The 72,089-nt window shown below is 37.1% G+C and overlaps 4 protein-coding genes across 4 annotated transcripts; 1 reads left to right on the top strand and 3 right to left on the bottom strand.

Moving 5' to 3' along the window:
- Positions 1–865: 865 nt before the first annotated feature.
- Positions 866–2,045, bottom strand: LOC122005660 (chlorophyll a-b binding protein 4, chloroplastic-like). Its single transcript, XM_042560777.1, has 3 exons — positions 1,761–2,045; positions 1,270–1,685; positions 866–1,143 (listed from the first exon to the last, which is right to left on the bottom strand). The coding sequence occupies exons 1-3, from the start codon at positions 1,964–1,966 to the stop codon at positions 1,010–1,012; spliced, it is 756 nt and encodes a 251-aa protein (XP_042416711.1). The 5' UTR covers positions 1,967–2,045; the 3' UTR covers positions 866–1,009.
- Positions 2,046–3,199: 1,154 nt separating this feature from the next.
- On the top strand, positions 3,200–4,826 carry LOC122005659 (glucan endo-1,3-beta-glucosidase 5-like). Its single transcript, XM_042560776.1, has 2 exons — positions 3,200–3,586; positions 3,692–4,826. The coding sequence occupies exons 1-2, from the start codon at positions 3,249–3,251 to the stop codon at positions 4,824–4,826; spliced, it is 1,473 nt and encodes a 490-aa protein (XP_042416710.1). The 5' UTR covers positions 3,200–3,248.
- Positions 4,827–4,900: 74 nt separating this feature from the next.
- Positions 4,901–46,473, bottom strand: LOC122005658 (protein STRUBBELIG-RECEPTOR FAMILY 7-like). Its single transcript, XM_042560775.1, has 16 exons — positions 46,250–46,473; positions 45,582–45,714; positions 45,375–45,446; positions 45,228–45,299; positions 45,082–45,153; positions 44,922–44,993; positions 44,290–44,361; positions 44,142–44,207; positions 44,004–44,069; positions 42,836–43,104; positions 39,382–39,662; positions 10,050–10,312; positions 9,595–9,730; positions 5,590–5,720; positions 5,265–5,421; positions 4,901–5,122 (listed from the first exon to the last, which is right to left on the bottom strand). Exons 1-16 carry the CDS (start codon positions 46,353–46,355, stop codon positions 5,036–5,038), a joined length of 2,055 nt encoding a protein of 684 aa, XP_042416709.1. The 5' UTR covers positions 46,356–46,473; the 3' UTR covers positions 4,901–5,035.
- A 10,194-nt stretch (positions 46,474–56,667) lies between these two features.
- Positions 56,668–57,831, bottom strand: LOC122003678 (nucleobase-ascorbate transporter 12-like). Its single transcript, XM_042558756.1, has 3 exons — positions 57,668–57,831; positions 57,272–57,558; positions 56,668–57,030 (listed from the first exon to the last, which is right to left on the bottom strand). The coding sequence occupies exons 1-3, from the start codon at positions 57,726–57,728 to the stop codon at positions 56,809–56,811; spliced, it is 570 nt and encodes a 189-aa protein (XP_042414690.1). The 5' UTR covers positions 57,729–57,831; the 3' UTR covers positions 56,668–56,808.
- Between the last annotated feature and the right edge of the window lie 14,258 nt (positions 57,832–72,089).

A 72,089-nucleotide genomic window follows, 5' to 3' on the forward strand; every position in this document is an offset into this window, starting at 1 on the left:
TTGACAACCCATGATCAGTAAAGTCAAGGCAGGTTTGGTCCTGATCATGCTTCCTACCACAGACCTGGTTTCCCGACCGGTAGATCCCGTTCTGGCTTTATACGCCGGATGGCCCCGGGTGGCCCCCCTCCGTATACTGACTGTCACATCCCTTTGATTTTTGACTGTCACATCTCATTGACTTTTGATTGTCACATCCCCTTAACTTCTGACTGCCACATCTCCTTGACCAGACCTTACCATTATGCACCGTATCAATTTATACATATGGCCAAGAATAGGCACAACAAAATCATTTCAATTCAAGTCCTCCAAGCAACGACCTTCCTTCTCCCCGTAAACAATTAGATTTATGCATTTTGATGAAAAAAGTGATGACCTTGCCTCCAAGTCAGATAAACTATTAGCTAGCTCTTTCGTTAGCAGTGCAAGTCACAATAGAATGAATAATGTCATTCTATACTAAAGGAAATTTATTAGACCCTGATTGCACACCGTTCGCAAGGACTAATTATCTTTTAAGGAAAAAGGCCACACATTTTTAGATCATCCATCGCTACAAGTCAATGAGATATCATGAATTTCAACCCATTGACGGCCAAATGTTTCTCCACGGCCTGTTAATGCCAAGCTCTTAACCACTATTATGAAACACAGCTCTTGGTTATGGGGCTTGCAATTTAGAGATCTTAATGGTGTACTGGAGTATGAACTGTCATTAATTAGATGCTTCCTTTTATTATGACAATAAGAATAAATGTTTGTCTTTCGTTCTATCGAACTACAAATTGCTAGTGTCTTCATTCCTGTATATAATTATAACTTCAACAAACATGGATCATGGTCAATTAAAACACAAAGATCGTGACAACAACAATAGCAATATCATCGACAAAAGTTCAACTTCCACTGTACAGGCAGGATTGCTTTCTTCACGTATCACTTGAGTAAACCCACAATAAAATTACTGTTACAGTGTTTTGAAACAGAAAGGCTCTGCTCCTAATCTTTATCCCTGGAAGGTTTGGATGATTGTGTTGTGCCATGGGTCCGAAAGGTGCTGCAGAAGGTTCTCAAATGGCCCTTTGCCTGTCACGTTATGCTGGATAATAAACGCCAGGAAGGCCAACATTGCGAGTCTCCCTGCAAGAACACCAAAACAAGAGCAACTCTGCTTAATTAGTTCTGAATATAGATATATAAACTATTTCAAGTGAGGATGACTTAAACCTTGCTAGCTAGCTAGCTAGCTAGTGTTAATTTAATTACCGTTGGCAAGTTCTTTCTCCTTAGCCTCGAGTGTGGGGGTGAAGTTGAGCGGGTTGAAGACGCTGCCAGGGTAGCCGCATTCATGTGGCGGCAAACTGTAGTTTTTAAAGATGGGGTCTTGGTTGACGCAGCCGGGGTTCTTGATGTCCTGCCACCTTCTGATCTCCACGTAGTGGAAGAGGATGAACTCGATGACGAAGAGCGTCGACGAGGATGCGAAGTACTCAGCCTTGCCGGCGTCGTACCACTGCGGCGCGTTTATGATGCCGATCTTGGTCAAGACCTCCGGAAGCAGCATCCCGACCACGCCGAGCATGGCCCAGCGCCCGTTGACGAGCTCCGCCTGCACGTACCACCGGAGGTTCTCAGGGTCCTCGGCCAGGCCGAGGGGATCGAATCCATTGTCACCTGGCAAACTGTGAATTTACTTTCAAATTAAAACGAACAAGCAGGAGAATGAAGCAATCTAGTTAGACGCCAGAGGATTTCACCTTCCGTCGAGATAGACCGGCGAGGGAAGACCAGGGAGCCATTCACCCTTCTTGGCTTCCACCTTGAAGGTGGAAGATGGCAAGGATTTGGCCGGGAACAGCCTCGACGGTTGTAGTTTCCCAGAAGACACCCCTGTCAAGAATCTCGAACAGGAGCTGCATGGCCGGAGAGCGGCCGCAGATGCTTGCATTGCAACTGTGGCCATTATGGGGGAAAGCAAATCCGGTGAAGCGCCGACAATGAGTTTTCAGGCGGGAGATGAGGAAGGAGATGTTTTAGTGGATGCGAAAGTAGCTCCTGCTTTGTAGTCGGCAGGGGAGGAATGTTGTGGTCAGAATCCAGGATTGCAATCTGGCCGCTGGTTTTGTCGGATTTTAGTAAAGGACGGCTCAGATAAGCTGGGGGATTGAGCTGGCCAATCGGATGCGTGTATCCTTATCTCCCTCCTTATCCGATGCCTAGATTCTAGAGATCTATTGTTGCAACGGCATTGGCCAACAAAATGTTGTAATCCCCGTTTGGGACCCACTTGTGTGATTCTTCTTAGCTATAGTTGATTGGGGATTGAACCCAAAAAAAAAAAAAAAACTTTGTTCAAACACTGCTTAAAATCCGTTGGATCAGCAACAAATTACCTGATTCTAATTATTAAAGACGTGGTTTTGGATGAAAGATAAGGATTAGAAAGGGGGAAAAATTTTCATAAAGTTGCATGCCAAACTTACTTTATTATTACTTATGTACATTTTTTTCATCATTTTCCTTTTTTTTTCTTTCTTATATAAGTAATGACAAGTCAAAGTGGAAGCAGAGTGGGTTGTTAATTTTGATTCAAAGCATTTGAAAATTGGCACGTTACTTAAGATTTTGATTGAAGCATTTAAAAAAGGTAGCCCAAGGCACACAATTGATTTGATCGAACCATCTAGTTGGCCTAATTGGTCAGGAAACTTTATTTGTCTTACCATCCATCCAATCTAACCCAACTAGTCTATCGGTGTAAGTACTAAGTACCATGCATGACTATTCCAATTGAACCATCTAGCAAAGCGTTGGTTAGCTCATACGATCAAAATTGTATCCTTTTAGTAGACATTGATTACCTCTTCAAATTAAGTCAATCTTTTATGAGTTTACTTGATTGGTTTTCAATGAATATACTTAGTCGCTGAATGACTAACCGTGTGCAATAATCGTTCTTCCTTTGTCTTGGCAGTCTGCATTCAACCTATGCAGTTGGTAGTGTTCCATAATCTGTTCCTTGCTTCCCTTACTTTCCAAGCCATGGGAGATCCTTTTGCATGATCCATGCACTTGGGTTTCTTACATGCATCCAATTCCTTTTTTGGACTCCTCTGCCATTCCTTTCCCCTCCCTAAAGAATAATACGCCCAACACTTCAATTTAAATGTCACCAATAAATAAAAAAACAGAAAATGAAGCTAAGGAAAAAAACGAAGCACAGTTTGTAAAAGAAGACTGTCGCAATGGGAGTTGTCCTGCCTTCCGCAGTGTGGCTCTTCTTCCTACTTGGGGAAGCAGTGCTGATGGCCGACGGAATGGGCTGCAACTGGGGCACCCGATCTTCTCACCCACTCCCGGCGGACATAGTGGTGCGACTCCTCAGGGACAACAACTTCGACAAGGTGAAGCTCTTTGAGGCAGACGCCGCCGCCCTCCGTGCCCTGGGCCGCTCCGGCATCGAGGTCATGGTCGGCATTCCCAACGAGCTTCTTGCACCGCTCGCCGGCAGCGTCAACGCCGCCGAGCAGTGGGTGATGCAAAACGTCTCCGCCTACGTCTCCCAGTACGGCGTCAATATCACGTACGTATCGCACGCATGCAGATATGCGTATCAGCCGTTAGTTATCTGGCTACTAGTAACTCGTTAATTAATTATATATGGAATTCGAAATTTTGGAGGATTCAGGCATGTGGCGGTTGGCAACGAGCCGTTTCTGAAGACGTACAACGGGATGTTCGAGAACACGACTTTCGCAGCGCTGCAGAACATCCAGGCAGCGTTGATCAAGGCCGGACTCAGTCGGCAAGTGCGCGTCACTGTCCCCCTCAACGCCGACGTCTACCAGAGCGGCGCCAGCGGCCTCCCCTCCAGCGGCGACTTCCGCAATGACATCCATGGCCTCATGGTCGCCATCGTCGGTTTCCTTCAGGACAACGGCGGCACGTTTACCGTCAACATTTACCCCTTCCTCAGCCTCTACCTCGATCCCCACTTCCCGCTCGACTATGCCTTCTTCTCCCCCTCCGCCAATCCCATCGTCGACGGCCCCATCTCCTACTCCAACGCCTTCGAGGCCAGCTATGACACCCTCATCTGGGCGCTCGAGCGCAACGGTTTTGGATCCATGCCGGTCATCGTCGGCGAGATCGGGTGGCCCACCGACGGCGACATCCATGCCAATGTTGACTACGCGCGCCGGTTCAATCAGGGCCTGGTCGATCGGATCAGACAACGTCGCGGCACGCCCAAACGACCTGCGCCGCCAGACATCTACCTCTTCGGCCTGCTCGACGAGGACCAGAAGAGCATCCAACCCGGTAACTTTGAGCCCCACTGGGGCCTATTCTACTACGACGGCAGCCTCAAGTACCAATTCGTGATGGATGACGGCCGCCCCCTCGTACCTGCACGAGGCGTCCGCTACCTCGAGCGACAGTGGTGTGTGCTATCTTCCACCGCCAGCGTCACCGATCCCATTATTGCTGACGCCGTCGGGTACGCCTGCGAGTACGCCGACTGCACTAGCCTGGGCTACGGCTCCTCTTGCAACGGGTTGGACGCACGGGGCAACGTGTCGTACGCGTTCAACCAGTTGTTCCAGGTGGCCAACCAGCAAAAGGGCGCATGCAACTTCTCCGATCTCTCCGTCGTCACCGAGACTGATCCCTCTCAAGGGAGTTGCAGGTTTAACATCATGATCGACGAGGGAAAGCACGATCGTGCTGTGAATACCAGTGGTACCGGCGGAGGTGGCGCTTTGCTCCGGCGTTGGGCGGCCGCGTCTATCCTGCTGCTATGGACCATGAGTTATGTTCTTTAAATTCTACATTATTGATGAAACAACGTACAAAATATTCTTGAACAGCTCAATTTACTGAGAGTACTCTACTTATTAACCAACCAAATTAAGAATTATTTGTTTTGTTTACTATAGGAAATAAGGTAAATAATCTCAGAGGGCACACTAGTTTTATCTGCATTATCCCAATAGATTTACAACTAAACATTCAATGAATTAGCTTACTGATACTAATCTCCTGGCACCTTCGCCCTCTTCACCAAGCGAACCAGATCTTGCACCACCTCCGACATGGGTGGTCTGAACTCCGGCTCAGACTGTCAAACAACATTTGAGCAACAAAGTTAAATTGAAAGAGTAATGCAAGAATGTCCAACGCGACTGCAATCGAGCACAACAATTTTCAAGCCTGTTTGTAATTGTATCATGAGAACAAATGCATGTGAAGCACAATTTTACCTGGACACACAGGGCTATTACATCAGCAAATCGAGACACTGATTTCAAAGGGTATAGCCCCTTGAGTGCAGGATCGACCATCCTTTCCAGAGCGTCAATGTCATGGAGCTGAGGAGCTGCCCATTGCACCAACAATTGCTCCGACCTTGGCCTTGAGCTGTTGGAGTTTGAAAATCAATCAGACTGCAATATCATAAACTTAAAGCACAAGCAGCATTTAAACTTCCTGATTTGACCTCCGATAGATTACTTTGTTGAGCCTCGAGCATCATTTTTTAGGAAATTAACCGGGTGGGTCTTCTTTGTGAATCTTTTCAAAGATTACCTGTCAAAAGGCTTCCTCCCAGTCATGAGTTCCAGCATGATCACTCCAAAGCTGTAAACATCGCTCTTAAGAGTATACTGGCCAGCCATGGACAACTCTGGTGGATCATATCCCATTTTTATTTCAGATCCCTGTAAGAATCAATGAAGCCAACGCGGGATTGCATTTAGAAATTCATGGTGCCAAAATAAATAAATAAATAAATAGCATAGGCGTCTGAAGTTCAGAACAAGTTGGAACCTTAGCTATGCATTCATTGAATCAAATTTATGCCAAGGTCAATCATTCATACAATTATCTATCATACTCAATAACACTGTATGCGGACATCTACAAATTCAGTCCATAAAATAATCATAAGCCTCTGTAATAGAATTCCAGATGATCTTGGGCAGTGACATATTCTCCTACATCATCATCTCAATATTCTCATAAATGCTCTAGTACTTGCAATCTCCAAAAACACCCATATATGAGTAGTAAGTTTTTGAACAACATTGGTTAGATTCTAGTGTTAGAATAAAAAATATATTTGGATATAGCTCGTAAAGTAATCAGAATTTTTTATGCAAATTAGCAAATCTGTTGCACTACTAAATGAACCCCTTTGGATCCCCTTAGGACAGGTTGAATTAAATAAGCAAATAAGCAAGTCAAAGGACTCTTATAAAAAAGTTTCATTAGGGAGAGTACAAGTGTATGAGTGGACCTTAATGATGCCTAAAAATGATTTTTCTTAGAGAATGTACATTGATAGTCACACTATCAACTAAATCCTTGTCGAGGATAGGTTTCCATACCAAGACTTATGACATGTTTGAGTTGGGTAGGAATTTGATGATTCTCTAAGATTAACCTGCGTAGTGGATATTACCAAATTAGGATCAACATTAATAACAAGTAGTAAACAATATTTAAGACATAGGATGGACTATACAACTGGTCATGCCCTTCAAATTTTCAAACACTCTAGTACTTTTATGAGCATAATGAACTAAATTCTGAAACCGTTTATAGGACAATTTCTCATAATTTACTTTGATGGCATAATGATTTATAGTTAGACACACAATACCTACATGAAACACATCTACCTTGTCTTAGAGAGCCTTAAGATCAAGAAGTTATTTGTCAAACTGAAGTGCACCTTCCTATAGCCCAAGATTCCCTTCCTTGGGTTTATAATCCTTGTAGAGAAAATTAGAGTAATCAAGGATTAGCTCAAAGCCCATACCTTTCAGGAGGCTCAAAGCTTTCACAGTTTGCAATTTTCTACAAAAACTTCATTAAAGACTTTAGCGCCATTATAACTCCCATAACAAACTATAAGAATGGTGAGTTCCAGTGGTATAAATCTGCCTCCGTAACCTTTAGGGAGATCAAAGAAAGAGTGACTAAGGTGTTGTTCTCTAATCCTTTTAAGGCACTTTATGATGTTCCTAAAGTAAGTCTAAAAGGGCATCTAATTTCTCCTTTTAGCAAAAGAACTCAATGAAATCAAACAATGTTATTCGATCTATGATAAAGAATTTTATGTTATCATCCAAGCTTTTAGACATTGGCATTGCTATCTACTACGTAATTAGTTCATCTTGCATTTTGACCACAAGAAAATGAGCCTTATCCAATTCTAAAAGAAGCTAAGTGTCAAAATGGTAGGTGGATTGAATTCCTTCAGAAATATGCTTTTGTCTTTAAACATTGATGTGCTATAGACAACAAATTTGTTGATGCACTAAGTTATGTAATAGCCACAATGCACACAACGAACACATGATACAATTTAAGCACCTTAACGAAGAGAACACCTGTTCTCTTAACTTCAGCCCAATCTTAAAAAAAAAAAAAAAAAAAAAAAAAAGGTAGATCCGCTACCTTAATGGCGCCACGGATATGGAGGAAGGTAGATGTAGGTAGGCGTTAGGCGCATGGTGGGATAACCTCCAGGTCATCAATTCCTCATAATTGACTCTGGCCATTATGCCAAAGATGTCACACGCCGACCATCTGCGCTACGCCCGGGCGGGGGGCCAAAAATTGTCATGATTTGGCTGACTTTGTGAATAAAGACGGTTATCTACTTGGGGTTTTGAGATACACATTTATGCATTCATAATATCTCACATAAGGTGTTCCTTATTTGGGATATGAACCCAAATGATCTAGTTGGATACTAAGGGAAAGATAAGATCATCATTCTTATTTTAGATTAATTTTATTAGCCCTCACAATGGCCAGATGTTGCCTAGATCATCGCCAGATAGTTGACTCAACTAAACAATGTGTAAGTTCTTATACATCATTGTCAATTCCTTATGAACCTTCCAAAGACATTAGCTTGGACTTCATTTTAGATTTACCTAGGCCTAACCAAGGCCACAACTATATTTTAGCAGTGCTAGACTATTTTTCAAAGATGACACATTTCATCTGCGTAAACAAACAACAAATCACATATAACCAAGTTGTTCTTCAGAGACATAATTACACTATATGGATTATCCACATTTATAATTTCAAAAAGGAATGTAAAATTTGTTAGTTATCTTTGGAAGAAGCTTATTTGCTTACAATAATTCAGTAAAGCAAAGTAATCCAATGATAAGTTTACTAATGCTATGTTTAATCCAAGGTGTGGATTGAAGAAGGAAAAGAATTCAAGCTGGAAAAAAAATATCAGGGAAAAGGAAAGGGAAAGAAAAGAAAAAGATGAGAAAGAAGAAGGAAAGGAAAAAAAAAGTAAGAACTCCGGTGAATTTGTGGCGGCTTGCGACAGGCCATAAGTGAGGCCGTTGAACCCGCAATTGCGAGCAAGGCCGCTAAACTCATGGTTGCAAGTTGCCTCTTTCTTGCGGCCGCAAGCGACCTCACAGTGCCGTTGCGAGAGATTCGAGTGAGGCACGAGTTGACATGGGAATGAAAATTTGTTCCGTTCAATTTCAAACTGACGAAAAAATATCCAAAAAATGATCCATGGATGAATTTTCTAATCCGCCCGCCCAATATTTTACAATGGATAAACATAGGAAAGGATATGCAATCAATCCTCTCTGGTCCGCGCCTCCAAGTAAAATAGGGCCCAGTCATGTCTGACCTATGTTTGACGGTCAATGCTGATATAAGGAAGAAGATTGCACTAAGTAATGAAATTTATAAAATTTATGTTGATGCATAGCCTAAATTTAAGGAGAATAACGTAGTGACCTATCTGCATCTGCCTTGATCACTTCTCAAAACCTTATTTAAAAATCTTTATGTTTGTTCCTTTAGGGTCTTTCTAATTGTGAGGAAACTTATTCTAATGCATATGTTATTGAGTTATTTACTAATTTAAATATTAGTCTAATTTTTAATGTTGAAGCCTTAAGCTACATTTGACCTTTCTCATTTGTTGATTTGCCTACACGTCACTTGCACACAATGCCAATTCCTATGCTCCTGTTCATGATACATATCAATCCTCATACCAACCACATAATAGACACTAATATATTGTTAGCTCCTTACTGTAAGACTTCGACCACCTAGTTCAAAGGAAAGGACGTTTGGCCATTAATATGCTTGGATTATTAAGAATGAGCTCCAAGGGATTGCTCCCAAGTTACTTCAAAGAAATGAAGCAATAGTTGCCCAATACATCTATAGAGACACCCTACTTAGTACCTACATAAGACACTATAGATCATGATCTCCCCACTGAATAGAGGCAAATCCTTCTTATTGGGCGAGAATAGTGTAATATCAAATGCAGAGTAGAAATAGTTTGAATTTTAAAATGTTTCAAGTTGTTTGGAAATTTGTCTTTGACTTGGTCGTGTTAATAAAATTTTCATTTTGTCTTCACGGTGAGGTTTGGTTTGGTTTGGTTTGTGCTATGTTAATTTATTGAAGTCATTAACTAGGGTGTATCAGTCTTCCAATACCTTAGAAATGCTACCACTGGAAAATAAATTTAAAAGATGTATAATGTATACAAAGAAGATTATTATATTCATGAGACATTACCTGAAAATCTGCATTGGGGATAAGGCTTTCAAGTCCACAATCCGAAAGGTGAGGATTAAGGTCCACGTCCAATAGAATATTGGATGATTTCAAATTCTTATGGATGACAGATGGTGAGCAAACCTCATGCAGATACCTGTAGTAAGAATGTCTAGATGATCATGTGAATATCAAGGGGCTTTCATCACAAATTGTGATGATAAAGATGATCCGTGCATCTTCAATTTAAAGAAACATACTGTTATTTGTTTTGTGATAATATTTTTAAATTATAATCCCCTAAAAGCAAAAGATAAAAGAATACTTCTAAGAAATTTGATTGAAGATGTGAAAGGATTAACAATTCATTTGTGAACTAATCAGCAGAGGTCAATTCAATTTCATGCCTCAACTTCTGATCGAGTTTAAGATTAAAGAAAAGAATGTTAGGTCCTATTGATTAGATGATCACTTACTCTAGTGCTCTTGCAGTGCCAAGTGCGATCTTGACACGAGCATTCCAAGTCAATGGTTCGTCTGACAGTGGAAGGAAATCAGATAAACTACCATTCTTGTGAAAGTCGTACACTAACAATTGCTGCCCATGCTCAAAACAGTAGCCTACCAGCTCACTCAGGTTTGGATGATGCAAGTGTGAGATATTTACAACAAGCTCAAGAAAGTTATCCAATGACCTGATTGGTAGGGATTTTGGATTCAATTTCTTCACTGCCAATACCTGCACAAGATCATCAAAGTTTATATCTGGTTTTATTTGCACAACATAGCTTGTTACATGCATGTATAGTCTATAAATAAAATGTTGGCAGGAAAACTAAACACAATAATTATCACTTAATAGGACAAGATATCAATATTGTATTTCCAGAAGGTTACCAAGAAGATCAGTTAGCACTATTGACGGGGAGGTTTGGAAAAATCTAAAAAGATGACTAACATTCACATTTTAAATTTGGAATAACTTTCTCTAAGGGCATATTTCTAATTTTTGAAACCTTATTTAAAGACCTTGATTATTTTATAAAGTAACTACTTTTTACGCTACATTGGAAAAGCACCGTCATAACTTAGAAGAGATATCTCAACAGATCAAAGTGTTGATATTCACAAATTCACTGTGTCATCTTCAAACAAATCAAGGAATTTCTCCTTGAATATACACAATTATATATATGATGTCAATTACATGGATGCATTCTCTCTTGTGGCTAAAATTTCCTAATTCCTATTTTTCTTACATTGACAACTATATCTCAGTTCACTAATTAGGAAGAAGCCCCCACGGGCAAGCACAGTTGGTTCGTGCAAGGGTGTTGCTGTCCATAAGCCTAGGGTTGATTCCCAGCGGGTGCGAAATGTCCCGTTGGTTGTCTCAACCCCTCCTTACATGCGCTATTGTTGCTAGGTGAAGCTCCCCGTGATCTACCTCCCTTTTAGAAGGTGGGGGCCACCCTAGAGGGGTCATCGAGGTGATGATTTCACCTTTTGATACCAACTAATTAGATAGGAAGAATGTTTTTCTTCATTATTTAGATAAAGAACCATTCATAAAACAACCTCTTCAGAAGTCACTATATGAGTTCAAGAAGTCTCTGGGCATGATTTCGTAAATTTACCATTGCTCATCTCCAGTTTAGAATGATATGATGTGCATCAAATTACTCGGTGTTTTATCAACTTTTTCAGTCTAGAGCACACATTCTTCTTGTTGGTTATGTTGATGAGATTATTGTTATTATTATTATCAGTAATGATGCTAAAAGAATCAAAAAATTTAAAATCATATCTCATTAACAATTTCAAACCATGGACTTAGCATTAAGGAACATTTATATTTCACAAAAAACAGTATGTGCTTAATAAGCTTGAAAAGTAGGTACAATAGAAGTTAGACCAATTAACATTCAAATGTAGATAGATACCAAGACAATTCAAGCTATTATTGCAAGTACAAGAGATCTGTTAGAAAGTTTGACCTATCATATATTAAAAAATTTGTCATCTCATTTGTTTAAGTGTAATTAATTAATTCCTTGAGATTTCATAACAATCATGGAAAGCAGCTTTAAGAACTCTTTGATGTCTCATTGGAAAGTATATTATATGCCTTGATCACGGTCATCTACAAATTAAGAGGCGTATAAATGCAGATTAGGTACTCCCACACATAGGATATTCACTTTAGGATATTGAGTTATTCTTGTAAGCAACTTGATAACTTGGAAAAGCAAGAAGCAAAAAAGTTGTGGCTAAATAGGGTGCAAAGGAAGAGTAGAGTTATATATCTTGTTGTAGGGATCATCACTGCAAAATAAAGCATACTCTCGTTGTGAAATAATCATATTTTTATTTTTGTGAGTTTGCTTTCCCTACAATGTTAGTTTAAACAATAGAATATAAATGATAAAGAAATTTTTTTTTATCTTACCTTATGAAGATACATTGAAAAATGCATCCTCTACTTTGTCTAGAGAGCATGATTTTCTAAACTAACATGGGGTGCTAGCATCCAACAAGGCAACCAATAGGATAGCGGTCAACATTGACAACATGACAAGGTCAAAATCTTAGGGCTTGACGGCATCACCAACTAGGGAGAGAGAGGGTGGCTAGGATTCTAATTTTTAGTTGTCTCAAGATGTATATCTTCTCGTCTAGGCCTCATATATATATCTATAGGCTATGAATTTTAATCCAAGACATTAACTAATTAGTTATAAAAATAATGACTCAATCCTATTAAATCTCCAGTAATTATTTACTAGAGCTATTCAAATGAGTTTGAGATTCCTTAAAATCCAGTCCTATTAAATCTTAACCAATTACTTAATTAATTTAGAATTGTATAAAACAATTCTAAAGCTTTATAATTTTGTTTTTATAATTTTATTACTATTACAAAATTGTTTTACAATTACATTTTACTACAAATTAATTTTTATAACTCTTGTAAAATTTAAGATGTAATAAATTCTCTTCTTTAAATTTTAATTTGATTCTCAAATTTATATTGCACAGATTAATCTTTAATTTCATAATTACTCTCTCTTATTTTAATTGAATAAATTAATCTTAATTTATGCCAATTAAATTCTTACTTAATTAATATAATTAACACTTAATTATAAGATTAATCGACTAGAATAATTAGGACTTAATCATCCACACTCCTCACTTAGGTTACAATGCATGCATGCGAGCAAACTTTGACACCTAGTGACATTGTACATAAAGAGTCCTTTTACATCGGCGAGTCGCGAGCAGCAACTGCTACTACCACAGTGCAGTGCGTCCTCCCTCGTCCGCACGCAGCCTCTCTTCCCCAACTCCGATCCTGCGAGCTCCGGCCTCCATCCAAGAGCCCTTTGATCACTCCTTCCTCTTTCCTTTCGTCTCAGCTACCCGCAACCCCAGTCGGGTGTCGTTGACGAGCAGGGCGGCGACAGTAGCGCCTTGAACGGAGATACTTCTCTTCCTCTCGTCTGGATCCGAGCAACCTCTGCATCGATCCAGCAGCATCTCCCGATCCCGACTTCAATCTAGGTTTTCGTTGCTGCAGTGGTTCTGCCCTCTGGAGACTGCTGTGGACTTTCTGCGGACGTGGTTGCGGAAGCGGGAGTTTTCACCAGAGAAGGGGACAGTCGGCTGCCTCTTCATCTTCTCCTTCGACGTTCTTCACAGTTCTTTCCAAACTAATCAATGGCTACATCCGGCATCCCAAAGCCTGATACCTCAATCTTTACCAACCATATCACTGCACCCCTCTCTTTCGAGTAGTTGGATGGTAAAAATTACGTCTCTTGGGCATCTTACATTGAGCTTTGGCTTGTTGGACAGGGTTATGAGACACATCTCACTCAAACTGAAAATGTTCAAGTCGTCGATCGTCCTCTATGGAAGAAGGTTGACGCTCAGTTGTGTTGTATTATCTGAGCTACCATCCATCTATCTCTTAGAAATGTCTTCTGTACTCACAAAACCTGCAAAGTCGTTTGGACACAGGCTCAACAACTCTTTACAAACACCTCTCGGTGACTCTATCAAGTTTGTGAAGATCTTATGACCATCCTCAGTGTCCATCAAATTAAGGATTCAATATCAACTTATCTGAGTTCGGTCTTTAGCCTTCTTTGTGACTTCAATGAACTGCTACCACATGCGGCCAATCCTGTTGAAGAGCTTGAAAATCGGAAGAAATTTTGTATGTCCCTAGCTTTATATGGTCTGCCCACAGATTATTCTCATGTTCGTGATCAGATCCTAGGCAGCCCCACAGAAGCTACCATGGATAATACCTGGGCAACTCTCCTCCATGTCCCAGCCAAGATCTTGACGATGCCTCCTTCCGTTCCGATTAACTCGTCAGCTTTGGTCTCTCGACACAACAACAGACCTCCACCTCGCAAGGGTGGCAAAGGTCGTCCTTAGTGTGATCATTACCACCATCCGAGCCACACAATTGATAAGTGTTGGGTCTGCATGGTCAACTTCCTCGTGCTGCTCAGATCATTCAGAGTTCTGTTGCTTCATCAGCTTCCGCTTCACAGTTAACACCGGATCCGACCCCACAACCTTCCTATAATGACTTTCTGAAATGATTTGAGGATCGTCAAGCTTCTCGTTCCACTGCTACTGTTGCACACGCTGGTAATTCCTTTGCTAGCATATCTCGCTCTTCAGGTCCTTGGGTTCTTGATTCTAGGGCCACTGATCATATAACTGGTAATAAATCTCTATTTTCTTCTCTCACTACTTCTGATTATTTACCAATTGTCACCATGGCCAATGGTTCCAGACTGAGTCCAAGGATATTGGTATTGTTCATCATTCTCCGTCTCTTTCCCTTCATAATGTTCTTTATATTCTCGGAGCTCCCTTTAATTTATTATCAATAAATTAACTTACTCGGTCTCTTGATTGTGTTATTTCTTTTATTAAAACATCTGTTTCTTTACATGACCGGAGTACGGAGAGGATGATTGGCTTAGGATATGAGTCTCATGGACTTTATCGGCTTCAACAACCCTCTCTCGTTGGTTTGGCGGCGGCATCTCCACTTCTTATTCATGCTCAGTTGGGACATCCGGGTCTTGATAAGTTAAAACAATTACATCCTAATCTTTCTCACTTAGAGTCTTTGTCTTGTGAGTCGTGTCAGTTAGGTAAGTATGTTTGTAGGTCTTTTTCTCCTCGCATGCCTTCCTCCACTCTCCAGGGTAAAATACCTCATCATATCCTCTACCCTCATCATCCTCTTCATCCTTTACCACCTCGGGTCTTTGGTTCTATACGTTTTGCTCATGATCTTGATCCTAGCATTGATAAACTCTCTCCCCGGTCTCATAGTGTGTTTTTCTTGGGTACTCACGGTCTCAAAAAGGGTACAAGTGTTATTCCCCTACTCTTCGTCGGTACTTCATCTCTGCTGGTGTCATATTCTTTAATTCGGTTTCATTTTTTGGACCTCCCGCTTCCCAGACTGAGGTTTCTCCCTCTCCACCTGCATCGGTGACTATCTTTTGTCCTCCGGAGGCGCCTTTATCATCCCCAGCCTCATCTCCTCCTTTACAGGTTTATCAACGTCGTCCTCGTCCTGCTTTGTCGCAGACCAACACTGACACTGCCGTGGACACATCTTTGGAGCCAAGTTCTTCGCCATTTCCTCCGGTCCCATCCCCTGACTCTGATATTCCTATTGCACTTCAAAAGGATATGTGTTCCACTCGTAATTCTTCTCCTCACTATGTTTCTTTGAGTTATCATCGTCTTTTTCCTTCCTATTATTCTTGTCTTTCTTCCTTATCGTCTGTTTCACTTCCTAAGACTGCAGGTGATGTCTTTGCCCATCCAGGATGGAAATAGGCTATGCTCGATAAAATTTGTGCTTTACAGAGTAGTGGGACTTGGGACCTCGTTCCTCTACCACCTGGGAAGTCAGTTGTTGGTTGTCGATGGGTGTATACAGTGAAGGTTGGTCCAGATGGTATGGTTGACAGACTTAAGGCGCGTCTCGTTGCTAAAGGCTATACTCAAATCTTCGGATTGAATTATGGGGATACTTTTTCTCCTGTTGCCAAGATGTCTTCTGTACGCTTATTCCTGTCAATTGCTGCGATTCGCCATTGGCATCTTTATCAGTTGGACATCAAAAATGCATTCTTACATGGTGATCTTCTCGAGGAAGTCTACATAGAGCAACCTCCGTGTTTTGTTGCTCAGGAGGAGTCTTCTGGTCGCCTGCAAAAATTTTTATATGGTCTCAAGCAATCATCCAGAGCATGGTTCGGTAGATTTAGTACTGTAATTCAACAATTTGGCATGACTCGGAGCGAGGTTGACCATTCTATCTTTTATCGCCACTCATCTACTGGTTACATCTACGTAGTGGTTTATGTTGATGATATTGTCATCACATGTAGTGATCATCTTGGGATTTCACAGGTGAAACAACATCCTTTTAAACATTTCCAGACAAAGAACTTCAGCAAACTCAAAAATTTCTTGGGAATAGAAGTAGCACAGTGTAAACAGGGATTCGTCATATCCTAAAGGAAGTATGCAATGTATATTCTGGAAGAAACAGGAATGTTAAACTCAAAGACAGTCGACAGCCCTATGGATCCTAATGTCAAGCTCCTGCCAAATCAGGGGAGTCTCTTCCAGATCCTGAATGATACAGGCGATTAGTAGGGAAACTAAGCTACCTTACTATTACTCGTTCGGATATCTCATTTGCGGTAAGTGTAGTAAGTCAGTTTCTCAACTCTTCATGCAAAGAGCATTGGAATGTTGTGACTTGCATTTTTTGATATATCAGAAGCGCACCAGAAAAGGGTCTTTTGTATGCAAACAAAGGACATACTCGAGTCATAGGGTACTCTGATGCAGATTGGACAGGATCTCCCACTGATAGAAGGTCCACTTCTGGGTTTTGTATATTTGTCGGAGGTAACCTTATTTCTTAGAAAAGCAAAAAGCGAAATGTTGTGGCAAAATCCAGTGCAGAGGCAGAGTATCTGTAGTGTTTGAAATTCGAACTTATTTAATTAAGAATATTTATTGGATTAAATTGCAATTCAGATTTATTTAATTAAGAGGATTTATTGGATTAATTATAATTTAATTAGATTTTGAGTTTATTTTATCAAGGATATCTATTGTGTTAATTGTAATTAATTAGAATTCATATTAAGAATTTATTAATTTAAATAAATGGATTTAGTTAAGATTTAATTATGAATTTATTTATCAATTATATTAAGGAGATAGTAGAATACGGATATGTATAAAATTTATAAAGACTTATGAATTTTATTATAGGTTATTCATCTAAATAATATGGAAGTAAAATATATTTTTTTTATGGGGTACACAAAATTAAATAAAAGATTAATAACTAATCACTATACTAATATAACATACGGAATATATATATATATATATATATATATATATATATATATATATATATATATGAGATTTAATGCAAGGAACTTAGTATGTACAAATTTTGTAGAAATTATTCATCAAACTAATATGGAAATAAAATAAGATATATAAAGTGTAATTACAAAGAATAAATAGAATTAAATAGGTAAAACTATATATGGAATTAGATAAACCATGGAAATTAGTTTCTATGTAAACTTGATATTTAGTTTTATAAAAAAAAAACAAAGTGAATGATAAATCATGAATTTTTTTATATGTAAATAGATATGGAAATTTTATAATCATGGAAATATGTTTCTATTTAAACTAGATATTAAGTTTTATAAAAAAAAATAAATGATTTAGACTTTTTTACATGTAGATAGATATGGAAATTTTATAAACCATGGAAATAGGTTTTTATTTAAACTTGATGTTAAGTTTTTTGAAAATAAAGTAAATGACTTAGCAATTTTTTATATGTTACGAATTTTTAATGATAGATATGGAAATAGAAATTTTAGACAAAGTCCTAAGTCCCCTCTCTATTTAAACCTTACCTTCAAAAGCACTCTCTTGGTGTTAATTGCCGCCGGCCCTAGGGAGATCTCCTCACCCTTTCTCCACCGGTGCTAGGATTTTCAAGGAAGACAAGAAATGGGAGGCTAAGTACTTAAGGCATGTTTTCAACCATATTATTGTGTTAGATTAGTTTCTATAGTCTTGTGATGTTAGGATTGGATAGGTTGCTATGACATCATGTTTTGAACCCTAGGAATTTTGCATGTATTCAATTACGTTGATGCTTTTAATTAGCTTTAATAGTCTTATAAAATTTTGGATTAGGTAGTTTGCTAGGATATCATGTTTCGTCCATATAAAGTAAGCATGTTTTCAATTGATGAACGAATTTTACTTCAATGTCTTCTGTTGAAATGTAAGAAATTTAGTTAGCTTTCATTACCAATTTACATAACCCTTTTCAGATTATAGATGAATTTCATATGATTTTTATACCACTGACTCACGAATCTGGAATTATGTTGTGACCTTGCTGCTTTTGGTTCTATTGTGGTGCGTTTTAAATTCTGTTTTTAGAAGTTATATAGTTTGATGTTGCACTTCATGTTTGTTCCATGCTTCTAGTTGTTTTCCATTAGAAACTAGAGATCTTTGCATGCTTATGTTTAGGTTCACGTTTATGCCCTGTTTATGTTGCTAAGCAAGCACATGATAAGCTGATGCACAAGTCTATCCTTAAGCTTATGATATAAAAATTACAAGCTTACGTTTAGGTTTACAATTATGCCATGTTTATGTTTATACATGCTCACACTATGTTTATGCACAGAATGACGTGAAATCCATGTTTAAGCTTATGTTATGAATTTGCATGCTATGTTAAGATTTACGATTATGCTCACCAATTTTACGTGGTCAAGTGTGACCAGTGTCCTTAGCCCGAGAGCTCACCAAATTTACGTGGTCGAGTGTGATCGGTGTCCTTAGCCCGGGAGCTCACCAAATTTTACGTGGTCAAGTGTGACCGGTGTCCTCAGTCCGGGGACTCACCAAATCTACGTGGTCGAGTGTGACCGGTGTCCTCAACCCGGGAGCTCACCAAATCTACGTGGTTGAGCGCGACCGGTGTCCTTATCCCGGGAGCTCACCAAACTATGTAGTTGAGTGTGACTGGTGGCCTTAGCCCGGGAGCTCACTACTCTATGTGATTATGATCTTTTCCATGTTTAGCTTATTTATATGCTTATGCTTCTGTTCATCCATAGTATGTACGTTTATGCCAGTTAGTATGCTTATGCCTATATTTATATATATGCTCCTGGTTGTGTCTATTTTATACTTAACTTATGTACATACTTAGGCTTATGTTTATGCTTGTATGCCTATGTAGACGTCTATGCTCATGCCCATCATGTGCTAGTAGGTAAGACCTAAGCTACCTAGTATGTGTTTCCCTTAGTACATTAGATTATAGACGTTATTGCATAACACTGTTTTGAACATGCTGAGTCTCTCGACTCACAGTTTATATTTTTTTTTTTCAGACAATGAGACGAATGCATTGACCAGTGAGCCAGCTCGGAATAAGGGTAGTACAACCCGAAAACCATCTAGTTTAAATTCCGCATTTAGTTATGTTTTCTTTTGAACCGTCTATGTAATTTTATTTGAACTAAGAATCCATTATGGAAGTATGAGTATGTGGTGTCCGTAGTTATATTTATGAATTGTAAAAAATAAAAAACTAAGGACGTAACAGTATCGGGTTATTGCCATAACTAGTCAATAGCTTATATGGCTAAAACGGTTGCTTCAAGAACTCAGGTTTGGGGAGGTTACACAAATGTCACTTATATGTGACAACCAGGCTACCATGCATATTGTCTCGAACCCAGTTATTCATAAGAGGACAAAGCATATTGAAGTTGACTGACACTTTCTTAGAGAGAAAGTCATATCAGGAGAAATATTTACTAGTTTTGTCAACTCACATGATCAACTAGCAGATATATTCACTAAGTCACTGAGAGGTTCCCGAATTGACTACATATGTAACAAGCTGGGTACATATGATCTATATTCTCCAGCTTGAGGTGGAGTGTTAGAATATTGTAACATAATAACTAGGGTATTATTGTAATTATGTTGTATATCTTTCTCTATATAAGTCAATAACACTGTGGTGTCTAATACACGATTTTCTCTTAACACACCTTATCACCTTATCTCACGATCTACCCCTGCAACTAAGATTAGTGTTTGTCTTATTAGAACTAAATGTTCATTAGATATATCCATGACCAATTGATGCAATTTTTTTCTATTGGATTCCACTATAAATAGGTTTAATCTTAGTGCCCCCAGGGCTATAGTGCTCTTATTACTTTCGGCTATTTTTGAGATCCCAATTCAGTATTTACTACTTTAGTCTGTTTACCGATGGCCTAGAAGATAAATTGAGGTCTAAGGAACAAATCTAAGAAAGCGGCTAGGTTGAGATTGATAGATTTGAGTTTGAGTAAAGGAAGATCAATTGACATTGCAACATTATCTTGTAATCACCGACTGATCTTTTATGATCATTTATGTAGGAATGAACATAATAATGATACAAAGTCGAGCAAAATCTGGGGATTACTTTCACCGAGGAAAGTAGCTCGATGGATGTAATTAGTCTTGGATCTTAGATCTGAGGTACAGCGAGCTTTTATATTTTGCTATTAACAGTGACAAGTGTCTAAAGAAGGTTTATTTGCAGATGAACTCACTAGTCGTACGACGTTCAACCTTGTATCAAAGCCCGGTAGGGTGATATGATTGATCACATGAGTTGTGATTAATGATGATAGTGACAAGCCCTCGTGTGCAAGTGGGATATGTTGGTTTTTCCCACATGGGGTATATTAGCATGCCAAGGAGGATAATGAGATCATGACCCATTATCTATAACTTCCCCTCCCTATTATCCCCAATATATGATGAGCATATAAAGGATCTTGGGGCATTAAAGCAAGGTCGAGTGTGGAAAAATTGTGGAAGAGAGGTTGTTGTTGATCACGTGGCTGCTGATCACTTGCGGCGAAGTAGATCATGTTGGGACCGAAATGTAGCTAGAGGGGGGGTGAATAGTTCTTCACGATCTTGTGCTCTTCGTTGTTTGGTTTCTTCGATGATGTGCAGCGGAAATACAAGAAAATAAACACATAACGCTAACACAAGAGATTTACTTGGTATCCACCTCAAGAAGAGGTGACTAATCTAAGGATCCACACACTCACGCACCCTCCACTATGAAATCACTCCTTTACGATAACTACCGAAGGCGGAGAAGCCTTGCAACACTCTCAATACAACAAGAAATAAAGAGAAACAAATAAAAGGGAAAAGCTTACAAGTTTTACACAAGAAACCCTAACCCTAGCTTCTTCTTCTTGCTATAACTTGCCTCTTGACTTGGACGTGCCTCCAAGATCCTTCAAGAACTGGCGTAAGAGTGGAGAAGAAAGCTGTGGAGAAATCGCCTGTGTCGCTCGTGGAGTGGAATTGAAGAAGTACCGAAATCGATTGGATTGCTCCCAATCGATTGGGGAGGCTTTGGATCGATCGGTCGATCGATCCAAAGCGTCTCTGTGCTCTCGGGAATTGTCTGGATCGATCAGTCGATCGATCCAGGGCTTATCACGCGAAATTGCAGCTCCCAATCGATCGGGCGATCGATTAGAGGCTCTGAATCGATCCGCGATCGATCCAGAGCTGTTCTGTGCGATCGCGAGCTTCTCCCAATCGATCCACCGATCGATTGGGAGGAGGCTTGTCGCGGGGACTCACCCAATCGATTAGCCGATCGATTGGGCATGAGCCAATCAATCGGTTGATCGATCTAGCTCATGGTTTTTTGCCCAAAACCAAGTCCAAAGTCCCCTAAACCAATATCCGGTCAACCATGACCTGTTGGTACACCATGCCTAGCATCCGATCACCCTTGACCTGCTAGGGCTCCCTCACCAAATGTCCGGTCAATCCTTTTAACCCACTTGGACTTTTCTCCTCGTGCCAAGTATCCAGTCAATCCCTTTGACCTACTTGGACTTTCACCAGATGTCTCGTAAACCTTGATCCATCTGAATTTCCTCGTTCCTGGCTTCACTCACCGGAACTTTCCCTTGCCTGACTTCACTCACCAGGACTTTCACTTGCCTAGTTTCACTCACTAGGTCTTTCACCTGACTTCACTCACCAGGATTTTCCATACTGCCTAGCTTCACTCACTAGGTCTTTCACCTGGCTTCACTCACCAGGATTTTCCATACTGCCTAGCTTCACTCACTAGGTCTTTCACCTGGCTTCACTTACCAGGATTTTCTTCTGCCTAGCTTCACTCACTAGGACTTTCCACAACTATCTAGCTTCACTCACCAGGACTTTCACCTGGCTTCACTCACCAGGATTCTCCACTCTGCCTAACCTCCCAGTTAGGACTTTCACCTGACTTCACTCACTAGGATTTTCCAATCAAGTATCCAGTCAACCTTGACCTACTAGACTCTCCTTCACAATCTCCCCACATGAACAATTGTACCTGCAATCTCCATGTATTGTCAAACATCGAAACCCAAACATCAAGACTCGAGTTTGAACCAATTCAAGCTCAGTCAACCAGGTCAACCTTGACCTAGGGAATATTGCACCAACAATCTCCCCCTTTTTGATGTTTGACAATACCTCCTTTAAGTTAGGCTAATCTCATAGCCTCAACCTCCTTCATGCCAATATATGAATGAGGATTCCCTCCATTCACCTCCTTTTCTAGAGGGCAAACTCCCTCTTAGGTAATGAAGGTCTAACTTAATCCCTACGTTCTCCCTCTATTGACACACATCAAAAACTCTCCCCCTGAAGAGTTACCCAACGTTGTTTACACCTTCACTCGTTGTTCACAACATAATAACGAAGGTCCCATACCCTTCATTATTCTGAACGCTCATCCTTGAGCATATACCACTTGGTATATTCACACACGATTCAAATGAAAGTCTCATATCCTTCATTTTCATCAAATGCTCATCCTTGAGCATATACCACCTGAACAATGAAGAAATCCACTCTCCATTGTATTCAAATGTCCAACCTTGAGCATTTACGCTAGGAAGGTTAACCACCTTCCAAGGTATATGAAAAATAGATTTTCATGTCCTTAAAGAGTAACTCCCCCTAAAGACATGCACGTAACTTCTGTCATTGCACCAACAATGACTTAGAATCCCTAAATATATAGGAAACTCAAATTTAGAAGTTTTGAAGTTCAAAAATTCAATATAGAAACCAAACCTCAACCTAAACCTCTACTTAGTCATCCTTAAACAATCCATCCTTGTTTTCATTATGAAAACTGTTGGTGCGGGAAGCATCCGACGATCGAATCTAAGTTTTGATAATAGCAAAGGGATTCAAAGTTAAGGTTCTTAGTTATCTAATGTGCTTGATTGAGCTTGCAGGAAAGTCCTAAGTGTTCTTAGGCAAAAGTCCTAGCTGCGGCTAGGTAAGGTGAAAACCCTAGGGGATGGTAACCCTATGTGAAAGAAAACCCTAAGGGGCGATAACCTTAGGTTCTAGGGGGTGGTAACCCTAGGTGGTGAAAATCCTAAGGGGGGTAACCTTAGGCCCTAGGAGGTGGTAACCCTAAGTGGAGAAAAACCCTAGGGGGCGGTAACCCTAGGTCCTAGGGGGCGGTAACCCTAGGTCCAAGGGGGTGGTAACCCTAGGCAGAAAGTCAGACTGGCTGGACTGGCACAAGGTAATCTCTCCTGAGGGGAGTAGGTAAGGACGCGTTCCCCGTAGAGGGAACAGTAGGCGTCGGGTCGACCTAGGGTTTCGATCGAAATTGTCGGACCGGACAGTCACCGACCGTCCGATATTTCATTAATATCTAACTTTGTTTTGCAGGGTATGTGTTTGGGACTAACACATTTTGCAGGAACAAAGAAGCAACTTATACCTCGGATGAACAGTGTCCGAGGCGCCTCCATGTAGTTTGGAGGCGCCTCGGGTGCAAGCCGAAGCCAGCTGTCCAGAGAAGCTGGAGGCCCCTTCATTGGGACTGAAGGCGCCTTGGACCAAGGATTGGAGGCGCCTTGGACGGCCATAGAGGCGCCTTCAAGTTGATAAGGTGCGACGAGTTCAGCAGTGATCCACGCGATTGACTCAGAGACCTAGAGGCGCCTTGGATGGTATTGGAGGTGCCTCCAGCACTGTATAAAAGAGGGATTCGAGCAGCAGCCGAACATAACAATACAAAAGCGATCCATCTCCAACGTGCTGCTAACGAAAGCTTCCGATCAAGCTGCGACAAGTTCCCGACAACCAGGCGCTCCGTTTTCTATAACTTAGTTGTCGGTATTACTTTAAAGTTCTTGTGTACTCATTCTATACTTGTACCGAATTTTATGAGATTATAGTTGTTGCCCAACATAAACGCTCAACGAGCATGGGCCTTGGAGTAGGAGTCGCCACATGCTCCGAACCAAGTAAATCATTTGTGTTCGCATGTTGATTGTTTTATTTTCGCTGCGTTTATTACTCGAGTTTTACGAATCCGAAACGAGTGAAAGCCACGAGCGCTATTCACGCCCCCCCCCCCCCCTCTAGCGCTTTCGATCCAACAATTGGTATCAGAGCGGGGTCGCTTCGATTTGGTGCAACCACCAATCAAGTAATTTTTTCGTGGTATTTTCAATTTTCTCGGAGTCGATCGGAATTAGCATAATTGCTATTTTCTGATCAAGTTTTCCTCGCTTGAAATGGTTTTACTCGAAGTTAGTGCAACACCACTCGAGTTCATTTTTTTTATATATATACATCCCGCACTACTAATCCAAGACCCAGTCTTGGGACAGATTTTTCTGTGTGTGTGTGTGCAGATTTGTTAAATGACACTTCAAGAAGATTATAGCACCACTCGACCACCGCTCTTCACCGGAGACGATTTCGGGTACTGGAAGGGCAGGATGGAGGCGTACTTGCAAACCCAGTTTGAAGTCTGGATGATCACCAAGACAGGACTTGAACTCCCACTAGACGACTCAGGCAAATTAGTGTCATACCAGAACTATGACGCATCCTTAATAAGAAAGTTGAGGCGAACGCAAAGGCTACCTGCATACTCCAGTGTGGACTGACAAAGGAGGAACTCAACAGAGTTGGAACGTTCTCCAGCGCAAAAGATCTATGGGAGAAGCTGATCGAACTCCACGAGGGCACCTCCGACACCAAGGTAAGCAAAAGAGATCTGTTACTTAATAAATTGTATAATCTGAAAATGTAGGAATATGAGACGGCTAGCCAGCTCCACGCCCGAATTCAAGAACTACTAAATGGACTCCATGCTATCGGAAAAAAGGTAGATAACCGGGACATCATAAGGTACTCCTTAAACGCCTTTCCGAGGAACACCCTGTGGGCATCCATGGTAGATGCCTACAAGGTTTCTAAGGACCTCTCTACTATTAAATTAGATGAGTTGTTTTCTGAGTTTGAATTTCATGAACAGACTAACTCACGTCCGGCCGAGAAAGGGTTAGCTTTGATTGCAGGTACAGGAAGAGCACGCGAGTCAAAATCAAAACGTAGAACCGAACAAGAATCAGAAGAGGAACAAGATTTGGAAGACGACGACGATCTCACAAGCGAATTCGTCAACCTGATGAAAAAACTCTACAAAAAGAAGGGCTTCAACAAAAAGATGTCAAAAAGGTCATCCAGACCAAAGAAGCACAATCAAGCTCAAAGGTCAAATTCGAGATGATTTGCTACGGGTGAAATCAGAAGGGGCACATCAAGGCGAACTGTTCGAACCAAAAGGATCCAAAGAAACCAAAAAGGAAGAAGGCTCTTAAGGCCACTTGGGACGAATCTTCTTCCGAGGAATCCGACGACGAAGAAGTCGAGCAGGCAAGGCTCCTCGCATTGACAGCCCGGGACTACACCAAAAGCGAGGACGAATCGGAAGCCGAGTCCGAGAGAAGCCACGGATTCGCATCCGTTTCCGAAGGGCCAAACCCCTCTATAAGTAAATGTCGTTTGTATAGTTTAATCAATTATTTAACGCATAAAGTAGCTAAGTCGAAAGTTCGAATCAAGTCACTTCTAAAGGAGATAACACTCCTTAAAGAAGTGACTAACCCCATAACCTTGCCTGACCCAGTTCAGACTGGAAATTCAACTCAAGTCCAAAAGCTTGAGGAAGAAAATTCAAGTCTGAAAACTCAAGTCAAGGATTTAGAAAAGACCCTAGAACGGTTTTCTTTGGGGTCCAAGAACTTTTACCTAATTCTTGGGACTCAACGAGCCGTTTATAATAGAACTGGATTAGGATATAAATCCAAAAAGAAATATAAATCCTATCTATCCTTAGTCAACAGACCAAATAGTAAACTAGTTCAAGCATGAGTATCCAAGTCCAACTTGGTCGATCAAGTTGGACTTGGTAAATATTGGGTCCCCAAAGATCAAGTACATTACCTTGAAAAACCTTATCGAGGCTATGATCCAGGGGGTGCAAAAAGAAAACTATTTTAATAAATAAATAAATAAAAATAATCTTAACAAATAATTATTAAAATAATCTTAATAAATAAATATTAATAATCTTAACAAATAATTAATAAAATAATCTTAACAAATAAATAATTAATAAATAAATAATCTTAACAAATAAATAATTAATAAATAAATATTAATAATCTTAACAAATAATTAATAAAATAATCTTAACAAATAAATAATTAATAAATAAATAAAAACCATCCTAATAAATAAAGGGGGAATATAACTCAAACTGTAAGTTAAATAAAAGTTATAATGGAAAATAAATGGAGGCTCTAGAATAGCTGGCACCTCCAAAAGGAATCTACCTGACTGGGTAACCGAACGCAACCTACCCGGCAGAGTAATTAGGACTAGAATAAAAAGGACTAAGTTTAACTTGACCCACGGTACTGGTGAAGTATTGGATGATAGTACGTTAGGGAAGCTTAGTCTATGCATGTCTAGGAAGATATAACTTCGACTTGGTGCATTTGGCTAAGTAGAACTGACTGAAGCTACCCTTTATGGATCCTAAATAGTTAGACTAAGGTTTTGTACTAAGTTCAGTGGATAGGACTATTTGGAAAACCTCGAAGGCATGGTTACTTTAATGATGTCCTAGTGACTCACCATACCCCAGAAGTTTATCCAAAGAATATCTATTTGTTGAGCCTAAAGCTAAACCTGAATCTAACATAAAGTTAAACCAAACCCTATAATAAAACTAATTCATCTCACAAAATTATAGGGCCCCCTGATTGAAAAATCTAGATTGGGTGAGATGACTAAGGGCAAAATTAAAATTAAATCAAATTAAAATTAAAATTAAATCAAGTTAAAATTAAAATTAAATTAACGTAAATTAAAATTAAATTTTAATACTTTTTCACAATTTAATTAACTTTTAAAATTTTAATTAACTTAATATTTCTCAAATTTTAATTAATTTAATATTTTTTCAAAATTTAATTAACTTTTCAAATTTTAATTAACTTAAGTATTTTTCAAATCAATTAACTTAAATATTTTTCAAAATTTAATTAAACTTAATTTTTTTTTAATTAAACTTAATACCTAATTATCCTACCAATAACAAAATGAGCCAATAACTTCACTATCTTTTCATCAAAGAGATTCCAATTCAATCACGTTATGTGTAGGAACATAAAAAATTGGATAAATGGATGTTGGATAGTGGATACTCCAGACATATGACTGGAGATAAACTGAAGTTCACAAAGTTCAAATTAAAGAATCTAGGATCTGTTGCATTCGACAACGATGACAAACTTAAGGTAATCGGAAGAGGTAACATCGAACTCAATTCCGACTTTATCATTCGAAAAGTATTATTAGTCGAAAATTTTAACTTTAATTTACTCAGTATAAATCAATTATGTGACAGTGGTTATTCAGTCAACTTTACCAAATCTGAATGTATAGTTAAAAGTACTGATAATCCTGAAATCATACTTACGGGCAGTAGGAAAGATAATGTCTACACCATTAACCTACCAACATCCTCAATAAAGTATTTTCTAACACAACAAGAGGAAAATGAGTTGTGACACAGAAGACTGGTCACACTCACACTAGACTCATTTCGAAAATGAGTCAAAATGGTCTAGTTAGAGGCTTGCCCAAATTAAAAATTATTGAAAATTCAACCTGTAATGCTTGTCAACAAGGTAAACAAACCAAGTCAAACCATAAGTTAACCAACCTAGATAGAACTACCTCAACACTTGAGCTCCTTCACCTAGACTTGTTTGATTCGCATGGAGCCAAGTCACTAAGTAAAAATCAATATTACTTAGTAATAATCGATGATTATTCAAGATTTACTTGGGTAAAATTTATAAAAACTAAAGATGAAACCTATGAAGTATTTAAAATCTTCTGCAAACTAATAGAAAATGAAAAAGACACTAAAATAAAAAGAATTAGAAGTGACCACGAGGGGAATTTGAAAATTACAACTTTACTGAATTTTGTAAAATTAATGGGTATAAACATGAATACTCTTGCCCTACGACCCCCCAACAAAATGGCCTAGTAGAGCGTAAAAATCGAACCCTACAAGAAGTCGCTAGGACTATGTTAAACGAATACAAGCTATCCAACCAATTTTGGGCTGAAGCAATAAATACAGCATGTTATATACAAAATATAATTTTAATTAACAAATCTCAAAACAAAACACCTTATGAAATATATTATAATAAAATCCCTAATTTAAATTATCTAAAAGTTTTTAGATGTAAAGTATATATTTTCAACACAAAAGACTATTTAGGAAAATTTCATCAAAAACAACCACAGGAATATTTTTAGGGTATTCAACAACTAGTAGGGTATATAGAGTATATAATAAGCATACCCTAAAAGTTGAAGAAATAATAAATGTAATATTTGATGAAGATAATAAAGTAACCACTATAATAAATGAAAATAATATAGAAAATATTAACCCACAAAATACAGAAGATGACGAAGTCCAACCTGAACCCAATGAATCTAAAGAACCAATCACTAACACAAACTTAAGACCAACAAGAACAAACACAAATCACCCATCTGACCAAATATTGGGTGATCCATCTCTAGGAGTTAGAACTAGGTCATCCTATAGAAGCAGTAGCCAAATAGCCTTGATATCTGAAATTGAACCCAAAACTGTAGACGAAGCTCTACCCGATCCAGACTGGACACTAGCAATGCAGGAAAAATTAGCCCAATTTGAAAGAAACCAGGTCTGGACTTAGTACCAAAACCCACTGATAAAACTATAATTGATACTAAATGGGTTTTCAGAAACAAACTAAATGATCAAGGTGAAATAGTTAGAAACAAAGCAAAATTAGTAGCCAAAGGGTTTAATCAAGTAGAAGGGTTAGACTATGACGAGACCTACGCTCCTGTAGCTAAACTTGAATCTATTAGGATGCTGCTGGCCTATGCAACACACAAAGGATTCAAGCTCTACCAAATGGATGTAAAATCCTCCTTCCTAAACGGATTTATTAAAGAAGAAGTGTATGTTAGCCAACCCCCTGGATTTGAAGACTTAGAGCATCCAAACCATGTCCTTAGACTAAAAAATGCCTTATATGGACTAAAACAAGCGCCTAGGGCCTTGTATGAACGACTGTCTAATTATCTTTTAGAAAAAGGGTTCCACCAAGGACAAGTAGATCCAACCCTTTTTGTGAAAACCTTAGAAAAAGACATTTTCATAGCTCAAATTTCTGTTGATGATATAATATTTGGATCAACAAACTCAAAATTTCTAAAAGAATTTACAAACTTAATGGAAAGTGAGTTTGAAATGAGTTTAAGAGAACTTAACTTTTCTAGTCTGAATTAAGCAACAAAGGATGAAATTTGCGTATACCAAACCAATATGCGAGAATTAATTAAAATTTTGGCGTGGAAAATTCAAAATTATAAATACACGATAATGACTAATATCAACATTGATCTTGACCATAAGGAAAACCGAGATCGAAACACTATAGGCGTAATAGGCGACACTCTACTAATTACAAGTCGGCCGATATCACTATTGCGGTAGGTATGTGCGAGATACGATCCTGCAAAAGTTACATCCAACACGTGTCTAAAGAATACTTAGATACATTAAGGGCACCCTAAATGTAGGACTCTGGTACCCTAGAACCTGCACCTTTGACCTCTTTGGCTATTCTGATTCAGACTATGCCGGGTGCAAACTAGATTGAAAAAGCACAAGTGGTAGCTGCCAAATTCTAGGTCAGTGCCTAGTAAGTTGGTCAAGCAGAAAACAACACTGCGTTGCTCTTTCCACTACAGAAGCTGAATACATAGCCCTAGGAGAATGCGTTTCTCAACTCCTGTGGATGATGCACACACTAAAAGATTATCATCTAGAATATAAAAATACAAAAAAATTTATTGATAATATGATTTCAATTAATCTAACCAAAAATCCAATTCACCACTCTAGAACTAAACACATAGAGGTAAAACACCATTTTGTAAGGGATCATTTAGCTAGAGGTGAAATTGTACTTAACCATGTTGAGTTCAAATCTAACCTAGCTGACATTTTCACAAAACCCTTATCTGAACTCGAGTTCAGTACACTTAGAAGACAAGTAGGAATGTGTTGGGTAGAATATATCTTTATTTTCAAATAAATCTCCTACATCTAATCTTTTTTAAAATTGCCTAATGTTAAAATTATCTTTTAAAATTCTAGGAAAATGATGTTTTCAAAATCCCAATCTTATTAGTCTTTTAAAATTTGGACTTAGTCTAAAATCTTCCCCTTAGATATCATGCTCCCCTAGCTTCAGCCAAAGCATCTCACAAACACACTAGGCATAACTTGTTTGTGTTTGAAAGAAACTTAGAACGGCGTGAGATGCATAGGGTACAACCTGGACTCCAAAATGCTTATATCCATGCATCATAGTGAGTCTGGGCGTTAAAAACTAACTCTACATTAATCAAGTTAAATGATCCAGCCCTAGTCAAATCTAACTGGATTACTAACTTAACTTGACTAACCAAATGAAAACTGATGTCCTCTAGGTATTCAGCCAGTAGGGAAAGGTTAGACAGTTGGTTAAAGGTATTAAAATTTCAAACTGACTCTTCTTGCACTTTAGAGCTCTGATACCTCGCTAAAACAAATTGATTCACAACTCATGCTTGGACTCTAGGACCCTAAGGATTTATTTTGGCATTAATTAAAAGGGAGTGAGTGGAGTCAAGCTAAGCTTCTTTTAAAATAAATTTTGTGATTTTAATTATTTTTAAAAGTTAAACTCTTTGAAACCAAGTATTTTTAAGCCAAGGTGTTTTCAGAAAACCAAATAAAGTTTTTTTTGAAATATTTTTAGAAAAATTACTAAGTTTTTTAATTTATCTAAGTACCTTTCAAAACCAAGTATTTTCAAAAGCATTTCAAGTTTAGCAGCTAAATATTTTTCAAAAAGCTTTCAAATTTAACTAAATATCCTTCCAAAATGCTTTTTCAAGATTAGCTAAGTATTTATTTTTTTCAAAGTTTAACTAAATGTTTTGATATCACAAAATTAGCTAAGATACTTTTCAAAGTCAATATAATTTTAACTTAGCTAGTTTTAAAAGAAAAAGTTATGTTTTCAAAAAAAAATTTTATCTCACTTAGTTAAAAGTTTTACAATGAATATTAATTCTAAAAAAGCTAAGTGTTTATCAAAATTTGGTTAACCCTCTATTTTAAAAGCCTTTTCTAAACATTTTTTTAAGTTTCTCAAAATAAGCTAAGGTCATTTATCTCTCACCTTCTTTTGACTCTCCTTTTATTTTGATATATGGCAAAGGGGGAGAGTATAAGGAAATTCAAATTAGTATAGTATAAGGAAATTCAAATAAAAATTTTAAGAAAAAGGGAAAGCTTCTATTAAGGGGGAGCTTTTGTAAGCTTCTATTTAGGGGGAGCCTTATATGTGCTTATTTATGTGTGTGCTGAATTTATACTTATAATTTATATATTTATGCTAAATTCATACTTGTGCTATCACTGTCCTTTCTTTTTACTTAATTTTGAATTTCGGTTACCATAATTAAAAAGGGGGAGATTGTTGGTGCGGGAAGCATCCGACGATCGAACCTAAGTTTTGATAATGGCAAAGGGATTCAAAGTTAAGGTTCCTAGCTATCTAATGTGCTTGATTGAGCTTGCAGGAAAGTCCTAAGTGTTCTTAGGCAAAAGTCCAAGCTGCGGTTAGGCAAGGTGGAAACTCTAGGGGGTGGTAACCCTAGGTCCTAGGGGGTGGTAACCCTAGGTGAAGGAAAACCCTAAGGGGCGGTAACCTTAGGTTCTAGGGGGTGATAACCCTAGGTGGTGAAAATCCTAAGGGGGGGTAACCTTAGGTCCTAGGGGGTGGTAACCCTAGGTGGAGAAAAACCCTAGGGGGCGGTAACCCTAGGTCCTAGGGGGTGGTAACCCTAGGCAGAAAGTCCAGTCAGTCTGGAGGACTGGACTGGCACCAGGTAATCTCTCCTGAGGGGAGTAGGTGAGGACGCGTTCCCCGTAGAGGGAATAGTAGGCGTCGGGTCGACCTAGGGTTTCCGGTTGGAAATCCGAAGTCAGACCCGGACAGTCCACTGACTGTCGATATTTCATTTAGTATACCTATACTGTGCTAACTTTGTTTTGCAGGGTATGTGTTTGAGACTAACACATTTTGCAGGAACAAAGAAGCAACTTATACCTCGGATGAATAGTGTCCGAGGTGCCTCCATGTAGCTTGGAAGCGCCTCGGGTGCAAGCCGAAGCCAGCTGTCCAAAGAAGCTGGAGGCGCCTTCATTGGGACTGAAGGCACCTTGGACCAAGGATTGGAGGCGCCTTGGACGGCCATAGAGGCGCCTTCAAGCTGATAAGGTGCGACGAGTTCAGCAATGATCTACGCGATTGACTCGGAGACCTAGAGGTGCCTTAAATGGTATTGGAGGCGCCTCCAGCACTGTATAAAAGAGGGATTCGAGCAGCAGTCGAACATAACAATACAAAAGCGATCCATCTCCAACGTGCTGCTAATGAAAGCTTCCGATCAAGCTGCGACAAGTTCCCGACAACCAGGCGCTTCGTTTTCTATAACTTAGTTGTCGGTATTACTTTAAAGTTCTTGTGTACTCATTCTATACTTGTACCGAATTTTACGAGATTATAGTTGTTGCCCAACGTAAACGCTCAACGAGCATGGACCTTGGAGTAGGAGTCACCACATGCTCCGAACCAAGTAAATCACTTGTGTTCGCGTGTTAGTGAAAGCCACGAACGCTATTCACCCCACCCCCCTCTAGCGCTTTTGATCCAACAAAAACTCCCCCTAAATGTATACAAATGTGTTTTGAGGAGTAAGGAGGGGTTATATAGACTAAAAAATGTTGAACTCTAGCTTACCCAACCAAAATCAGCATTTCAATCGATTGGAGTTGGGTCCCAATCGATTGAACCCAGCTGAATCGATCCACTGATCGATTCAAACTGCGTGGATCGATCGGTGGATCGATCCAACGAGATTCTGCTCGTGAGAAATGTCTTCTCAATCGATCGCCCGATCAATTGAGGCACCCCAATCGATCGGGTGATCGATTGAAGCTCTGAAAATGCTGAAATTCACTTTCAGTCAATTTCAGAAACTCCCCAAAAATTCTACAAATTCGAAAAATCATGAAAATTCATGTAGACATTCCTTAGGGCATATACTATCAAGAAAAAATAATTTTCTATGAAAATACTTTCTATTTGCCAAGATTGACACAAACTTGAAAACTTGTAAAAACTTTAGTGTTTTCTTCTAGTTTGTGTCTAACTTTTCAATGATGATTACTATCAAAAGATAGTCTTCATCAAGGTTTTCTAAAAGCATTTTAAAACCTTTTTCAAAATCAATATCCAACCATGTTCTTTGGGCTCAATGCACATGACTTGTACATTAGCTTTCCCAATGATTGGAAAACACATAACTAGTGTTGTTTTGATGAACTTAAAACTCAAAAGAATGCACTTAATCAACACTTTGAGTTTTGTTCATCACCCTAACATCTCACTTGTACCTAATGTGTACGAAATCACATACAAGTCACCTTATAGTTCTTTAGTGAGATGTAAACTTTGGTTTTGCCCTAATCTAGGGATGATGCATATCTATCTAGGCATTTTGAGGTTAGGAACATCTACCAAGGATGTTACTTGTTAATGAATGTCATTTGTCCTTAGTTTGCAAGGAATTAAAATAATGCATGATGCGTTATGGCATACATTAAAGATAAATAATTTTTAAAATAAAATTTCCTATGACTACATGATGTATGTATGACATGACATGGTATTTTTGTATTTTTCATAATAAGGCATGAGTGCAAGAATAAATATGATGTCATGACATATGATGGGCAAACAAAGCATGACAAATTAGCATAAATAAAATACCTAGAATAACTATCTAAGTATCCTTAACCCTTAGCTAATCTTAAAGTTTAAACCTAGATTGCCCAAGATTTCCCAAGAAAATATCAAAACCCAATTTGACATTTCTTTTGCTTTTTCTACATTATGCCAATTTAAGTTAAGCATATTCCTCAAATTTTGGCACAATTTACTCTTTTAAAGAGTAACAAATTAAAATAAGACTTAGATTTGCCTTTAACTTCTCAATAAAATGCCAAAATCCCAACTTGGCATTTCTTTACATTTGATTTCTTGTGCTAATTAAAATTATATCCAAATACTCAAATTATGGCACATTTTACTCCATTTAAGAAGTAAATGATAATCCTTTTCATTTTCAAAGGTTAATAATAACCTTGAAAATGCTCTCCGAGTGTCAACTTCATCAAAATTGGGTTAACTACCCTTCTAATCGGAGTTGACACTCTCTATCCCATCTAAGGGATAGAGAAAATGCTCCTAGAAACCCAAAACCTATTGGAGCTCCTTGAATGCTCTAGGTACTTACTAGGGATAACTTCCCTAGATACCTTCTTAGTGACCTTGTTAGGCCTCTTAGAAGCCTTGGTCATCTTTTCTAGATCAACTATAGGGATTGCCTCCCTTGTCACCTTTTTAGTGACTTTCTTAGATTTCTTAGAAGTTCTAGTCACGTTTGTTGTTGCAAAAATACTTCTAGGGATAACTTCCCTTGTATTTTTGACTTGACCACTAGGCCTAGGGTTAGTTCCATAGTTATATGGAACCCTATGGTAAGAAATTGCATCCTTCTTAGCCTTAGGTTTGTATCCCAAACCTTTACGACCATAGGATGACCCTTGTTTCTCTAATCCTAGGTTCTGACTCTTGAACCCTTGTGTATCATTTGTGATTCTTCTAAGAGTCCTCTCCAATTTATCAAGTCTTGACCTTAAGACTTGATTTTCTCTCCATAACTCCTCAACTTTAGATTTTTCATTTACACTTTGATTTTTCTTTTTCTTAGGCAAATACCTAGAATCCTTAGAGTTATTGCCTAAATTATTTCCTATCTTTCTAACCTTAGGTTTGGTAGTTTTAGCATGAAGAGCCACATGATTTTCATTTATTCTATCATGCTTCCTATTTCTATGGTAAATAGCATTAAAATGATATAAATTAGAACTAGCATGTTTTTTACTATAATTTAAGGGGATAGACTCAATAAATGATACCTCGTGTTTTACTTTGGAGGCTCCCTCTTGAGTTTTGCTTCCTCCTTGAGCCTTGACCGCTTTCTTCCCCTTGGGACATTGACTCCGATAGTGTCCCTTTTGATTGCAAGAAAAGCACATAATGTGCTCCTTGCTCTTCTTTGTTCCGAGAGCGGTCTCTTTGGGCTTCTCCTTGCCCTTTGGTGTCACTTGGCCCTTCTTCTTGGCCAATTTAAGGCATTTTCTTTTGTAGTGCCCATGTTCCCTACATTCAAAACATATGATATGATCTTTATTTTTAAATGAAATATTTTTACCTTCATGTGTAGGGATGACATCTTCTCCTTTGGATCCGGAGGTAGAGGCTTCCTCTTGATTTGACATTGATGCTCCTCCAATATATTTGACTTGACTTGTGGAGGTGGAAGCTTCTTCATCCTCTTCTTCTCTTGACTCGGATGTAGAGGTCTCTTCTTGCTCCGGTGTCAATGATCTACACTCTCCCTCAATCCTAGAGGTGAAGGCTTCATCTTCTTCTTCATCCTCTTGTACATAAAACAAGGAATATGCTCCTTCCTTGCTCTTTTGGTTGCACTCCTTTGAGGATGAAGCTTCTAGGACTTCTTCTTCCAATGTTGAGCACCTCTCAATCTCGGAGTCCTCTTCTTCTTCCTTTTGATCTTGATTCAATGAATCACCCTCATTTGATTCTTCTTGAATTGGTACAGTGGAGGAGATCTCATGAATCGTTGCCAATTTGCTCCAAAGCTCCTTGGCATCCTTAAATTCTCCAACTTGAGCCAAAATATTGCTTGGCAATAGATTGACCAATAGCTTGGTCACTTTGTCATTTGCCTCGCTCCTTTGAATTTGCTCTTGGCTCCACTTGCTCCTCTTGAGAATCTTGCCTTTTAAATTTCTTGGAGCTTCGAAGTCTTCCATTAGAGTAAACCATTGCTCTATCTCCATCATAAGAAAATTCTCGATCCTTGATTTCCAAGAATCGAATCTTGTAGATACATATGGTGGAGGCACCCTTGTGTCGAATCCAAGTCCATCTTGGAATTCCATCTTGAAGTTGAGCTTTTTTAATTCTTTGACTTTGATAAATTTGCTCTAACTTCTTCACCCTCTAGCTTGTTGCCCCTTCCGGCGATGATTCCGGTGAAGAGCAACCTTGCTCTAATACCACTTGTTGGGACCGAAATGTAACTAGAAGGGGGGGGTGAATAGCTCTTCGCGATCTTGTGCTCTTCGTTGTTTTGTTTCTTCGATGATGTGCAGCGGAAATACAAGAAAATAAACGCATAACGCTAGCACAAGAGATTTACTTGGTATCCACCTCAAGAAGAGGTGACTAATCCAAGGATCCACACACTCACACACCCTCCACTATGAAATCACTCTTTTATGATAACTACCGAAGGCGGAGAAGCCTTACAACACTCTCAATACAACAAGAAATAAAGAGAAGCAAATACAAGGGAAAAGCTTACAAGATTTACACAAGAAACCCTAACCCTAGCTTCTTCTTCTTGTTGTAACTCGCCTCTTGACTTGGACGTGCCCCCAAAATCCTTCAAGAATTGGCGTGAGAGTGGAGAAGAAAGCTGTGGAGAAATCGCCTGTGTCGCTCGTGGAGTGGAATCGAAGAAGTACCGAAGAAACGCTCGCCAACGGCTAATATCTGTGCCAACGGTCGGATCTCAATCGATTGGATTGCTCCCAATCGATTGGGGAGGCTTTGGATCGATCGGCCGATCGATCCAGAGCGCCTCTGTGCTCTCGGGAATTGCCTGGATCGATCGGCCGATCGATCCAGGGCTTATCGCGCGAAATCGCAGCTCCCAATCGATCGAGCAATCGATTGGAGGCTCTGAATCGATCCGCGATCGATCCAAAGCTGTTCTGTGCGATCGCGAGCTTCTCCCAATCGATCGATCGATTGGGAGGAGGCTTGTCGCGGGGACTCACCCAATCGATTAGCCGATCGATTGGGCATGAGCCAATCGATCGGCTGATCGATCCAGCTCATAGTTTTTTTTGCCCAAAACCAAGTCCAAAGTACCCTAAACCAACATCCGATCAACCATGATCTGTTGGTACATCATGCCTAGCATCCGATCACCCTTGACCTGCTAGGACTCCCTCACCAAGTGTCCGGTCAATCCCTTTGACCCACTTGGACTTTTCTCCTCGTGTCAAGTATCCGGTCAATCCCTTTGACCTACTTGGACTTTCACCAGATGTCTGGTCAACCTTGACCCATCTGGATTTCCTCGTGTCTGGCTTCACTCACCGGGACTTTCCCTTGTCTGACTTCACTCACCAGGACTTTCACTTGCCTAGCTTCACTCACTAGGTCTTTCACCTGGCTTCACTCACCAGGATTTTCCATACTGCCTAGCTTCACTCACTAGGTCTTTCACCTGGCTTCACTCATCAGGATTTTCTTCTGCCTAACTTCACTCATTAGGACTTTTCACAACTGCCTAGCTTTACTCACCAGGACTTTCACCTGACTTCACTCACCAGGATTCTCCACTCTGCCTAACCTCCCAGTTAGGACTTTCACCCGGCTTCACTCACCAGGATTTTCTAGTCAAGTATCCAGTCAATTTTGACCTACTAGACTCTCCTTCACAATCTCCCCACATGAACAATTGCACCTACAATCTCCATGTATTGTCTACATGTATTGTCAAACATCGAAACCCAAACATCAAGACTCGAGCTTGAACCAATTCAAGCTCAGTCAACCAGGTCAACCTTGACCTAGGGAATATTGCACCAACAGATCATTCACAGTCGAAGATCATGGGGTTGAGGGTTGAAACGTTGTAAAGCAGTGGTAATAGCTCGATATTCGTGACTATTATCCCAACTATGAGTTGTTCGTAGGTATATCGAGAACTCAACTCATTTTATATATGTAATCTCTTATATGATTCTGTTATGGCGGAACAAAATTTGACATTTACACTAGTTACGATGAACTCACTAGACATATCCAAGATAAGTTACCATGCGTATATTGTTTGTAGATGGCATTGTTTTGGTCGATGAGACTCATTAAGGAATAGATGTTAAGCTTGAATCTTAGCGGGAGATATTAGGTGTTAAAGGTTTTAAGTTTAGTAGAGTAAAATTAGAATATATAGAATTTAAGTTTAGTAGTAGTAAATGTGCAAGACAATTATTAATATAGGAGATGTTAAGTTTCTTGTAACTCAAAGATTTAAATACCTAGGATCATTCTTGCAAAAGAATTGAGGGGTTGACAAAGATGTTTTACATAGGATATAAACAAGATGGTTGAAATAGAGAAGGACATCAGGTATTGTGATCATAAGGTACTTCTAAATCTTAAAGACAAATTCTATAAAATGGTGGTTAGACCTGTTATGTTATATAGAGATGAGTGTTGGGCTATAAAGCAAGTAAAAGATGAAAGCCGCAAAGATGAGGATGTTAAGGTGAATGTGCGGACATATAAGGATGGACAACTATTAAAGAGAAAGTTAGGATTGCGTTTATTAAGAGAAAACTTCTAGAAACACATTTAATAGTTATATACTTAGGACCAATAAATGCTCTAATTAGGTGATGTGTGATCATGACGAATATACATATTAATCGAGAAAGGAGATCAAAGAAGACTTGATTAAAAAAATAAAATATAAATAATGATACAGTAAGTGATCAAGTCCAGTAGTGTAGGAGGATCTATATTACCAACTCCACTTAGTGGGATAAAAGCTTGCTTGTTATACTGCATGTGCTATATATCCTTTTACATGTTTTTCTTGTTGCTATAAAAAAAGAAAATGTGGCAATACATAGAGCATCAGTCTGTCCATTTGACTATATTTTGTGCTTCTCAAAGCCACAATTAAGCATGGTGGTTTATGGTAGATGGTGAACAATTTTTTTTCAATTTAAGATCGCTGACTTCTTGATAGAATGAACCTTAAAAGTGTGATGTGCATCCAAGGACCTACATTGGTGTTCTATATGAAAGAAACTATTTGTCAAAACTGAGAATTCATTTCTAACAAAAAAAGGAAATAATCTAGAGTCTAAGTAAATACCTTTCCATTGTTAAATTGAGCCTTATACACGCGACCATAAGAGCCTTCACCAACAAGATTATCTTCACTGAAGCTATCTGTTGCAACTTGTAGGTCAGCTACAGAATAATTAACTGCTTTTACAGAGGTAGTAATGACCCTCTTTGCTATAGACTTGTTCGAGACGTCATCTTCATCAGATGATCTGTAACGATCAAGTGGAGGAGGCTTAAGGCTTATTGGAGCAGGCGACGACAACCTTTCTGTATCAATCCTAGGGGGTGTCTGCATCATCTTCATGTCTGCAACCAATCAATTATAAGACAAAAGAATTACATTGTCAAAAATCATTTTCATTTTTGCAAAATAGGTCATAACCAATTTTTTTCTGTAACATTGCTGCCGACTGATAAGATAACTAATAACTATGGAACTATTGTCATCTAAACTACTAATAAATTATAACAAACTAATCAGTGAAAAGAAAATGTAAAATTCTGGGTTGTACAAGCGGCATTTTTCAGAAATTGTCTTATGACTATTTCTCCCTCTCACTTCTTGATTTCTTTATAATAGGACATCATTTGGTTTCTGTCTGTCTGATAAACATAATTTCTTTGCATGTTATCTTCTAATGATAATCACATCCCCTTAATAATGGATTGCTGACACAATCTCTCCATGGATTTCATAATACTACTTACGAATGCTAAATTTGTAAATCACAGAAATGTTTCGATGTCACAAGGTTTAGACTGCATCAGTTAACAATTCAATATAACATCTCAAATACACAAACAAGTAGAGCAAGTCATGAATCCATAACATTTATGCTCCACCAATGGAAGAACAAATATATGATTACACCACAAATCAATGTAAAAACTGAAGAGGCATAACCATAGTGTTAAAGGCATTACATCACCCTGAAATGTTTGGCTTCCTTAACTGAAGCATATATTTGATCATTCCACGAGTTCTTGCTAAGATACTTTACTATACACATCATTATATGATGGTTCAACCTTTAGACAATGAACCACTTTGAATAACAAATTGTAGAATGCATTGCTCTAAAAGTAGGATTAAATAACAGACCTTCATGAACAAGCTTGGGGTTTAGTTCGATAAAGCTCATTTTCGTTCGTTCAATAGTAAAAGGATATATAAAATAAACAACCTTGAGCACTAATAAATTTGGTTCATTAACATTCATGAACAAGGTTCAAGTACAATTTATGAATGATGTTATCTTTTAACTTGTGTAAAATTTAATTATAAATTTATTTCTTAATATTTTAATTTAAATACATATAAAAAACAGCAATTTATACATTTTTATAATCTTAAATTATTCATAATATGTTAAAATTTAAAAATTAATATAAGTTTCATGAATTGGATAAATATTTAACCTATTCTATAAGGACAACAACACAGCTCGTTGAGCTCGATAAAAAGCTCAAGCTAAAAAAGATTTTTAATAAGCAAACTTGAACAAGATTGATAAGTAAATAAACAAGCTTGAACACAAGTAAACTCATGTCAGCTAAAAGCCCTCTCTAAAAGGCAACCCAGGTGACCACCTAAGCATTTTCACCATGGGGCTGCTTTGCCTAGTGGTTAGGTGCCTCCCCAACTACATGACTAGATGCTGCTACCTTACATTTAATGAACTAGTTGTGAGATTGGAAAGCGCAATAACTAGAGCAACCTAAACATAGCAGAGTGCATATTAACATTGGAAAGATGTTGGACTTTCAAGCAAATTTTCATTTATTGCTTCTAATGCATTAGGAATTCCAGCCTTATAGACATGACTATGCCCAACGGCGACTCCCTTTCAAAAAGTGGCCCAAGTGGATTATTGAATTTTTAACTTTATTTTGATTTTGATTTTTTAGCTACAATGTTAAATATGAAATATGTCATTTGTTATTGTATGTTTATTACTTATCAATTATGACTTGCCTATTTGTGATTGTAACTTTATTTTGATTGATTAAGGATTCAATTGTTATACACACACATTAATTCTAGTCATTCTTATTTTAATATATTTCTCTTTTCTATGCTAACATTTTTTAATGCCAATTGTCTTGCCTACTGCCTAGGTCCTAGGTAGTGGGTTGATCACCTACTCCTTGGAATTTCCTATTAATACCCCGGTAGAATATCAAAGGAATTCATTTCAAAGTGAATCACTCAAATTAGAACATACATAGGACTCAATTTTGGTGAACTATGTTATAAAAATGGTGAGTTTAATCTATTGGGTTTTGTTATATCCGAACTACATTAGGCTTGAGAAGGTCACATCTGAATTGATTTTAACCGACCAATAGTTCAAGTTAATGTCTGAAATTGACATTGACAACATATCACAGTAGGTTCAGCTCAATTTAGCCATAGCCCCTTAAGTAACGTCTTCCTATTTACAGGCTATTCTACCCTGTAAGAGAGGGCCCCTTGAATTATGTAGTAAAGCCATGGACCAAGTGGCTAGTAAGTCAGGGAGTGGCATTAGAAAAATCAATTAAACTCTTAATTATTCAACAATCATTCATGTCTATCATAGAGCATAAATCTTAATTTTGTTTTAACATTATGTTAAGTATAGTTATGCAGTAATATCATACTGTTACTGGTGGCCAAATATGGGTAAGTTATCCAATGTCAAAAGGGCTTGCTAGGTGGCTTCACTATGTTCTTCAGTACCTAGGTACTTTCAGGTGGGAATTATGCCTACCTTCATTCTCAAAGAAACTGAAGGTTCAAATTTCAGAAAGACCTTTCATTGTCAACCAATAGAATGACAGGGTTACCAAATGAAAATAAAGAAAAGGATAAAAATGAAATTGACAAAAATAAAATAACCAAGAATGTTTTGGATATATCATATTGCTTGTAACAATGGTACAGCAAACTGCACAGTCTTGGTGAAAAGGAAGTTTGAAACTAATGGCTACTAGAACCAAAAGGAGAAAGCCTAAATGAAAATTTCTCTTGAGAATTCCACAGCTTTTAAGGCCTCAAAAATCCCAAAAAAAATTATTTACTCCTGTCTACTATCTTTTCCTCAAGACATTTTTCAGTTGCATGGCAAATATGCAAACAAGTAAAAGTGCAGAATAAGTAGAATTAGACACTTGACAGTTATAATGCACTAAAACATCCCAGAGAGGGACTCCCTGTCCAAGGTCAATTTATGAAATTAACTGAGTGGGCAGTCAACTACAACTACAGAATATTTCAGAAAGGTACTAGAATGGGTGGACATCTGCAATTGATCAAGACAATGAAGGAAGATTCATTCTACAGTTTGCCAAGGGCATAAATGATGAAGAATGGAAGTGTTAAGTCATAATAATAAAGACACATGTATATACTAAAATTGGGTAGATTAGGGAAAATTATGTAAGTAGTCACAGTTAAACTCTCTCCAAATTGCACATAATTTTCAAATCTAACATACCATTAACTTCCTCTGGAGCAAGATGAGCAAAAGGTTGATCTTGATTAAGATTTTCTTCAACCGAGTAGTTTCGTGATTTCCTCCTTATAACAAAAAATGCAACTATTCCACCTACAACCAATATAGATATAATGATTCCTGCTATTCCTCCGCCACCAATACCCCCATGACCAGATTGCTGACCAGGGTCACTTTTTCGACCTGGCGGAGGAGGAGAATAAGGTGGAGGTGGAGGTGCTGGACCAGAGCTCCACTGGTTGTTACCAGTCCTACAAAACAAGTGCCATAAAACAGTTACTATAATCAATGTTTTAATATATGAACATGCGGTATTTCACCACTTCCTATATGCTTATGCAGTCAAATCTTGCTTTGATGTTAAATGACTTAATGAACCAGCCAGTCTTTTAGTTTAAACAAATGTAATATTTTTAGGAATAGGCTAGATGAGTAGAAGATGACAAGCATGGTGTATAGTTAATGTAATCCAGATACAAAAGAACCAACAAAAATGAAAAACAAGAGATCCCTTTATTCAAAAAGGGACAAGTGGGAAGTGATTAGTGAGTTGTTGATTTATAAAGTAAAAGCATAGGAAGTACACATTTTACATATTGGCAAGTGTAAGAGACAAATAGAATTAGCAATTTGTTAATCACTATGAAAGTGCAAATCATGTTTAAGTTTGTTTTTTTAATTTTTATTAAGATTATTGAAATAAAGTTTGTTTTTTCTGAAATATAATTATAAATTATTTAATAGTTATTACTTATCCTCCAATATGCAGTAACCTGGCCATGCACATAAAGCCTTTAAGATATTGGTGGAAATGAACATTTGCTGCCAACCAATAAGATGAGCTTCAGTTATGGTAATATCATATTAAATGAATATAAGATACATTTAACTTAATAAACATTATTGATACACATTTATCTTCATAAAAATTATTGATAGCTTACAGGTTCAGATTAGATACAATAATTACTACTAACCATGAAAAATGATGATGATGATGATAGGTTTATCGAGAGGATCATAAGGTAGTGGCATATGTCAAAGATCAATTATGTAAAGATAGATATGTTTGTAGTCTAAAATACATAATTTGCAATTCTGATTAAATATGCAAACACCCTTATAATGGTAAAGATCCATAAATACTCACTGAAGATTTTTTATCCCTTTTAATTGGTTAGGAATCCATCCAGTGAAGCGGTTATTCTCAACATACCTGAAAGAAAATATATGTATGCCTTAATATACAAAATGCATAATTCTTCCTCTTGCATACCAACAAACTTACAGATTCTGAAGTGGAAGATTGGCAAGGACGTCTATGTGACCAGTGAACTGGTTATTTTGCAAATATCTAAAACATTCAGAACAACATATGTTTCTAAGCCAAAATCTACTGGAAAATAATATTAATATATGCGCAATGTTTCTCTTACAGGTTCGTCAAACTTGTTAAGCTGCTAGAACTCTGCGGAAGATCACCAGAAAATGAATTGAAAGACAAATCCCTACAGTGAAATTTCCACTTTTAGGAAAGTTGAGAAATCACATTTGCGGATAAGAATATAATTCGTACTTCAAAGTCTATCACAAAAGGTTGCATGCTATTGATGTGCAGAGGTCAACAAAAACTTAGTGATGTAGAGCCCAAGACTCGAGAGAGAACAAACTTGTAAAAGAGATTAAATTTTATTAATAACTGAGATGATTGAAACAAGGGGTTAGGATTCATTATAGGCCCAACCATAATCCTGAAATCCTAAAAACAAAGGGCTAACATTTATCAGGTTTACTATGATTAGTGAAAATATAATAATAATGAGCACTTACAATATTTAAAAAAAAAAAAAACTGGAAAAAAACTTCTTAAACTAAAATTTCTAAACTTAGCATAATTTCATTACTGAGCAACCACCTCTTAAAAATATTTCAGTAACTAACGTGGAAAGCAATAGCAGCAAGTATTATATATAAGAAACCAAAATCATAATCTAGCCAGTAGCTATAGTGGAAATCAAATGAATTTGAACTATTCTCAACAAATATAACAATTTAAAATTACACTTACATCGTTGCTAGATGAGAGAGGCTTTGAAACATTTCACCCAAATTATCTTGAAGATGATTGTGAGAAAGATTTCTACATCAACATATCTATATTTAATCCAACAAATATTAGGTAAGATAGAAAATAAAATAAAGATTGTGTGATTCAAAAGGCCACTCACAGATATTCTAATGAGGTCATCTGTGAGATTATATAAGGTACTGTTTGACCAAATTGGTTATTGCTGAGGTCTCTGCAGATGGAATTATCATAAGAGAGACACCAATGAGTGTATCATAGTATGCCATCAAGGTTAGACTAGATTACAGTTTGTGGAGATTTGTAGGAAGAGTATATGGTATCTGGACTCCATTTCCAAGATTATTCTTGCTCAAGTCACTGCATCAATACAAGGAAATCAGAACTTTAAAATAATTTTCATGCTACGAACAGAAGAGCAAGGATTTGTCTTACAGCTCAGTTAGGGAAGACAGTTGATTCATGTTGTACCCAAGTGTCCCAGTAAGGCCCAACCCTGACAATGTGCTAAATGGAAAAAAGAGACACACATCAAATATGGCAGCTAGAAAAAAGAAATCCTAGCATCAAGTTCATCAGAAATGTCAGTGAAAAAACAAAAGAGACAAGAATAAGCATCCAGTTCAGCACAGTTTGTCTCACATTGCAGTAATTGATGAACCAGAGCATGTAATTCCTCTCCACGATTCTCCACATGGATCACCACCATTTTGTTTCCAGCCTGTCAGCTGGGAGTTGGAGTTCAAGCTGTTGAACAGGACGTTGAGGGCCGAAGCTGCACAGTAAGTGTTATAATAAGAAGATTTTCAAGATTGACTGTTGGATAAAGCTACAAATCACTCCTCCGAATCGGAGCTAGAGAAATACATGTCTAGACTTAGCAATCCTTGTTTACCAAAAGGCCCGAGAGTGATAGTAGAATACAGTTAGAGAAACAAAGCCTTCTAAAAACTCCTGGAAATAGATTAATTGCTTCAGTTCTCCTAGAACCTTCATCGGCAAAAAAAAAAAAATCATATACTTTTAACCCCGAACACCCACTTTTCCGTAGATTCAATCCTCTCCTATCGACGTACATCATTTTTTCACAAAAATTTCAAATTTTCAGTCAATTCCCCATAAAAACATCGACTGGCGATTATTCTGGTAATTTTCAACCAAAGACGGAACAAGAAACAGATCGACAAGACAACTTCCCAACTTAAACAGTCAAATACAAAAACAAGCATCCAAAAAGTAAAATTTTAACCCACGGACAGCAGCAATGATAGACTTCCCCACTCCCCCCTCGCATCCACTCATCAACTCACCGTCATTCGAGTCGGTGTCGGCGACGACGAAGCTCGGATACCTCGCACAGACGCACGCAAGAAGAACCCAAATCGCCACAATTCCTCTACCTCTCATCCGCGCCATTATCCTCCGGATCGGAAGAAAAGAAAAAAAAAAGAGGAGGAAAAGGCTTGTCCACTTCCAGCTCACAGTGCGGGTATAAAAAGTCCCCCCTTTTTGAACTGATCACGGTATAGCCGTATAGGAAGAAGAAAGCTAACTGGCACCGACTGTCGACTGATAAAGAAATCTGAACCGAGAAAAATATATGATATCTCGCATTCAAATAAAATAAAATAAAATAAAATATTAATAGGGAGTTGCTGACAGTTCACAAAAACTAATCAATTTCCCATGAGAATACTGGGAGCAATCGCCAAATACAACTTTTCTAATGTTAAGTGAAATAATTTGACTGATTAAATTATCTTTTTTAAGTTCTAAAAAGTATTTTGTAAATATTATGAAGATCTTATTTACGTAAATTCTTAATTAATGTTTCATTTTATGAACTTTCAAAATTAATTTAGAATATTTCTAAAATATTATTTGATGATAGAATAATATTGGCTGGCAGGCATCACAGATCGTTGACGATGAGCACAACTACATGATTTTGATCGTTTTGTATAAATAAATTAGAGGTCATAAGTGAATTTTAAACTCATGACCTATTGATTAGCAATCAATAACTTAACCATGCATCAAACCAACTCGTTGGATGATTAGGATAAACAATATATAAAATATGATTTTTATGTAAACCGACGTACATTAACAATTATAGATATTTAAAACACGGTTGAATGTATAATGGCTTATTTTAAAATTATACAAATTAATTAATAATTTGATACTTACTTTCTCTTTATTTAATTAGATATATTAAATTTCAATTTATCTCAATTAAATATAATATAATTAATAATACATTATTTGATTAATCAAATAAATTAATATTAGTATTCTCATATTACATGCATCATGTCATGATTTATCCATATTTTTTAAAAGTTCCTAAACATAAACTTAGCAAGGTTCCTAAGTGATCAAATTGGTTTAGCTACATAAAACTTTGTTGAACTCTAGCAATGTTGTCCACTATGCTAGAGTGTTGGTTTTCATAAATCTTTCATCCAACACATACTAATAAATAAATATAAAAAAAAACATTTGCGATGAAATTTATGATAAATTAAAAAAAAATCATCTTAAAAATAATTTGCAACAAACTCTGCGATAAAAAAAAATTGTCGCAAATAAGTTATCGCAAAACTCTACGACGAAAAGATTAAAATTCATCGCTAATTTTACAACGATTTTTTTTTCATCACAATTTCACAACAAAAATAAAATTCATCGCAAAAAACCACCATACCTAAATCTGGGATGAAAATTTGTTTTCATCCTAGATTTGGTGACAAATCCAATTTTCATCATAGATTTACAACGAAAATAGATTTGTCGCCAAATCTATCACAAATATAGTATTGTTGCCAATTTGCAGTGAATCAACTTTTCATTGCAAATTGGTAATGAAAATGGATTCATTGTCAATCTGTAATGAAAAGGTGATTCGTCATATAATTATAATGCACAGTAGTTTTACAATAATTTGACAACGAAAAATTTTCGGCGCAAAATGCTAATATTTTATCTAGAACCTATTCATTTTTTACATTTTATTGTGTTTACATAATAGATCAGATCATATTCACAACATACACATCATATTTATAACATACACCTATTTATAACAAACACATCCTATTTAATATTACATCACATCTTATTCACAACATTCACATTCTATTTAACATTTCAAACAAACAGCTATGGCGTAGCGGCAGGGCATCCAAGTTGTCAACCAAACACCCACGGTTCAAGTCCCAGCTATGGCAAATTTGTAGGAATTTTTCCTCCAAATGGGACACCCAACTAAAGGATATTGAGCTAACTTCTGTGGGACTGGGCTGGTCACCTCAGGCTCAACGTTACCAGCCTGATTAATCATTTTTTTTATTTAACATTCCAAACCAAATCTACAATCATAAAGTCAAAAACAAATATATCCATAAGGATTCCATACAAACAAGTCAAATCCATACAAATTGAAAATCCATATAGGTTATCAAGCCATCATATCTAAAAATATCTAACATTCTTCAATAAGTCAATCCAAATGAAAATATCCTCATGCACAAACATATTAATAAATCATCTTTTTCTTCCTATTCCATTCTTCTTTTTTTCTGCCATCAAAACAAACAAACAACAAAAGGTACAATTTTAAATAAGAAACAAAAATCCTAACACAAAACTTAATATATAAATAGTCACTTTCTCCGACATAAAATTTCAATTTGCACCAGCTTACTTGCCCTTACCAATCTTATTCAAAACATATTAATAGTATCAATCAAAAATACAAAAAATAAAGGGTTTATAAGCAGTCATACATAAACAAAATCATGATAGTCATCACCATCACCATCGTCGTCATCACCAAAATCGGAAGGAATCTGACGTGGAGCGGAGTATAACTGACGATGTCGCATTATGAGGTCCTATTGTTAGTGCATTTCTCTCATTTCCTCATCCCTTTGCAATATTATCCTCTTCAAATTGCTAACCTCTTTAGTCAAATTATTTATTTGTGCCCTTAATATTGGTGGGGTGGAAAAAATGTACCAGCAACTATATGAGTTTTGGTCAAAGAATTCATTCCAATATCCTTTTCTCTTTCTATCCCCCACTCGTCTTCAACTATAAACGTATATTAATACCAACAGAGGGCTCAGATCTGCTGGATTCATCACTAGCATGTGAATTTCTCAATGCTAGCTCTAGTTCATCATATTTATCCTATATTAATAAGAAAAAATAAAATAAAATTACAATAACAATATTTTTAAAATATATATAATCTTAATTAGATATAATAGAAATGCATATAATATAAAGAGAGAGCATGTTCATAACTAATAGAATCTAAGTTATAAATTAAGATCAAAGATTAATCTAAACCTTAATTGTTTTAGCTCTATTCCTGCTCCAAGTCTTATCTTTTTTTTTTATAAATGCGTGAGCGAAAGTATCAATGAGTGTGGCTCCTTCCCTATTTTCTTGGTCTAAAAAAATACTGTTAGAAATAATGAAATAGTATGAACTAGATTAAAAAAATTAGTAGGAGAGTTAAAAAATTACCAATCTACCTGTATGCTCATCGATATTGATAAAGCCTCTCACATAAATCGCAGACGAGCCTCCAAAATTATAAGCTTGATTTGTTCTATTCTGTTAACTTCTTGTTTGCTCTCCTCGATTGCCCAAACATTGGAGATCCTAACCCAATGTTCATCGGTGATGAAGGGTGGCTTTTTTTTTCTCTAGTCTTTCCATGATTAAGTACATTCCGAATGTGATTGTCACATTTTTTTCTTAAAAATTCTTTTTATTTCAACCTCTTCACTCTAGTCCCAATTAAATGTCCGTTGAAATGGGAGCAAGAAATTGATTATATATTCACTTTAATTTTATATATAAACTGAAGTGGGATATACCTTAAACTTGTTCCACCATAGCTCTTTTGTGGGTGTTGAAGTGTTTGTATATGCCATTGAAGTTCCTCCCCAATGGTTATTCACTATTCTATTAATCTCACAAATAACTCATATAGAATTTTCAAATCTATCATAAAGTTAAATATAAATAATATTAAATAATTAATTAATAAAGTTGAAAAAATAAAATATTTTATAGTACTTACGAATATCTGAGTATAGGACTATAAACTCTCGAGGGTCGATAACATCAATAGCTGAGTGTTTGGCTGAATCAGGAAAATACGTGGGTACTAACAAATGTATTGGCGAAGGTATTGGTGACGGTGAATGAGAAGGTGCTGGCAAAGGTACATGGAAATGACCTACACCTGAAGGGGGGTGATAGGTCTAGTGTTGGGTGATAAAGTAGATTGACCAAGATAACTTCTTCGCCCACCACATCAAGACTGTCAAACAAAATTGTTAGGATAAATTAAATAAAAGTTTGATGCATAATGAAGAACATAAAAAAAAAAAAAGCTTACCATATTCGCTAGTAGATCAGAGAGTGCACAATAAAATATTAAGATGCCACCTGTAATGACTTATAGGAAAAATATAGTGCATTAACAAATAAAATATATATAATTTTAAGAATGAGATAATATATAAACAATTAATTGAGCTACGAGTTTTATAAATTTACAGATTAAAATTAAATTTACTCATAAATTAAAACATTATCATATATGAAAATAGAATATCATATTTTTATTATATTAAGATAACAAAACTTACCCATCATCAAAAATTAAAGTCATTATCATCATCATCATCATCATCATTATCATCATCATCATCATCATCATCATCATTCTCATGAATTTTACTTGCATTCATATTTATCACTACTCCGCTGGGGTCTCGTGTTGGTAATTTGAGAGCATGAAATCGAAACTATACAAAGATAAAACAAAGCGATGCGGTAAATATAAACTCACAGTGATCTCCCGAAGTACTGTTGAAGACGTCGGCGATCGTCGAAGAGGTTGCCGCTGTCGGAAGCACGATCACGGAGCAATCGAAAAGCGCTTCAAAGTTCACGAGCCAAATCCCAGCTGAATGCTCTCCCTTTGCTCTCACACGATCTCTCTCTTTACGATCACCTCGGTGCTCCCTGATCACCTTCGCCAGAAGCTCTCCCTTTTTGATCTGCACTTGGACGCCTCTTATAAGAAGGCTAAGGAAGACGAAGGGGAAAGGACGCCCCTTCATCTCCTTGGCGTTTGCAGCAAAAGGAGAGTAACGAAGGGAAACCCTTCGTCTCCAGTAACGCCCAAACGCCCAACATCTCGTAATATTGGAATAATATATTCCATGGTCTGAAATGTATTCGCATTTAGGGGTGACAATTCGGGTCGGGTTCGGGTTAGTGGGTTAGAACATCAAAATCTGAACCCGACCTCATTAATATTTTATAAATATTAAAATATTTATCTGTATTTGACCTGAACCAGACCCATTTATCTGTATTTGACCTGAACCCTACCTAAAATAACTCATAACCCAAATCCAACCCGAATTCGACTCGACCCAAAATGACCCATTTATAAAATCATATTCATCTTAATTTGAACCCGACCCGAAAAGACCTATTTTATAAAAATATACTTATTTTAATGCTAACTCACCCAGAATCTGACCTGAGCTCGACCTAAAAATATTTATAAATGGGTTCACGGTCTAGTCATTTCAGGTTGACCTAAACTCAACTCATTTATTAATCGTATCAATCAGGTCGACCCTAGCCGAACCTAGTAAGACTTAACCTTAACCTAATTTTTTTCGTGTTTAATTCGGGCCATATTTTTGTGTCAGATCAAAAATTGTCACCCATATTTGCAACTTCCTCTTATTGATATGCAATATCTTCCCAACGTTACTAAATTTGTTTCCGTGCTTTCATTTTACAAACAACCCACTAATCAATTTTGTTATGTTTCAAACTAGGATATAAAGAATAGAATACTTGAATCACTTGTTATGCCAACACAAATGATTTATATCTTTTATACAACCTCTTATGATTTATTTCAACTAAATTATACTGTGGATGCACCTTCATCCCTTTAACAAGGTTAAATCAGTGACACATAAATAAGATAACTCGTATTTCTGGGCTATGGTATTCTACTTCTATAATTTCATTCAGCAAACTATAAAAATCATTACTTATACCTCTATCATTGGATGATTGAACACAAACCCCACTATTCATTGTACTCTTCCTTATTCTATATTCTTGAGTATGAAAATTATATCCATTTATGAAATATGTTGGTCAAGTGCGTACCAATATTTTTGGATCTCATGATAGATGGAATAACAATTCTTGTTCAAGAGGAGCTTGATTATCAAAAACCTAAAGTCAAATAAATATGTTTAAAAGTGTACATCTGTGTAAACCAAATTTAGATTGTATACTTACATATGATTTGAACCATGGTGCAAATTCTTCTTTGCATAAGCGATCAAACTCTCGTGTTGACAATTCAGAATATAAGTTTTGGAAAATCCTACCATAAAAAATATAACATAAACAATTTATGACATAAGAAATATAAAAAATAGGAAATATATACTAACTTGTAATATGATGATACTTCTAGACAATTCTATAAAATTTAAATATATATCTGGGTTACCCACCATTCTTGACCAGTTAAATATCTTTACTTATATAGTCCACTTGGTTGACCAAGGTAATTAAAAATTAAGAATGAGTTCCATTTAGATTAATAAGACTATCTTCATTTCTTCCCACTCTTCATCTTTTTCTCTTAATGTGAGACTTAAAATAATATGATGCAAAAGTTATTACTTCCTCCATAATGTATGCATTAACAATAAAAGCTTTAACTCATGCATTATTTTTTACTTTTTTTTTTCAAATTATATAAAAATCTGATTGTAATAAAACAAATTGTATTAGATATTAATATATAATAAAATTAGTCAATTTTTATGCATTCAGATTGTCAAAGTACAAAAGATAAACATTTTACCTTTTAAATGGATGCATCCATTGAAAATGAATAGATCCTCCAACTTTGGCCTTATATGATAAATGAACCAAAAGATATTCCATAGAATCAAAATATGAGGATGGAAATATTCTTTCTAAATTACATAAAATGATTAAAATATCTCTCTCTAACTTCTCCCGGAGTGAATGCCCCAAAATTGTTTAGTAAATATCATGAATGAGCCTTTGAATGAATATATGATAGTCATGACTTTTCAAACCAATTAATTTACATTTCTTTCTATTGACACATCTTCCAAGATTAGAGACATATCTAGAAATTTTAATGATTTTAACCATTCACAAACAACATGTCTCTAATCCTTATTCAATGTATAAACTGCCTTTATCTTTTGTCTTTTGTCCCCGACTACTTTCATCGACATCAATAGTGGGTCTTTTACAAAGGAGTCGCATATCTTTTCTTACATTTAAATTGTCTTTAATTTTTCTTGCAATATCCATCACTGTATTTATCATATTATCAAAAATATTCTTCTCAATATTCATTACATCAAGATTATGATGAATCAAATGACTAGACTAATATGGTAAATCTCAAAATATACTTCATTTAGTCTATTTATGTGTACTTTCAAATTCATATATTATACCATGTGGCTCTTCAATAACAGATGGAAAGTTAAATACTGAACCAAATTAGTTCACTTGTTAATCTTAATGGTGGAAGTGTTCTTTCAATTGTATTCTTAGTGAACTCATCTTTATTCTTTCTAAAATTATGATTTGGAAATAAAAATTATCTATAGCAATCAAAATAACTCAACTTCTTTCTATTTTTCAATTTGATTGACTTTTATCTCTCCATACATAAGGGGCATCCTAAGATCCTGACAGTACTCCAACCCGATAGCATATCATAAGCCGAAAAGTCATTTATGGTATAAAGAAGAGAAGTCTTCATTATAAACACTTGATTAGTATGAATATCGTATATAAGAAAACATTTATCCCATAATTTTTTCAGTTCTGCAATTTGTGGTTGCATATAAACATTTATTAGCTTCTTTGAATTTTGCATGCTAGGTACAATCAATGTTAAAAATATATAGGGTATTTTCATGCACATACTAGGTGGAAGATTATATGGAGTTAAGATAATTGACCAACAAGAATAATTTCTTCCTAATTTTCCAAATGGAGCAAGTCTATTTGCATAGAGACCTAACCTAATGTTTCGAGTTTCCTTCATAAATTTCAGATATATTCTATCTAAAATTTTTCACACCTCTGCATTTGATGGATGACACACTAACACCTCTTCTGTTTAATGATTTGTATGTCAACTCATGTGTTCAGTAGTTGCCTTTGATGTATAAAATCTTTGTAACCTAGGAGTTAAGGCAAATAAAATAACAAACTGTATGATTTACGATGTTGTTGACTCCTTCTAGTTCTCTTGTACCTAGCTTGAATATATAATTTACAAACATTTGCACCTTCATTGTCTCCCCAATATAGCATACAACCATCTCTACAAACATCAATTCTTTCCACCGGAAGACCTAATTTTTTCACAAATTTTTCATACTATAAAAATCATTGGGCATTATATGATCATGTGTCAATGTCTCACCAATAACTTAAACAAAATCATTAAAATAATCTTTAGACACATTATACTCTGCCTTAATATTCAACAGTCTTGCGATAAGAGATAATTTAGTGTGACTATCACAATCAACATAAACCGGTTCATCTACAACACTTAATACTTCCTGAAATTATATATATGCTTCATTATTCGCATTTTCATCAACACTTGGTACTTCTACCTCTTCCAACGGAAATACATAAGTAGTAAATATTTGTTCAACTATTGGAGGACAAGTAGAACTTACACCACTCAGTCCAGGAATAATATTCTAACCCACTACATCAATTATCATCCTCTGATATAGATTTAATTGATCATAATAACTCTGATTCTCACTAACCAAGACTTGAATGTTTTATCCATAATCCTCATCAGATATGGGTGGTTCACCATGACATATCCAATTATAGTAATTAGTGGTAAAACCAAATCTAGAAAGATGTTCTCTAATTTTATCGTAGTATAAAAATTTATCATTGTGACACTTTCTACAGAAACACTTTATCTTATTATCACTATATACTCAATATTACTAAATGAAAATTTTAAAAATTGTTCCAACCCAGTCATAAACTCACAAGTTAAATCCCAACATTTAGGTAAATTCTTTTTATACATCCAACTCCTTTCATTTTTCATTTTGTTTGTTTTTAATTTATTATAACATTAATAAAACTACTATATATAAAAAAACTAGACAATGCACTAATGGTCAATATGTACTTAGTTCAGAAAGTGTTGGCCTTACCGTGGTTGGCCCCTTTTTCGTACGATCATATCGGACCATGGTAACTTACAATCATAATTAGGATATGTGTTCTAATTAAATGGAAGTGTTAGAGGAGTTCAAAGCAAGATGTTTATTATGGTCTATTTACTAATCAGAGCAAGTGCATTGCAGCCATTAAGGAAATAAAGGAAGATTATTGGATCAACAAGTTCATTGAAAAAGTTGAAGTAATTCTGAGCATTGTTCAACAAATTATGGTGTTCTATGATGAATAATAAAGCTAGTGCATAGACTAAGGACCAAGTAAAGTCATTTTAGTATACTAATGACTTTACTTTTTACTATATCTAATGAAGGGTTGGTCTGATATGATCGAACGAAATTTAATTCATATATGAGTTAGATTCATGGATGAACGTTAACTTAAGTATGTGGAACCATTTAGGGGTATGGAATTATAATTAATTTTATTAATTAATTAAAAGATTAATCATTGTGATATTAATTAATTGATTAATTAATATTTATAATAGATTAAGTAAATCATTAATCATATTAATTAATTAAATTAATTATTCATAATAAAAATGTTTAATGGAAAAGACACACCCCATATCCTTTCACCTCTTGGAAGAAACTTTTCACGTCTTGAAAGAAACTTTTTACCTCTTGGGAGTAACCCTTCATCCCTATAAAACAAACCTCATTCCTTTCACTCAATACACTTAAGCAAGTTGTGAATTATCCTCTTGAGTTCTCTTCTCTCTCTCCTCTCTTGAGAGTTTTAAGGCTTCGAAAGTTCGACAAAGCTCAAAATTTAGAGTGCTTCTATTTCAAGACACAAATCGTTGTATCTTAGAAGATGATTGCACTACAAGAAAAAAGCTAAACAACAACGCTTTTTTGGCGTTGTCGTATGTACTTAAAAAGTGATGTTGTAGATGGTGTTGTAGAAAGTCATATCAAAGACAACGCTTTAAAAGCGTTGTGGTTGGTCAAAAAGACAACGCTTTTTAAGCGTTGTCTTTTCGTTCTTAAAAAGCGTTGTTATAGATGCTGTTGTAAAAATGCACATATCAAAGACAACGCTTTAAAAGCGTTGTGGTTGGTCTCAAAGACATTGTTTTTTAAGCGTTGTCTTTTATTACTTAAAAACGTTGTCTTTTTAAATTTATAAAAAATAATGTTTTTCTTAATTAAATAGCAAAAATTATAAAAAATACTCAAAATTTACATATAATTGAATATCCACAACCACAATCATTTTTATAATAAGACTATTTAACAAATAAATAAAACTTTATATTATACAAACAAAATGTATACATATTGATCCACAAATTAAATTTGTATCATACAAGTTATCCTTAACTTCATGACAATAATTTTTCAAACACACAAGTTTTACAAAACCTCATCATTGACTAACCGCTGTTTTAAAATTCACTCGTGAAATCGCTAAACCTAGAACAAGATCCAATAGTAGACTAGTAGTGGCAGAAGGAAGAATGAAGTTAAAACTGTCAATTTGGTAATGGATCTTTTCCGTCCGCAATGTGCTATAAGCCAACCCATTTCACCCATGTGAACATACGTCCGATTCTGAAAGGCAAGCCGTAGTCTTTGGTAATGGCTGGTTCCCTTTTTGCTGCCTCTGGTTCAGACCAAACATATACTCCACGTTCTTGACGGCTCCCAGGAACAGTGTTGTCAAGAATAAATGCAACAATAAATGCAATCACCATGTGAAATGAAAACAAAGTATTCAGAACATAGTTCACCTGAAATTGTCACACATATCAGTAATCAGATCTATTCTAACTTCAAACTCCAGAAAGATCCTATGAACTAGATTATCTATCACTGATTTGTCAAAGGGAATATATTCAAGAGTATAATTATGTGGGCATCATACCCCACGTAACTTCTAAGTGCTAACTTGATATTTCAAGTCTAAACACTAATATAAGGTCACATGGGTAATAATCAGCACAAACATTGTAGGAGAAGAAGAAGACATACCCCTCGAGAACTTGTATGAATAGGTCCATGAGATGCAACAGCATATGGTTGGAAGTAACTTGGAACGGATGAATTTGAAGATGGAATAAGTCCATATTGCTGGAAGTAGGCAGGTACTGATAATGAGAGAAACAATGAGAGGCCAATTATGATATTATTCCTGGAGCTTCCAGTCTCGCTGTATCGCAGGTTTGACAAGCCCAGAGCAGCAATCATGGCCCACATACAGCAAAGAAGACCAGCCACCATGACATCTGGGATAGAAGCTATAAATCCTCCTATTTTCCCTGATCAAAAATTGGGATGGCAACAATTGCTAGATAACAGGAAGAAAAAAAAAGTAACAAGAATTCTTTCTTTTGATGTATAGCGAGGAGAAATAGCATTGGTGCTTACCAACAAAAGATAACAGAATGAGAATGACAGCACCGAGCTCAATAGCTCTCCGACTACCCATTTTAGTTGTAGCAATAGTGTGAATATTCTCAGTGAGAGTGGTTGAAGCGACTCCTGTGCCCCAAAGTGCAGCCAAGACACTAGAGATGAACCAATATTAAATGACATACATTCATCATCCGAAGAGTCATTCATGAATCCTCCAATATTCATGCTCCAGATGACCATACATTAGATTATAAGTCCAATTAATTTGATTGCAAGGTTGTAAACAGTCCTTGAGGGCTATTGATAGTGATTCCAGTACGTACTGGAAAATAATGGAACAAACCTATGAAACAGCTATCAAGGGATTCACTTCAACTTTCCTAAACCAAAGAAGAAACAGATGGATTACAAAAGAAAACAATTTGCACCATCAAACTGAAACTTATAATAAGCCTTAATAAATTAATGAAAAAAGAATTGTTTAGAAGTTCACTGAGAAACATATGAAAATACAACAAATGCAACTGCAAAAAAAAAAAAAAAACTAGTATCCAATTAACTTTTTTTTATACTTTCAGATCAAAAGGTCAAATTTATATACTTTGGTTCATGTTCAAGCAAGAGGATAACAATCTCATCGACAGTTAGTATTTCCTTTTAATATAGAACACTAAAAAGAAGGAATATCAATGATGAAACAAACCTGAAAATGCGAGCTACTGAGGCAGCGAGCAATCTACTTGAACAAGGTAATCATGCAGCGTTGGAACTCTGTCGTGAGCATCAAAGACCAAATATTACCAAATATTAAGATCATCGACAAACCAAATAATACCTTATTTTTAATAGCTATCTAGAGGATCTGGCTTTTTGACTTGAAGTCGGTTCAAAGAAGACAAATCAAATATACAAATACTAAGATGAAAGCATAATGAAGTAGTTAACTTTTTCTACTTTACCGATTATAAGATCTACAGCTTCTTGCTCAATATTTTCTGCACGAGTAATTATTAGAAAAACAAACCCAATAGTGGAACAAAAGCTAGATAAAGAAACTAGATAATTTACACTGACAGAACTTTACAGAATAACATATAATACAGTGCTTTGTACTTGCATATTAATCCAGAAAACATCCTTTCACCTAAGTGACAATTTTTCCAAAACATCATCATTCACAAAACATCATCATTCACTAAAAATTTTCACAAGTTTTTAAACTTCAGTGACAACTTCTCTTTGGGGTCAACTGCTCAAGGTCGATTTGGTAACTATGCACTGCATCAAAAAAATTGGCATTAACTATGATTCCACCAAAAAAAACCACCATTCCATGAACTTAAATCTAAATAGAATTATGGAAACTATCATTCCATACCTATTCATAAATATGATCTTGTATGCACTCCGCCAACTCGGACCGAACCTCATCAATTTGTTCACGAGAGTACCCTATTTTTGTGAACTGTGAGCATACACAATTTATGTTAATGGAAAAAATAATCAACACTGATCACTTTGCAATTTTAAATAGTTTATGTCAAATAATTTGAGATAAGCTAAATAATGTTACTATTGATTGCAGCGAATCTCTCTCAATAGTCTCAACTTCTTCAATAATTTCTCTCATAAATCGCATCACAAAAAAACCACATTGTTTCGCATCCGGTTGTTGAGGAGCCTATATATAGTAATTAGAGTCAAATTGTTAATGAAAATTATACACATTACAATATATGTTAAACAAAAGTACACATACCTTAACTACTTCCCACTTAACATTTTTCCTACCTTTCCTTCCTTGGTTGAATTAAACAATTTTAAGGCCCTTCATACGTTAAGAATATTTGTTAAATAAGATTTTTATTATAATAAATATTTACTAAAAGAAATCTGAACTCACATTTCCATTACGTATTTTGAATCATCATCGCGAATGCGGCAACTTAGGGAATCCAGCAGGTAAATAGCATCCTTGTAAGGTTCAATAACACTAAGATTCCAATGGAAACTAGGCAAATACATAGGATTAGATCATAAAATTGAATAAATTATCGAAAGGAAGCAATTGAAAGTGATGTTTTACTTCTTGCTTACCCGACATTACATGGCACTAACACTAGTTGATCTGTTGATGCACTTGTCAGCTTATCTGCTAAAAGAGTTGCCCTTTGATTCAGGGTTTCAAGCTTAACTGATTTGTCTTGTGCCGTTTTTGCCAGATATGGGAGTTTGTGAGGATTCATAAATCTGAATTTCTTTGTCTTGGTATCTTTCACCATCTTTTTATACAGACACCTATCATTGCAAAGAAAAAAATATTTAGATACTAAATAATAAAATTTAGATACAAAACACTCATAATAAGTTGGAAAAAATAATGATCACTCATAACACTAAGTTATGGCTGATGATAGTAACATCCATACATGAGAACTTACTATGAACAGTCTTGCATATTAAACATACCAGAAATGTATACATGCAAATTCTTTTATTTCTTGAGGACAAGCACATTTAAGATACTTAAAAATATACAAGAAAAAAGATATGAGCAAAGTACTTCCTGTCTAGAAGAACAAATGGCAGAAGGCAAACATTAAGGGCCGGTTGAAAATGAATGAGCTATATTTATGTAAAGTGTACCACATCAATTGATATTAGTAAACCTCTCAATAGAAATGATGAACTATTAACTTAATGAGAATAACATGGTATGAGAAAATTACTAGAAGTTGAATTTTTCAAGAGTAAACTTGTTCACACAACAATATTAGTAAACTTCTTGCAGTTCAAATCAGGGATTTTCTGTCTTGCTAGATATTAGAATTTCCCAACAAACATAAAGCAATGCAGTAATTTCCCAGCATAAGTAAAGCAATGCAGTTGCAACTGAGAAAATAATATTTAGATACTAAATAATAAAATTTAGATACAAAACAATCATGTGGATTAAAAAATAATGATCACTCATAATAAGTTGGTGAAATTGTAACAATAAACCATAATAAGTTGCTAAAATTGGGAAGCAAACATGTGATGAAAAAGTTGCTGAAATTGCTTAAATAAACTTACTTACCATATGTAGGCAACGATCAAATTTCCTGAAATTGACTCCAAATGATACAAAGAATTGATGTCCTCAAGGTCAAGAAAAAGTTCACAATCTTCATCAAACACTTCATTATCTAAGCACATTGATATACATTTTCCTCCATCTAGAGCATGCTTACTGTAACAATATAACATATGTAATGCTCTTGGGACACTTGTTGACAAAGTAGGTTTTGATTTTTTTCGTTCAAACTTCTTCCTTCTAGGCTTCTAATAATTTCAAATATAAACAAGTTAGATAGCTAGGTTGAATAATAATAAAGTGGCAATATAATTAGAAATATAATAATAAAGTGACAATATAATTAGAAATATAATATCTCATATACCTCATCTTGCTTCACAATCTGCTGTTCAGGCCAAGCCACAACAGTTCCTATGGCATCACCAATTACTTCACATTCACTTGGAATTGGATATGGCAAAGGAGCGGATTTGTCCACTGCTTGATCAATGGAGACTCGAATGCAATTCTTGGGAAATGGAATACCATGAAGCATTTTTTCCATGCCATTGAAACAAACAATTGTACCATATGCAACAATATTTGAGCAAGATTCCAATGTCAATGCAACTGATTGACCCTAAAATATTAAAAAAAAAACATGTTGATTATATTTAGTTTATAATGCTATAATAATAATGAATATCACTATAAGACAAGGTAAGCCACCAAGGAACTTCCTAATTCAATAAAACATCAGGAATTAATTATAACGATCCTTTTGCTATATAAAATGTTTGGAAGAGTAAGCTCCTGAATGCATTGCCAAAACCTGAACAATGGTCAATTCATTCGATAGAGGTGTACCCAGTTACCCTCACTATGTACCTCTTTTCAGAAGTTTAACGCCCCTACTCCCAATCCATCCCAAACCAATTCCATGATTGCCTTCATCATAGGAATTCAATTTGTAACCAACATAAAAAAGGACAACTTTAACTAAATCAAACAATAACTTTCTCCGGATTCACAGACCTATAGTGCAGGAACTTCCCCTTGTGGAGGGGGAAAAAACAAGGAGCTTAGGACAAGAGAGGTTACACGATTTTCGCCACTAGGGTAAAGCAAAGCGCAGGAAGACCACATAAGACATCAAATAAATGAATAAGAACAGTACAGGGCGAAAAGAAGGATGACGACTTACAGAAACCAGTGTGGATCATGAATACCTCCATGGACGCTCCGATCAGCGCCGATACCGCGCCAATCTTCAAGTACCAATCCAGAAACTTCATTGCCTAAAAGATTCGAAGACAAAAACAGAAATGACAAAATCGAAGCCTCAGCGTGGATCCGCAAGTCAACCAGCCGCAACGGCGACGCGAAACAAAGCAAGAAACGAGGGACCAAGAATCAAAGAGAACACTACAGGCCGCCGCTGAGAACAGGAAGTCCGTGGAGCGCCGTTGTGGCTCCGGCGGCGGATGCTCCGTCAACGCGTCAGCGTGCAGAGGGAAAAGGGGGCAGCTCTGGCGGCGGATGCGGTGGCTTCGCCCAGAGGTAGCGGCTAGATCTGCCGTCAGAGATGGCGTCGGCCGGCGTCAGAGATGGTGGCGGATTAGGAAGGGTAAGCTGACTTTGATTGAGGAGATGGGGAAATGCGAGATTAGGGATCTCGACTTGGAGGAGTTGGGCCGGCGTGAGGAGTTTTGCGTGAGGAGTTTGGGTCGAGATTAGGGTTCAGAGGAGATCACGCGGCAAGGAGAGGAGAAGGCGCTCGTGGAGAGGAGAAGGCGCTCGTGGAGAGGAGTGGAGAGGAGAAGGCGCTCGTGGAGAGGAGAAGGAGAGGAGAAGGCACTCGTGGAGAGGAGTGGTGAGGAGAAGGCGCGCGCGCGTTGAGGGTTTAGAGTTTAGCAAAGCGAGGGCTGCGAATTTATTTTAAGTGAGTTTAGGGGAAACATACACAACACTTTAAAAAACATTTTTTAAAAAAATGTTGTCTTTGACCATAAACAACAACACTAAAGACAACACTTCATTAAAAACCGTTGTCTTTAGTAAAAAGTAAATACCATAGACAACGCTTTTCACTAAAAGCGTTGTAAAACAAAGAACGACAACGTTTTTATTAAAAAGCGTTGTCTATTGGGTGTTGTTGAATGCAAAAATTCTTGTAGTGTTGCCAATAAATCGTAAGCACCTAGGCGGGACAATATCATCTTAAGGAAAGAAGGCCTAGCCTTCACATCGACCTTAATACTCTTATCCTTAGGGATAAGTTTACCCAAAGGGGTTGTGTCGATATCCGAACGGATAACTCAACAACCGACAAGATCAGGTCGATAATGACGATACCAAGAAGGGTATGTCTCTTATCTGAAGGGGTACTTCAATAACCGAAAGGGGATGCCAAGATTATAAATGGGGCAAGGTCCACATCGCCATACTGAGCTTCACCGGTTAGAGTCATTGACTCATCATCGAGATGACTAATCGGACCCAACTATTGAATCTCAACACCGAAGATCAATATACCCATATTTTTCTTAAAGAAAAATATCCAACACTTCTTTGATGTATTCATTGCTTTCTTGTATTCATGTTTTAATGCTGGTATGAATTCATTGTTGGTTGAATTGTAATTGACTTTAATTCCCCCATGTTTTAGCTTTCATGTATCTAGTTTGATTTAGATGATGCTTGCAAGGTGTTCGATGAAATATTTCATAGACTTTAGTTTAGTAATTCCATTAGTTAGTTGTTTGCATTGCTTTCTTATTATTGTTATTTCAAGATATTTCTTGCTACCTTTAATTTAATTCAATTATATATTTTTCTCCTTATCATCCTTAAATTAACCAAGTTATATCCTTAAATTAACCAAGTCATTCTCATTAAAACCTATATGATAATGTGTCAATGTCTCTCCAATAACTTAAACAAAATCATTAAAATAATTTTTAGACACATTATGCTCTGCTTTGATATTCAACAGTCTTGCGGTAAGACATAATTTAGTGTGACTATCACAATCAACACACACTGGTTCATCTACAGCACTCAATACTTCCTGAAATTATAGATATGCTTCATTATTCGCATTTTCATCAACACTTGGTACTTCTACCTCTTCCAATGGAGATGCATAAGTAGTAAATATTTGGTCACCTATTGGAGGACAATTAGAACTTGCACCACTAAGTCTAGGAATAATATTCTAACCCGCTACATCAATTACCATCATCTGATATAGATTTAATTGATCATAATAACTCTAATTTTCACTAACTGAGACTTGTATGTTTTGTCCATAATTTTCATTAGATATGAATGATTCACCATGACATATCCAATTATAGTAATTAGCAGTAAAACCAAATCTAGAAAGATGTTCTCCAACTTTATCGTAGTGTAAAAATTTATTATAGTGACACTTTCTGCACAAACACCTTATCTTATTGTCATCTATATATTCAACATTACTAAATGAAAATTTTAAAAAGTGTTCCAACCCAGTCATAAACTCATAAGTTAAATTTTGACATTTAGGTAAATTCTTTTTTTACATCCAACCCCTTTCATTTTTCATTTTGTCTATTTTAATTTATTATAACATTAATAACACTACTATATATAAAAAAAACTAGACAGTACACTAATGGTCAATATGTACTTAGTTCACATGCAAATAAGGAGAAAGTATAATAAAGTAAATAGAAACATGAGATAGTACACTAATGGTGAATATGATATCATTATTAAAGTAATGACTGCAAGTATACCTAACAAAGGTGAACAAAGATGAGTATTTATCAAAACACATCAAATATAGACATGCACAAACAATATTATGAAGTCAACAATCAAATATTTTAGTAAACAAACAAATATAAGTCAACAATCTCATGGCCAGCAAAGGCCAGCCGCATGCACCGAAGACTAGCCAATAGGGGCTAGCCATGGCCGACCAGCAGGGGCCAACCACGGCCAAGGCCAGCAAGCATACAAAAGGATAAACCATGATAAGGCCAACACTCATAGTTGGGATAAACCACTAAATTTCTGTCCGATCATATGGGACCATGTGTTCTAGTTAAATGGAAGCGTTAGAGGAGTTCAAAGCAAGATGTCTATTATAGTCAATTTAATAATCGGAGTCAAGTGCATTGCAACCATTAAGGAAATAAAGGAAGATTATTGGATCAGCAAGTTCATTGAAAAAGTTGAAGTAATTCTGAGCATTGTTGAACCAATTATGGTGTACTGTGATGAATAATAAAGCTAGTGCATAGACTAAGACCTTTATCGCAGTAAAAATGTAAAGTCATTTTAGTGTACATTAGACTTTACTTTTTACTGCATCTAATGAAGGGTTGGTCTAATATGATCGGACAGAAATTTAATTCGCATACAAGTTAGATTCATGGATAAACGCTAACTCAAGTATGTGAAACCATTGAGGGGTATGAAATTATAATTAATTTATTGATTGATTAAAAGTTTAATTATTATGATATTAATTAATATTTACAATAGATTAAGTAAATAGTTAATCATATTAATCAATTAAATTAATTAATCATAATGAAAAGGTTTAAGGGAAAAGACACATCCTATATCCTTTTACCTCTTGGAAAAAACTTTTCACCTCTTGGGAGTAACCCTTTATCCCTATAAAATAAACCTCATTCCTTTCACTCAGTACACTCAATTCTCAGTTGTGAATTATCCTCTTGAGTTCTCTTCTCTCTCTCCTCTCTTAAGAGTTTCAAGGTTTCGAAAGTTTGATAGGGCTCGAAATTTGGAGTGCTCATATTTCAAGACACAAGTCGTATCTTAGAAGATGATTGCCAATAAACCGTAAACACCTAGGCGGGACAATATCATCTTAAGGAAAGAAGGTCTAGTCTTTACCTCGACCTTAATACTCTTATCCTTATGGATAAGTTTAACCAAAGAGATTATGTTGATATCTGAAGGGATAACTCAACAACCGATGAAATTAGGCCGGAAATGATGATACCAAGAAGGGTATGTCTCTTATCCGAAGGGGTACTTCGATAACCGAAAGGGAATGCCAAGAGTAGAAATGGGACAAGGTCCACATCGTCATACCAAGCATCACAGGTTAGAGTCATCGACTCATCGTCGAGATGACTAATCAGACCCAACTGTTGGATCTCAACACCGAAGATCAATATACCCATATTTTTCTTAAAGAAAAATATCCAACACTTCTTTGATGTATTCATTGCTGGCTTGTATTTATGTTTTAATGCTGGTATGAATTCATTGTTAATTGAATTGTAATTAACTTTAATTCCCCATGTTTTAGATTTCATGTATCTAGTTCGATTTAGATGATGCTTGCAAGGTGTTCGATGAAATATTTCATAGACTTTAGTTTAGTAATACCATTAGTTAGTTGTTTGCATTGCTTTCTTATTATTGTTATTTCAAGATATTTCTTGTTGCCTTTAATTTAATTCAATTATATATTTTTCTCCTTATCATTCTTAAATTTACCAAGTTATATCCTTAAATTAACTAAGTCATTCTTCTTATTATTTTTGAGAACCTTAAAACCTCCTCAATCGCAAGAACAATAGAGGCAAAAAAGACTAAAGGAAGCATACAGTGGAAGATTTGGTCTAAGAAACTTGAAGCTTTAAAGGTCTTTCCTTGTTACCTTTTGTTTTTTTGTATTGTTGATTTGTCTTAGGTGAGATAAATTATGAGATACCATAGATTGTTGTATCCTCTTGAATCCTTATGTTGTAAAGATTTCTCTATATCTTGAGTTCTCTACCTTGTGAAATTTTATTTATCGATTGAAAATCCTGTTAATATTAGTTGAGATCTTAGCTTATGATATTTCATGCTTCATTTGTAGAGACTTATCCTGTGTCTCTTTATATTTCATTTAAACTGTATTTGTGGCCTACAGTTCTTATTATACTTGAATTTCACCTATGGCACAGTTCTTTATTTATGAGTGTTAAATTTAGTATACATGCATTTTAAAATTTAACAACCTTATGGATAAGATTTCTTTAATTTATATTTTATTATATGTTCCACACTTCTTGAAAACTATTGCTAAAAATTTAGTCTAGTTTCTTATTTTGCATGTTTGTGTTTGTTTTCAGCTGTGTGGGCTAACCTTGTGGCCATGTATCTAGATTTCATATGTTGTCATTGTTAATATAGTCTGACCTGACTGTTGTTTTGATATTGACACTGATTTAAGTTTGTATCAGATATTAATTAAACTCAGACTGATTAATGATCAAGGTTGATCATGTGGAGAGGAAAAGTCCAAGTACGGATACTTGGCACGCAAAGTCGGAGAGGGCTCGGTAGCTCGTTCTCTGGACCGGACGAAGTCGGAGAGGGCTCGGTAGCTCGTTCTCTGGACCGGACGAAGTCGGAGAGGGCTCGATAGCTCGTTCTTCGGACTAGGTCAGAGAGGGCTCGGTAGCTCGTTCTCTGGACCGGGCGAAGTAGGAGAGGGCTCGACAGCTCGTTCTCCGGACTAGGTCAGAGAGGGCTCGGTAGCTCGGTCTCTGGATCGGACATGGAAGTCGGAGAGGGCTCGGTAGCTTGTTCTCCAGACTAGGTCAGAGAGGGCTCAGTAGCTCGTTCTCTGGACCAGGAAGACATTAGGGTTTAGGGCTGGGAAGCTCTAAAACCAACAGAGGCATTGGATTGGTCTGTTGACCGATCCAGTGATACTATGGGTCATCTGATCGGTCTCGTGACCGATCGGTAACCACACAGCATTTGTGGATTATCTGATCGGTCTCGTGACCGATCGATAACCACTTTCGGGAGAGGATCCATCAGAAATCCCTGTGATCAGTGTGTGGATCGGTCGATGGACCGATCCACCGAGGGCTGGATCAGACCGATCATCATCATCCCAGACCGATCGGGATGTGTCACGATCGGTCCGGAAGGCTATGGATCGGTCTGTTGACCGATCCACAACGATGTCGTTTGTCTTCTGCTGTTTCTCTGCGATTTCTGATTCACCTGATCTAACCATCTGCTGCAAGCTTTTTGAGTTACAGGTTGCAGGTGTCGTGCCAATGCTTAATTTCAAATTAAGCTCCATCAGAAGAATAAGGCCAAGTGCTCTTTCTGCTGTGTTTCGCTGCAAATGGTGCAATTAGAGCGTCAACGTTCACTGGATGCGATCAGTTGGCAACAGCTTGACTCTTACTTATTGTTCGAGCTCAGAGACACCAGTGAAGACCATGGATGATATTGGTGTGAGTTAAGAGAACCAGATGAGGAGGAAGAGTGATTGGCTGTAACGACCCGCCTTCTACTAACTAAGCTGTGAGGCTGGACCGTCACATTATGCTGTGCTAAGCTATATCCATGACCATCACTAAGTCTAGGTGCGGAAGCTGTACTAATTAAAACCTTGCTAAACTATTATCATTTCTTGATTCTATATGTGCTAAGGGGTGTATTCTAACTATTCATGACATATTTTACATCCCCCATGGTCAAGGAATTGAACTAAGAGTTTTCCAGCTGTTATCAGGCCTCCCAATCGATCCACGGATCGATTGGAATGGCTTGATCGATCCATTGATCGATCCAGGTGGCTACTGTATACGGAACTTAGGTTGGATCGATCCAGTGATCGATTCAGCACGCTACTGTGCTCGGGGCAATATTCTGGATCGATCGGCTGATCGATCCAGACTGGCCAATCGATTCAGTGATCGATCCCAGGGCTTTTTGTTCGCGATAGAAGGCATCCGGATCGATCGGCTGATCGATCCAGGAGCTTACTGTTCGCGGTACGAACTTCTCAATCGATCGGCTGATCGATTGAGAAGCCTCCAATCGATTAGCCGATTGATTGGGGTTTCTGATTTCGTACTAGAAGTCTGATTTCAGCACTGCTTCGTGCCTCAATCACACACACAAGTTCTAAGATGACTGGGGAAACATTCTAATAACACTAACTGACATTCTAAGCATGAATGCTAATAATCTGAACAGGTCTTTCATGATTCATAACATTAAAATAACTGAAAATAAAGAAAGTATCAACTCAATAAAATGCTAAAGTTTCAGATGTATTTCTAGTTTCTCCAAGGTCTTTATTCCAAGTTCCATCCACACACATCTTCATCGCATTGCCCTCCAGCCTCCTCTAGTCCATCTTTCCTTTACCTTTATCTGCAGTATAAGGAAAGAGTATCTGTAAGCTTTACGCTTAGTAAGAAACCATCTACCTCACAAAACATGCATACGATGCAATTTATGTTTTTAAAATATGCTATTTGAGATACATACTGAATATGCTAAGCATGACATGGCATACAACACATAGAAAACAAAACTGATCATAACAACAGAGCTAATCATAAACTATCATGCTGTATCAACCGGAAGCTAAACTGATACAAAAGCTGAGCTAAGCTAATACTAATCTGATGCTAAAGCTGTACTGATTTCACGTAACTATTTTGTGATGTTTGAAAACTATATTCATAATAGGTTAAAATAATAATCAAACTGTTGTTTGGGCCCGGCAACTGTACTTGCTATGCGCGCATCCCTAACTAGACCCAGGTTTGCAAGTCCCGAATCTAGTAGGGTTACTAGGTTATCTGAACCTAGGGACGACTATGGGAGCCCAACCCAATGGATATCTAATCCAGTACAGTGCCACTGAGAAAATAAAATACTGAACATAAGCTAATAATTCTTGTCTTGCTTTTTCTAGGTTGTCTAAACCCAGAACTAGGTTGTCTGAACCTAGAGGTAACTGTGGGAGCCCACCCATTGGACATCTAGTCCTGTAAAAGCTGAAGCAAGACTAAATAAGCTGTAAAAATGCTTCTATTGCATTCCTCCTAACTAATAAAATGCCTAAGTTACATTTTAACTGTGCTAACAATTTATTCGAACACCTGGTATGCGCTAGTTCGCATCCCTTGTGCCGGAAGTCTACATACTACGAAACTGAAGCTTAAAATTCATACGAAAGCTACTTATACTGCAGGTGAGGGGTTTCTTATCTCATGTTCGGATTTTCTTACAAATCTAATCGCTAGGCTTTCCGGAGGAGAGATCTCTTCGACGATCTACTCGCGTCTATGCGTTCCTCTCGCGGAGGGGAGTGTCCTCGTGTCGGAGTCGTCGCCGGAAAGTACTCCTATGGCCCCTAGGGACGGAACCCTAGGGGTGCTTGTGGTTGGCGCCGAGAGAAGAAGGAGAAGAGGGAGGGGCGGCGTGAGGTTAGGGTGAAGAGGTGAAAAGTTACGTTAAAAATAACTCTTCACTTATTAATTCTCTATTTATATTAAGTGGGTAATTTCGCCCAACTCTAATATAAATTTAATTGCCTCCCTTTTCTTTCAGCACGGTCCTGCTGGGTTCACTTGGTTACTAGAGTCCACTATAAGTCGTAGGACCCAATAGGTCTTGGGTTCAATTCCCGCGTAGGCTATTTTCATTCTCTATTTATTTTTGCTACTTCCGCTAATCTAAAAATTCCATAAAAATATCCTAAAATTCCAAAAAAAATACTAGGATATTTCTAATAATTATTTTGAGAATTTTTGGGCGTTACATTGGCGATGCCTGAGTTGGTCGCAGTGATTCGATACAGGTGATAGTGATTCGACTCTGGCTGAAGACAATGAGAAAGAAGCAGAATAAGAAGAAGGTAGAAGAGAGGTTTGGTAAGGATTTTGAAAAACTCTCTGTCGATCAAGCAAGAGTGCAGTGTTGTTGAGCTCTTGGCTGAGGAATCCCTTCTGACTTTCTTTGCGTTTTGCTTCGTGGCTGTAAGTTTTATTGTTCATTCCTTTTGGCCACTGAACTCTGTAAGTTTTGTGATTCACTTCAAATCTTTTCTGTGACTTTGTGGAGAGGTTACTCCACCGAGAAGAAGAAATACTTAGCCGGAATTTGTCCGGGGTGTGATCTACCGAAAGATCAAGGGATCGTCCACCTTACGGACACGTCGAGGAGTAGGGGCAAGTTATCCCCGAACCTCGTACATCTTTGTGTGTTAGTGGTGGGTTGTTTCTTTTCCTTGCATTAGTTTTCCTTTTGCTTATTTCCGTTGTGCTAACAAATCTTTGTGAGGAAATTGATTGAGTTTTAGAGGAGGCTATTCACACCCCCCCCTCTCTAGCCATCCGAAGGTCCTAACAAGTGGTATCAGAGCTTGGCGCTCTTCATCCGGATTAACACCCTAAAGAGCAAGAAGATGGCTATGAAGGAAGGTTTTAGCACCAATCGTCCACCCTACTTCGATGGAGCGGACTTCCAATATTGGAAGAGCCGTATGGAGTATTATCTCAAGACCGACATCTCCATGTGGTTCTCGGTCAGGGAAGGGTTCACACCTCCAAAGGACGAAGAAGGTAAGGAACTAGAGTCGTCAAGGTGGTCCGCCGAGCAAACTCGCAAAGGACAAGCCGATGCCAAGGCGGTGGTCACTCTACAATGTGGGATAGCCAAAGATCAACTCGTCAAGGTAGGTCCATTTGTGAGCGCAAAGGATTTGTGGAATAAGCTCATCGAGCTCCAAGAAGGAACCCGAGACTCTCGGATCGCCAAGAGAGACTTGTTCCTAAACCAACTACAAAATCTCACCATGAAGGAGAACGAAACGGTAAGTGAACTACATGGAAGGTTCAAAGAGATCATCAATGGTCTTCATTTCGTAGATGAACGCGTAGAGAATCGCGATCTTGTAAGGTACGCTCTCAAAGTCTTTCCGAGGAATGCCTTGTGGTCATCTATGGTGGATGCCTACAAGGTCTCCAAGGACCTTTCAATTGTTAAATTAGATGAATTCTTTTGTGAAATGGAACTTCATGAACTTGCTAACAAGGGTCAAAAAGAGAAAGGTATTGCCTTAGTTGCAGGAGAAAAGAGCAAGGATGGAAGAAGGAAGAAAGAAAAGAAGAAGGAGAAAGAGATTCCTACATCTTCATCCTCCTCCGAGTCCGATGATGAAGGTGGATCATCATCAAGCGAGATGGCCAACTTCGTAAGGAGAATCATGAGAAGGAGCCGGAGATACAAAGGGAAAGGTAAGTCTATTGATCAAAATGTTGATAAGACTAATGTTACGTGTTATGAGTGTAGCAAGAAAGGACACTATCGGAGCGAGTGTCCAAAACTCAAGAAGGAGAAAAGGGCCAAGAAGAAGAAAGCTCTCAAAGCTACTTGGGATGAATCCTCCTCAAGCTCATCGGAGGAAGAGAAGGAGAAAAGCACTCGTCAATTAGCACTCATGGCAAGGGAGGAATCGGACTCCGGAAGTGATACATCAGCCGCGGCTTCATCATCTTCGGATGATGAAGAGGTAACTTCTCCGCATTTAGAAAA

This window comes from Zingiber officinale, chromosome 7B, assembly GCF_018446385.1.
Source record: "Zingiber officinale cultivar Zhangliang chromosome 7B, Zo_v1.1, whole genome shotgun sequence".
Taxonomy (NCBI): domain Eukaryota; kingdom Viridiplantae; phylum Streptophyta; class Magnoliopsida; order Zingiberales; family Zingiberaceae; genus Zingiber; species Zingiber officinale.

What these genes read in the sequence shown, in the direction of transcription:
- LOC122005660 (XM_042560777.1), bottom strand. Translation starts at nt 1,966, where the DNA reads ATGGCCACAGTTGCAATGCAAGCATCTGCGGCCGCTCTCCGGCCATGC. An exon ending in CCGGTCTATCTCGACGGAAG is followed by an intron (nt 1,686 to 1,760) that starts GTGAAATCCTCT and finishes GTAAATTCACAG; the next exon opens with TTTGCCAGGTGACAATGGAT. An exon ending in GGAGAAAGAACTTGCCAACG is followed by an intron (nt 1,144 to 1,269) that starts GTAATTAAATTA and finishes GTGTTCTTGCAG; the next exon opens with GGAGACTCGCAATGTTGGCC.
- LOC122005659 (XM_042560776.1), top strand. Translation starts at nt 3,249, where the DNA reads ATGGGAGTTGTCCTGCCTTCCGCAGTGTGGCTCTTCTTCCTACTTGGG. An exon ending in CAGTACGGCGTCAATATCAC is followed by an intron (nt 3,587 to 3,691) that starts GTACGTATCGCA and finishes TGGAGGATTCAG; the next exon opens with GCATGTGGCGGTTGGCAACG.
- LOC122005658 (XM_042560775.1), bottom strand. Translation starts at nt 46,355, where the DNA reads ATGGCGCGGATGAGAGGTAGAGGAATTGTGGCGATTTGGGTTCTTCTT. An exon ending in GGTTCATCAATTACTGCAAT is followed by an intron (nt 45,447 to 45,581) that starts GTGAGACAAACT and finishes TTTTCCATTTAG; the next exon opens with CACATTGTCAGGGTTGGGCC. An exon ending in GGCACTGCAAGAGCACTAGA is followed by an intron (nt 9,731 to 10,049) that starts GTAAGTGATCAT and finishes TTCTTACTACAG; the next exon opens with GTATCTGCATGAGGTTTGCT.
- LOC122003678 (XM_042558756.1), bottom strand. Translation starts at nt 57,728, where the DNA reads ATGGGTAGTCGGAGAGCTATTGAGCTCGGTGCTGTCATTCTCATTCTG. An exon ending in CATTCTGTTATCTTTTGTTG is followed by an intron (nt 57,559 to 57,667) that starts GTAAGCACCAAT and finishes ATTTTTGATCAG; the next exon opens with GGAAAATAGGAGGATTTATA. An exon ending in TTCATACAAGTTCTCGAGGG is followed by an intron (nt 57,031 to 57,271) that starts GTATGTCTTCTT and finishes TGACAATTTCAG; the next exon opens with GTGAACTATGTTCTGAATAC.